Raw genomic sequence first — 60,948 nt, forward strand, 5'->3', positions numbered from 1 at the left:
TTATATATTTAAATGCCATTTAACAAAGAAAAATCAACCAAAAAAATGAGTTCGCGTGTCACCTCTGACACGCGTGTCATAGGTTCGCCATCACTGCCCTAGACACTACTTGGTTTCTCTGTGCCTGCTTTCTCCTCTGTGGAATGGGGATAATAATAATGATAGTGATCTATATTGCAGAGCTGTTACAAGGGTTATATGTTTATAAACTTCATGCAACAGTGCGTAACATGCTATCTACACATACTCAGTATCCAATAAGTGTTAACTACTATTGTTTGTCATTAAAAAAAATGAAGCTGCAAAAAAAAAAAAAAAAATCCCAGAATGCATGACAAAGTCTATGGCTAAAATGTCAACAAAAATCAAACTTGAACATACATTTAATAAAGTCATTTTATGAAGCCTAAGATAGACTGTAAAACAAATATTTTATTACCCGGAAAGGACTAAAGAACACTCACAAAATTAAAAAAAAAACTTATAGAGAAATGTGGAATCAAAACAAGAACACGTTGATATGAAAACGACTCATATGAACATTATAAACACTTCTCACAATGTTCTGGCTTTTTGGTATAAGCAATGAAGCCCTGCTATTTTCAATGAAAGCATTCCATTCTCTCCAACCCATGTTGAATTGTACTTCAACAGTCAGCCAGTCTTTCAAGTGTACTATTTTTGTTATACACTGATCAGCCCAGAACTTAGAGAAAGGCATCAAACACAAAAAAAATGGGGGCTGAGGAAAGGGAAGAAGACCAGAAGTTATTGACCTGGCCTCACGCGTCCCCTCCACCACCCCTACCCCATGACATTTGCCATTGTCTTATGTCTCACATCTAGAGCACCCATGTTGGCACCCATCAATCTTAATTATGCTTGGAAGTGGTCAATAATAGCCAGAGGGAAGATTACTCTGAAAACTCTACCCTCATGACCCAAGTGCCCCAGTTCCTCCGTGCCTTTATCATATCGTTTAAAGGCCTATGAAGATGATGTAGGAGTCATTTCCATCCATATGCAAAGACTCTATACAGGGGCGGGCCTTCATTCAAATATTTGGAAGCCCATTGTGTGCCAGACACCCTCAAACAAAGGATTTTTGAAACTCAGATCATCTAGGGTTCTCTCTGTTTCATAGAAGAAAATGAGATCTAAGAGGCCCAGAGGTGCCCAAACTTACCCTGAGGCTGCAAGAAGAGTTAGAAGTAGCATATCTTTCAATTACTGACAAGGAAAGAAATGAAAATTGAGTGCTCATCACTGTTAGCTTCCCCCATCAAAGGCATAAAATAGAAGTTAGAGAGTAGAAATCATCAGAGAGGCAAAATTAGCCGTCCTGTATACCCAGTCTTTTACACTAGACTTCATTAATTAGGCTCATTCAAATCACTACTGAATGTTAAGTTCTTCATCTCTTCCATCTCACTCCTCCAGCCCGAGGCTCACATTTACTTAACACATAGAGGCCTACTGTGTTTCTGGAGAATGAAAGCAGAACAGGGTGCATGCAGAAAGCTTCAGTCCAGGGAAAGCTAGATAGTTACAATACAGTGAGGGTGTGTGCTGAGAGAGACCTCAAAGGAGACACAACCCAATGCAGAGGAATGGTGGCAGGGAAACTCTTGGAGGAAGTAGCCTGAATCCTGAAAATGAAGAGGACCGAGCCAGACGGAGAGGTTGAGTGAACAATAGGTAGAGATTAAGTGTCTCAGGATTTGATTTTTCTTTAGCCTTTGACCTGGAAGTGAGAACCTGATGCATTCCAGGAACTTGAAGAAACTCAATGTTGGTTAGATCAGAGTGAACAGAGTAGAGAGCTATGTCCAGAGAAAAAGGAGCCTCATGGGCCCCAGTTAAGGAATGAGCACTTGATCCTAAGGGTGGAGAAGGTTTTCAGTGAGGTGTGATCATCTCATGTGCATTTCTCTCTGGATTTTGAGCCTCCCCCCCCCTACCCCCCCGTCCACCGCTCCCCCCACCAGCTTCAATCTGTGTCCACAGTGCAATGACAAGCATGTGCATGAGACACCTCAGAGATCCAGCATAGGCCCTTCCTGCCAATCCAGGAACCAGTTCCAGCATTCAGGGCTGTGTACAAGTTTGTCTAAGAACAGTGCTTGTTTTTATGAGTGCTAATGTAGACTTGTTTTGGGTCTGAAACCTGGGAATGGTTAAATGAAATGTATCTATAGAATGAATTAGGCATTCAGTGTTTATAATGGTTTAGAAGAATTTTTATTTAAGCAAAAAAATGCTTTAGTATTGAGAAAATCACTTTGAGATGGTACATAAATATGCATATAGAAAGATCTTAGTAATAAAAGAGAATATATATATATATATGTGTATATATATATATATATATATATATATATATATATACACACACTAATAAAAAGGTAATATGCTAATTAGACCAGACATCTTCTGGACATCCTTCCGGACAAAGCCATGGTGGTGGGAGCTGAGGCAGGGGCGGTTAGGGGTGACTAGGCTGGCAGGGGAGGGCAGTTAGGGGTGACCAGGCCAGCAGGGGAGGGCAGTTAGAGGTGACCAGGCAGGCAGGCAGAGTGGTTAGGGGCGATCAGGCAGGCAGGCAGGTGAGTGGTTAGGAGCCAGTGGTTCTGGATTGTGAGAGGGGTGTCCGACTGCCTGTGGGATCGGGCCTAAACCAGCAGTTGGACATCCCCTGAGGGGTCCCGATTTGGAGAGGGTGCAGGCTGGGCTGAGGGACACCCCACCCCATGCACGAATTTTGTGCACCGGACCTCTAGAATATATATTTTCCCATTATAATGAGAGGAATATCCTACTTAGTTTTTTCGCCTTGAAGCTTCACGACCCAAGCGCCATCAGGACCCGATCATGGATCAGGAGGAGGGTGGCCCAGTGAGGTACAAGTGGGGTGCGGAGAGCTACAGGAGGGCGGGGCAGCAGGCAGAGAGCTACAGGAGGGCGCCAGTGACCTACTGGCGCAGGGATTCGAGCTCAGGGCTACTAATATATATTCTCCCTGGGGAGAATAAAACCAGGAAGAAACAAACCTCCATATTTCATGTTCCTTTCATTTGTTAATGTGGGCATTTCTTTTGTTCATGCTTTTATCAACCTCTGATGAAATTTTAACGTGTGTACAGCTTTAATAATCAGGAAACATGTTAAGAATTATTCTACCCAAAGACATGCAGACATTTATTTTTAAGAACAGGAATTTATTTCATACCATTGAGACTCTAAAAATCATTATTGACTTTTACCTGAGTGGTTTTTTTAAGTTACACATAATTTAAAAAGAGGTAGGGACTGGAAAAACAAAACAAAACAAAAGACAAAAGGTAAAGGTATCACTTAATACTAGCTTATTATATACCATCCATAAGCCTATAAATTCACTTTCACATTGTCTCTGGACTCGTTTAACATTGTTTCCATATAGTGTTAGAATGCAAACCATATGGAACTTGGTCACTTTTTCCAACAATTAAGTTAGTCCCAAATAACTTCATTTGTGTGACAGGAAAAGAGTTGAATGCAGGGAATGCTCATAGTGGTGTAAAAATGTGTATGTGCACGCATGCGCACCTTAAATAAGATTTCTCTTTAAAAAAAGGCTTCTTCCAGAGTTTTAGGTTCACTGAGGGCTGCTTAGAAAATTGCTTTCTTGGTTTGGTTCATAATGCTGACATCATCCCCATTAGGGGCCATCCAACAGCGTCCTGCCACCTGGAGACTCAAGTCAGGGACTACTCTGGGCCCAATTCGTCCTCCACTGGCTTCCTGACATTCACATCTTTGTCTGCAACGTCTGTGAGGCAGAATCTATTTCGGCATATACGGTTTCTGGCTTCTTCTTTTTTTCATCCTGATCAAACTGAGCTTCAATTTCCGCTGGATTGATGTAAGTATACAATCGAGCCATGATGGCAAAGATGACGCAGACAACCAGAAGCAACGAAGCAAACAGAATGTACTCGGCCCACTTTGAAGGAATTGGAGTTGGAGCAGGAAAAAAAACAAACAAAAACAATCCCGGTTATAGTAGTGGATATAGCACATGTATATTTTCTTGCTATGCCCAGATGGGAGGTACTTTGAAATTAAATTGTGAGGGAAAATTGGTAGGCTTCTGCCATAGACATAGAATGGTCAGCAATTGCCACAGGTACAGAAGGGCCAGCTTTCGTGAATGCTCAAGTATCAAGATAACATTCTTTCTTAGAGCACCGGAAAGTAGAAACACAAGACTTTGGGAAGATGAGGGAAAATTTCTGAAAAACCCAAGTCGTAAGGCACATAGCTGGGCCCTGGGAGACCAAAGAAACACCAGGCAGTACTCTTGAAAGAAAAGGAATATGCCAAGCTGTTTGAGGGAAGAGCCCCATGCTCTCCTTTGCAGTACCTCGAGCCCATGAGCACGCAGCAGTAGCGCATGCTCTAAGGGGACCCGGTAGGGGAAGTAATGGAACTGATGAGGCGGGGTGAGGGACAACCCCCTTATGAGGATATGCTGATGTGCTGAAGGAGAGAGTTTACTAGTAAGTGTCATAGAAAGCCCTTACTTTATTTTAGCCGGAGAAATTACAACCACCTTTAGGATGCCTTTAACTTTAGGAATAATGCCAGTTTCTGGATAACATGCCTAGTTTGGGGCCATTACGTTGCATTCACTGAAGCCAGGACAGAACTTTTCTTTGATAGTAAACGGCATCAGGGTGTAGGTATGTGAACTCAATCTGGTTATTTTGGTTGTTACTTTCCAACTGTATAACGCCCAGTGGACGTAAGAAGCATCAGCACATACGTGGCCATAAGACCATTTGGTAACCGCCCCATCTGGCCGGTCTGGCAGTTTTATCCAGCCGCTCACTGAGATGACCGCGTATATGTCGATGGCTAGGAAGGGTCACTGTGTTGACCACGATGGGTGAGACAAAGGTAGCTCTCCTCTCCCACCCCTACCTGTTCCTTGATCTGGCCTGCTCCTGCCACGATGAGCACGATGATGTTGCCCACAGCCACTGTCAGCAGCCATCCTGCCTGCAGCACCGACTTCATGTTGGAAGGAGCCTGAGGAAGCAGAGCAAAGAGGATGCCAATCTGGATCTCAGCCTCAGCAAGAGAACACAACCAGTGATTCCTGCAGGTAAGCCATCACCCTAAACATGCACATGAAAGGTCAGGCTGGTTTGAATGTAAAAGGGATAATTGCTTGGGTAGCAAGATACCCCAAATCTTCAAGTGGCACGAACATACAAGGAACCCTTGTTTTTCACTCTCAAAGTTGCCATCCTAGTTAGACAGACAAATGTACAGGTGAACGGATCCTATTTCTACAGAAGGGCTTCCAAGCAAAGCCGTCCAGCACAACACCTTCGCGCCCCCCACCCCCTTCCCCCATGGAGGCTGCGCTCTGGGCTGCGAGCTTGCTCTCCTGTGAGCTTCTCTGCCACGTCACCAAAGGCTCTCTTCCAACTTTTGTCATCTATGTTATATCATCTCCTGTGAGGTCACCACAGAAAGGGATCATCCAGCTCATATTAACGATTTTTACTGCAAAACTTGAAGGTACTAGACATGATGGGCATACCCTGACTATAACTGTAGCTTTGATAAAATCATTCAGAAATTAAGTTCTGAGTCAGGTATCGGCAAACTTTGCCTCATTAATACACTAAGCAATGTTTTGTTTTGTTTTTTTAATGTTTAAAAGCTAGGCCCTAATCTGTGTGTTTACTAGGAGCTATAGAGAGACCACGACTGAACCATAAAGATAATGAGGACACAGGCCTGGAAGTGAGCACTTTTATGAATCATTGATACCATTGGTTTGTTTCAGAAAGAAGAGCCCCCTCGCTCTCATGACCCTGGTGACGGTTGTTAATATAGTTTTTCCTACTTAGGACTATAAACCTCTGAGTATGACTATGGGAATATAGACACAGATGATATACACACTCACAAAGCTAAACAGTAATGCTATCAGTCAATAAAGACAAGGCGTGGTGACCTCAAAAACCTGGTTTGGTGGAATATACCAGAATGCTTTCTAGAGCTTTTTAAAACTATAAATGTATAGTTAACACAGATTTAAATGAAATCCCAGCAGTGTTTTGAAGGCAGGGTAGAGGAAGGGTGGTAAGAAAATGAACAAGAAACCTGAGAATATGAGAACTCCAGTCCGGTGACAGAGAAAACCACCTCGCCGCAGGTCATGAGGAAATACTGCGGGACTTGCAGGGCCATGTTAACGGTGTTGGGTGCAATATCTTCAAATTCATCCAGTTTAGGGCATCTACCACTCTAAACCAATAAGGCAAAAGTGAGAAAAAGAAATGAAAATCAAGACTGCTGCTAAAGCAAAAATTGCTCAAATTGGAAAATTAAGTTTTGACTTCTAGAGTTACGTCAAATGATTTACCAAGTAAGTACACATTTTTTTTTCTTTAAAATTTTATGTCTGTCTATCTATCTATCTATATTTATTTACTAATCCTCACCTGAGGATTTTTTTCCCATTGAATTTTAGAGAGAGTGGAAGGGAGGGGGAAAGACAGAGAGAAACATTGATGTGAGAGAGACATCGATTGGTTGCCTCTTGCATGCTCGGGGATCAAACCTACAACAGAGGTACATGCCTTTGACTGGAATTGAACCCGAGACCCTTCTGTCCACAGGCCAATTCTCTAATCACTGGGAAAAAACAGGCTAGGGCAAGTAAGTACACATTTTCAATGTAAATATGCAGCATTGCAATTTGTATTCATGATGAGATAGCTATGGTGGGATTTGGAAATATGTTCCCTAGTGTATTCCTTTTAAATAAGAGAGTAGATTGGGAGTCAGATTTGTTTCAAAGATTGCCATCTCTGTGCACTAAGAGCATCAGATACTGGTCAATGTGAAGTTTTGGTGAGCGTATGTCAGTCTGCTCAATGTTATTCTAACAGTGAACTTAAGTCAATGACAAGTTAAAGACTTGGTGGTGAACTTGATTAATTCTGAGCCCATTTAAAAATACAGATCCAGCCAAAACCGGTTTGGCTCAGTGGATAGAGCGTCGGCCTGCGGACTGAAGGGTCCCAGGTTCGATTCCGGTCAAGGGCATGTACCTGGGTATCGGGCACATCCCCCGTGGGGGATGTGCAGGAGGCAGCTGATCGATGTTTCTCTCCCATCGATGTTTCTGACTATCTATCTCTCTCCCTTCCTCTCTGTAAAAAAATCAATAAAATATATTAAAAAAATACAGATCCTAATATTACTCTGGTTAAAACATGACTGTGTCCTAAGTGACTGTGAGACTCAGATGAAGATGGTTTGAGAGGCGCTTCTGGCGTGATGGAATGGGCTACTCACCCTGGTGATTACATATGTATATGCACTACCGAATCCGAAGTCCAATGATTTGAAAGAGTTATTGCAGCCTCCTGGAATCTCTAGTGAGCTCAGTGTGATGTTTTTTCTATGGAAAGAAAGAATAATATAGGTTAACATTCTGGGTATTAAAAGTTTCAATGTACTGTTTAAAGAATAAGACTTGGAATCCATCAACTTTGGAACAAAGTATTCAGTATAGGTACTTACGTGCCATAAGAAAAAAACTGATATGTGCTGGCATTGTAACTGGTAACGTCTTCATAGAGGATCCCATCCACTGTGACGTTGAAGCTCCCACCAAAAGCATTTACAAATCTGAAACAGAAAACCATCTTGCTTGTGGCTGGACTAGGGAATGATTTGCTCTCAGTCACAGTATTTGCACCTGAAGCTGGGCTATCCTCCCTTATCAGAGGGAACTGAAGATTTCTAGAGTAAAGGCAGAAGGTAAGCCATCCCAGGCTCACCCACTCAGGAGGACACACCTAAAGCAATTTATTTAATACAGTTAAATGCCAGGAACTGTTCTAAGTACGTTGTAACGAGGAACAATTTCAGTGATGTTTGGGATATTAGGGACAGGCTGAAATAGGTGCCGATCCCTTCCCCTTTAAGAAGGTAGCTATGCCTTTGCGTTCCTTGCTTCAGAAGCTTTAGAGCTGACGCGGTGAAAGACCAAAAGCAGAAGTTGCTGAGAACGTATGAATTAAACTCAGGTCTGATATCCTTAGGCATTCCACTTGGTGTAGTTTGATAGGTGATTAATATAGAAGCTGGAAGCTGGTGTGTGTCACCAGGAGCCTAATAGATAGAATGAATACTGCTCCAAATTGTCAAAGCTGCTTTCATTGAAGATTAAGATGAACCATTCAAAAGTGCAACAGTGGGCAGAATATAAAGTTAGGAAGTGGCTTTATAACTTATAAGGCTCTGAATAAATCCCACCCTCGACTAGAGTACTAGGGTACTATTACCTGCCTGACATATGCCTCAGGCTGGTATAAAATACCAAAAAGAATGAACATAATCTAAAAAAATGCAACATCCTACATATCAGATGTGTTTTCACATGAAAACACATAGAAAATATAGAAAATAGTTGAGCATAAGCAGCAAACACACACTGAGTGTTTTGAAGGGTGAGGAGAGTCCAGACCCATGATTTATTGAGCTCTACTAGCTTTGATCAGACACAGCCAGTCCTAGGCTCAAGGTAGCTTGGGCCTCTTAGGAGTGCCAGGATCGAAGGCTACAAAGTGAACCTGGAATGAGGTATGGAGAATGGGAACCAGCTGAGAAAATGACAAGATGGGACCAGTTCCTTAAAGAATAACCAAGGTGCTGAGAGACTGCGTCCTTCTCATTTTTTTTAAAAAAATGGGTTTGTGAATAAATTTCTATACCACCAAAATTCAGGCCAATTTAAAGTGTACAATTCAGTGGCTTTAGTACGTCCACAGGGTTGTGTAACCATCATAATAATCTAATTCTCATCACTCCAGAGAAACTCATTACCTATTAGCAGTGACTCCCTTGCCCCTACTCAGTCCCTGGCAACCACTAATCTGCTGTCTCTATAGATTTGCCTGCCATTTCATGTAAATGGAATCATATAATATGGGGTATTTCCAGTTGGCTTTTTTCACTTAGCATAATGTTTTTAAGGTGCATTCATGTTATGTAGCATATATCAGTACTTCATTCCTTTTTATGACTAAGTAATATTTCATTGAATGGGTAGACCACAGTTTATTTATCAGTTTGGGCATTTGAGCTATTTCCACATTTTGTCTATTGTGAGTAATGCCTCTATGAACATTCATCTACAAGCTTTGGGGTAGACATATGTTTTCATTTCTTTGGGGCATATACCTAGGATCATATGGTAACTCCATGCTAAACATTTTAAGGAACAGTTTTTCAAAGTGGCTGCTTCATTTTACATTCACACCAGCAGTTTATTATTGTCTGTATTTTAAAAATTAGAGCCTAGTGAGTGTGAAATCTCATGGTGGTTTTGATTTTCATTAGTCAAATCACAGTCACTCCTTAATAACTAATAATGTTGAGAGCCTTTTCATGGACTTTTGGGCATCTGTATAGTGTCTTTGGAAAAATTTTAATTCAAATATTTGTCCCTTTAAAAAACTGGGTTATCTGTCATATTACTATTGACTTGTAAGAATTCTTTAAATATTCAGAATATATCTCATCAGATACATGATTTGCAGACATATTCACTAATTCTGTGAACTATCTTTTCACCTTTCTGATGATATCACTTGTAACACAAAAGTTTTCAATTTTGATGAAACCCAAGTTATTATTATTATTTTATTTTGTTGCTTGTGCTTTTAGTTTCATACCTAAAAGACCATTACCTAACCCAAGATCACAAACATTTACTCCTGTTATTCTTCTACAAATTTTATTGTTTTCATTATATTAAGTTTATGATCCATTGATTTAATTTTTGTGTATGGTATCAGGTCAGGAAGGTCTAACTTGAGTCTTTTGCATGTGAATTTCCAGTTGTTCTAGTATCTTTGGTAAAACCTTCACAACTTTTTAAATGAAGGTGCTTTTTTAAAAAATCTATTTAAGGCCACTATGCCTCTCTCTCATTTCCTCCTTAAAGTATTTTTATCAGTATGACAGGGTTGAAATAAACTGGACTTACAGCTAGACCTTTGCATAGCTTTTTTTTTCAAATTTTAAGTTTGAGATTTTTTTAGAAACCAAGGAAGCATACAATCACATTATCTACACGAATGATTTCTTTACCTATAATGTGACTGTATTTGAAGACAGGATCTTTAAAGCGGTAAAATGTAATTAGGGTGGCCTTCATCCATTGTCAGTTTAAAAATATGTTATAGTCATCCAATAGGTGTCATGAACTCACTGTGGTTTCAATTTATATTTCCTTAGTGGCCAATGATATTGAACATCTTTTCATGTGTTTACTTGTTAATATTTGTAAACATTAGTATATCTTCCCTAGTGAGATGTCTGTTAAAATCGTTTGCTCTGGTTTTTAACTGGGTTATTTTCTTATTATTGAGTTTTGAGAGTAATTTATGTGTTCTAGATACAAATTCTTTGCCAGATATGTGATTTGTAAATATTTTCTACCAGTATGTAGATTATCCTTTTATTCTCTTAACAGTGAGATTTATAGAACAAATGTTTTTAGTTAGGATGAAATCTGATTTATCAATATTTTCATACATATGAAAGTTTTCATTGTGGATGTAATATATGTTATATATAATGGAACATGAATCAGCCATAAAAAGAGGAAAATCCTGCCATTGTGACAGCATGGATGGACCTGGAGGGCATGTGCTAAGTGAAATAAACCAGTCAGAGAAAGACAAGTACTGTATGATATCATTTATATATGGAATCTGACAAAAAAAAAAAAAAAAGCTGAACTCATAGAATAGAGTAGAATGGTGGTTGCCAGGGACCAGGGAGTGGGAAATGGGGAGATGTTCAGTAAAGGGTATAAACTTTTAGTTCTAAGATGAGTAAGTTCTGAGGATCTAATGTATGACATGGTGACTATAGGTAATAATACTGTATTGTATACTTGAAATTTGTTAGATTAGCTCTTAAGCAATTAACACATCCATTAACAATTAAGTTAATGGATGTGTTAACTTAAGTGTGGAAATACTTCACAGTGTATACATATATTAAATCATGATATTGTATACTTTAAATATATATACAACATTGTCAGTTATAACTCAATAAAACTGGAAAAAAATAAACAAAAATAATACTATGATTTTGATAAGAATTTCAATAAACCTCAGATCAATTTGGGGAGAACTGACATCTTTACAATATTAAGTCTTCTGATCAATGAACCCAGTATATCTCTCCATTTATTTAGCTCTTCACTAATTTCTTTCATAAGCCTTTTGTAGCTTCAACTCTCAAATCTTATATATGTTTCCTTAGACTTATAACTAGTATTTCACCTTATTTTTGAGCTACTGTAAATGTTATTTAAAGTTTCAGTTTCCAATTGTTCATTGCTGGTGTATATAAATATGTTTGTTTTGTGGTTGGCCATGTACCTTGGACTCTTTCTAAACTCACTTATTGATTCCATGAGATTTTCTTGTAGAGTTCTTGGGATGTCCTATGCAGATAATTATACCATTTGTGAGTAGCGAGTTTTATTTCTTCCTTTTCAATCTAGATATTTTTATTTATTTTTCTTGTCTTATTGCATTAGCTCCTGGAAGGATGTTGAATATAAGTAAAGAAAATAGATGATCTTACCTTGTTTCTGATCTTATGGGGAGAGCCCTTTGACTCTGACCATTAAGTATAATGGTAGCGTGGGGATTTTTTTTTTAGATATCCTTTTTCTGAGTAAGAAAGTTCCCTTCATAGTTTGCTGGGAATTTTTCTCAGAAATGGATACTGAATTTTATCAAATGTTTTTTCTGCATCAATTGATATGATTTTATGGATTTTCCTCTCTATTTTATTAAGATAATGAACTATATTGGTCAATTTTTAAAAAATATTGAACCAGCATACCCTCTTGGGATAAATCCATATTCTCATTTTAAATCCTTGTTACAGTTGGACATTACTATGGGTATACATTACTTCCATAAGAAGCTGATACAACTTAATTTTTAAAGGCATACACAAACCTGATTCCATTTTGTCCCTTTTCTGGCTTCTGGTTAAGGCCATCCTTTATCTGAGAAAGAAAACATGTTAAAATCTAATCCATTAGAGTACATTTAGATGATCATTTTGGCCTCTGAGAAGAAGAATGATGTTGACATTTATCCTGGGAGCTAAGGGCATGATGATTACATTTGCAGGGCTCCATCCTTCAGCCCTAGTTTTCCTTGAAGTTAACAGGTGTCTCTACAAGTTTTGATGCTTGCTTCCCAGTGGTTCTGTAGAACACTGTGCTCCAAGAGTTCAGAACAAGCCATTCAACAGCTCCCTAATTAAACACATGACTCAGAAGTCTTAATTCAATATTGCAGTTCTATAGAAGCTCACTTACATTCACCTTGCAGAATATCCACAACTCCCTCATTTAGTTCAATGACACCTTCACAGCTTCTTTATATGCTAAATGGCATATCTAGATCCTATACTTTGTCATAAAATATTTTATGTGATTTTTATTGCTTTTACTTGATGTATTCACTATACTTTTTATAGAAACTGCATCAATTTCTCAATTACTCAGGGCAAGATTTTAAAATTAATACAATTAAAGATATATTTTAAACTTTATTTCAAAAAGTCACTGAGAATGCACACATATACTCTGTGTGACTTATGTATGTGTGTACACACACACACACACACACACACACACACACCATGCTCAAAGGTTCTTTTTTTTTAAAAAATCCTCACCCGAGGATATATTTCTATTGATGAGAGAGAGAGAGAGAGAAAGAGAGAGAAGAGAGAAACATTAAGTTGCCTCCCATACATGCCCCGACTGGGGATCAAACCTACAACCTGGGTATGTGCGTTGATTGGGAATCAAACCTGCAACATTCTGGTGTATGGGATGATGCTCCAACCAACCAAGCCACCTGGCCAAGGCACTCAAAAGTTCTTTATACATTTTTTAATATTAACCATTCACATCCACCAGTCAAACTTTTATTGGGAGTCAAATGACTTGTGTGATTGAAGAAGCAAGAAATTGAGGGTTATCTAATATATTATGACATAGAAGTAAAAGTCACACCACTAAAAGACCATGTCTCCAACAGCACATCTAGTAAAGAGTCAGCTGTCCAGCTACTTACCACTCGGTAATCATTGGGGCCCCACACTAGAAGGGTATGGCGATGGCCTGGCTGAAAATCAGGAGTTACTGGAGTGACTGGTGATCCAGGAGAAGAAATGTTTATACTTGTCAATTTGTCCAAATCAAAAGTCCTAAATTCATTTGTCTGTAACGGGGGAAAGGAGTCATAGTTAACACTGTGTAACTGAACACTGTCATGGCATATTATTCGACATTCCCAGTGCACGTTCGTACACATCAAAAAGTGCCTTGGGGGAGCTGGCATGTCTCAGCCCCCCACCCTTACAGACTCTGCCATGAAGTTGTTCAGTATTACCACAGGAATTACACTTTTCATCCAGCATTTTACTATCATTTTCTTTTATGAAGATACATGCTATAGAAATCATTTCTATCATTGGGCAAAGAACAGCATCAGCCCTGGAGATAATCAATACTGGGTTGCCCTAAGCATTAGGAGTCAAACTTTTTTTTTTTTTTACTTCAAGATTATTAATTTGGCAAGATCTAAGGTAGTGGTTCTCAACGGTGTCTAAATAGGAATGAGATAAGTTCAATAAAAATCTATGGGGGTGGGACCCAGATATCAGAATTTTCAAAGCTCTCCAGGTGACCAAATAAGGACTCAAGATTGAGAACTTTAATCCAGACCAATGAATGTCCACATTAGGGTTTTCTAACCTTGGCACTATTGACATGTGGAGCTAGGTAATTCTTTGTTGGGGGGAGGGACTGTGTGGTGGCATCCTGGCTTCTACATAGGAGAATAGCACACTTCCAGGTGTGATAATAAAAAAATGTCTCCAGAGATTGTCAAATGTCCCTTAACTACAGAACACCTGATTTCTAGGACCTGATCTTAGACTAAAGGCATTAGGAGTCAGTGTGGCTCCATTGTGGGTGCAACAGGCATGTGAATTAGCTTGGAAACTAACCATTATTAGTAGAGTTAGAATACAAAAGGGAAGAAGTCCATAAAAGAGATAATTTACACACTTTTGAAGTATTTTGTGAGTGCTGAATTTCTTTTAACTAGATCTTTTAGGAGTTCATAAAAGAACAAGTTTTATAAACTTCTCTCCCATTATATTGCCCCTGCTGGAGGACCACTGACGCAGATCTTGCTATTTAAAGTGTGGTTCGTGCACCAGCAGAGCAATATCACCTGAAAGCTTGTTAAAATGGAAGGTTTCAGACCTACTGATCAAGAGTCTGCGTTTTAACAAGCTCCCCAGGTGATTCATATGCACATTAAAGTTTAATGTGCACTGGTCCAGAGCGAAACCAAAAGGAGATCGAGATATTAAGACATTTCCCTCTGGGCTTATCTTGGAATTTATACCAGGACCAAGAAGATCAGATTCTGCAAATCCTATTATAACTCAAGCCAGATGATGAAAAATAAATTTCTGTTCCTTCTACTTACTGCAGATATTTGGCCAATGTGCACCGTCTCTCCAGGAAAATATATAGTCATGTTATTGCTTCCTATGTTCAATACTTTAATTTGGACTTGGTTTCCTTCGGGGAAGACCGGAAGAGTTTTCTGAACAAAATAAAAGACAATTGGCAGTGAGGTCTTCAGTTTGTATGGAATATACCTTAACCAGAGGACTAGAGTCCCCTTCCCCAGCCACGGAAAGCTGTGCTGGCTGAGGCGCACCACGTACTTAACCAGCCCCCAAAGCCTCTAATCACTCCCTTCCTGGCACCCATAATAAATGACGTTTGTACAGAACATGGAAGTAATCAGAAAGAGGCTTTCTTGCTCTTACCTCCAGGCCCAGGGATGCCAGGTTACGAAGCCTAATAACTGGGGGGGCGGGGGGGGGGGGTAGAGGAACCATAGCTTAAATGAATGCGTGTCTTGTGGCACCTGAGAGCTGCTTGCTCGGGATGCCTCCCCTCCAACTCTGGACGCCCAGACCTCAGCCCTGGACATGGTGCTCTAAACAGCCTCTCACAAATGTTTTATGCCCTCCTGCCTCCACACCTTTTCTCAGGGTTTCTGCCTTTTCCCTACATGTCCTCTCTCAAACCCCACTGTCACTGAAGCAATCTATTTCTATTTCAGCTCCACAATTAATTTTCCACAAAGCTAGCTATGTTCAAGAGAAACTGAGTACACCCACGATCATAATAGCATTATTCATAATAGCCAAGAGGTGGGACAACCTAGGTGTCCATCAACAGATGAATGGATAAACAAAAGGTGCTATATCCACAAAACAGAATATTATTCAGCCTTCAAAAGAAAGGGCATTCTGACACATGTTCCACATAGACAAACCTTGAGGTCATTATGCCAAATAAAATAAGTCAGTCACAAAAAGATAAATACTGTGTAATTCCACTTAATATGGTACCTAGAATATTCAAAGTCATAGAGACAGAAAGTAGAATGGTGGTTACCAGGGGTTGGGGGCTGGGGAGGAGGAATGGGGAGCTGTTGTTGAATGGAGGTAGGGTTTCAGTTTGGGAAGATGAAAGTGTTCTAAAGATTGTGTGCACAATAATGTGAATATACTAGTATTTAGCACTGCTGAACTGTACACTTAGAAATGACTAAGATGGTAAATTTTGTGATGTATATTTTTATCATAATTAAAAATATAAATTAAAAAAGAGAGAAGGAAGGAGTGAGGGAGAGAGAGAGAGTGTGTGTGTGTGAGAGAGAGAGAGAGTGTGTGTGTGAGAGAGAGAGTGTGTGTGTGTGTGAGAGAGAGAGAGTGTGTGTGAGAGAGAGAGAGTGTGTGTGAGAGAGAGAGAGTGTGTGTGAGAGAGAGAGAGAGTGTGAGAGAGAGAGAGTGTGTGTGAGAGAGAGAGAGAGAGAGAGTGTGAGAGAGAGAGAGAGAGAGAGAGAGAGAGTGAGCTCTTCTACCTCTTATTTTACATACTACATAACACCAGGTTCCTAGGACCTGATCTTAGACTAAGGGCATTAGGAGTTTAGTTTAGCCCCATTGTGGGTCCAATAGACATGTGAACTAGCTTGGAAACTAATCATTATTAGAAAAGTTGGAATACAAAAGGGCAGAAGCCCATCAAGAAGACAATTGACAGAGTTTTGAAATACTTTGTGAGTGCAGAACTTCCTTTCACTGGCTCTTTTAGGAGTTCATAAAAGTACTAGTTTCATAAACTTATCTCCCATTATAAAAACTGAAAAGGAAGCTCCTTATGTAAATGTGGTCCAGCTTTTCTCCTAATTAAGTGCACCTATCGACCCTATTCCTGGCTGCATCCTTTGCAGAGATAACACCCAGCAGTCCATGCATCAGAAAGGGACTATTTTGCCCCTGGGGTGCGTTGTCCATAGTTTCAGGACAGTTTATTAGCAAAGATTCTGGCCTCCCCTAACCCTTTCACTCCTGGAGAAAGAAGACTTCTGAACACCCCACCTGAATGCCTGAGCCAGGAAAGGCCACTGGAGAATCAGAGGACAACTCACATCAATTTCCAACTGCACAAACGCAGCCACCACGAAAGACATGGAAGCCAGGAACATGCCGACTGTCATCTTCTTCAAAGGGCTGATGGGATAAGCAAGAGAGTGACTCCCAACCAGTCTCATACAAACAAGCTAATGCTATGTCCCCCAAAGACACACTCCTCTCCCACCATCCCCAAACAGACTAACTTCCCTTCCAAAACACATGCGATTGAAAGCAGCTCTTCATTTGTTATTCACGACCAAGACTAGGGACACTAAATGTAATAGAGAGTCTCATTTGTGTTTTTACATTTACTTTCTAGAAATTATAATTCGGGTGATACTCTGGATGATAGTTAACATTTTATCATCTAGATCAGTGTTTCTCAACCTGTGGGTCGCGACCCCTTTGGCGGTCGAACAACCCTTTCACAGGGGTCGCCTAAGACCATCGGAAAACACATATATAATTACATATTGTTTTTGTGATTAATCACTATGCTTTAATTATGTTCAATTTGTAACAATGAAAATACATCCTGCATATCAGATATTTACATTACGATTCATAACAGTAGCAAAATTACAGTTATGAAGTAGCAACGAGAATAATTTTATGGTTGGGGTCGCCACAACATGAGGAACTGCATTAAAGGGTCGCGGCATTAGGAAGGTTGAGAACCACTGATCTAGGTTATGGGGGAGGAAGACATTTTCCTCTACCCTTCTAGGTTCTTTCTGTTGGTCTGATAATTAAATTGACATGAGATAGATTAACAAGCGAAAGTAACCAAATTTAATTGCACATATATGGATGGGAGCCCCACATACATGAGAGGTTCAGAGACAGAAAGGGAAAGTGAGATATAGATAGCATCCTGAGTCAAGATGCCTTGGGCTTCAGAGGGGAGGAGGGCAGCTTGTACAATAACAGAAAAGCAGTTGTTCAGTAACTTGGGTGTTTATCCTGCCGTTTCGATAAGTCATAATAAGTTATTTCTGGTAATGACTCATTACAGGCAAGCCCCCCAATTTAAGTTCTCCAAGGGAGAAACAGACAGTTTTTTTTTTTTTTCGTGAGCCCACAGGGTGTAGATTGGGTTCAGCTCAAAATATAAAATACTCTCTGAGCCAAAGTGGCACATCCTGGCGACACCTGTTCTGAACAACCTTCAGCATATCTGAGAGAGCCTTACTCAGAGGCTATTTCAGGCGGCTGGTAATAACATTTTATTTTAAGGGAAAGTTTTCAGAAACATCAGCACACAGACATCTAATTCAAATGTACTTCTTTTTTTAAAATCCTCACCTGAGGATATGTTTTTATTGATTCTAGAGAGGGAGGAAGGGGGAGAGAGAACATTGGTCGGTTTGCCTCCTGCATGTGCTCCAACTGGGTATTGAACCCACAATCTTTTGGTGCATGGGATGACACTGCAACCAACTGAGCCACTTGGCCAGGGCTCAAATGTATGTCTTTAAAAGCCCCATCACCTAGATGGTGTTGTGGGAGGGGAGACAGGTTCTTTTTTCCACGGAGGCCTGGAAGCTGAGGGAGTGCAGCCTAGTTGCAAAGTCCTAGGACTAACGGAGCCTCCACCCCACCCTGCCGGTCACCTACGTGAAGTTGAAGCCACACTTTGCAATCAGAGGATACACCACAGCATCTACGATGGGGACCATGACAACGATCAAGATGGCATTCACAGTCTGCAGATGAAGTGGAGATGGACTGTTACCACTGACTCACAGGTGACTTGGATCTCTGAAAGCAACTTAAATATTGTCTCTTACCTGCATCTGATCCGGCTGAATGTCAAGAAGTCCCTAAAAACAGAGGAGGGGGAAGTCTCATTGATAAGTTCCCACAGGTGATCAACTGGGGGGTTGGGAATGTCATGAAAACGAAGGAGAAAGGGGGCAAAGGGACTAAAACAAAGGAACAGTGACCAGGGGATGTCTTAAACTTACAATTTTCCCATTCATCGTTGTTGCTTGCAGCGTCCACCTTGAGCCCTTAAAAACAAATAAGTTCACTGCATCATTTGGGAACATGGGCTTTTAAACATTTTACAAGTCAATGTTGATTTTTTTTCCAAATCAGGAATGAGGTCTGAAATGTTATGGGATTTAAAATTTTTTCAAAGCCGAGTTCATCTCCCAGCTCCATGTAATACTGGGTCAGGAGAAACAACTTGGATTTCTGCTCTGCAAGTTAACATAACATATAATACCCTGACCCCAACAGAGCACCTACACAGCTCTGCCCTGAGATAAAGCTGCCCTGAGGAAAGACAAAAATGCATTTCTGAGGTTGGTGGGACATTAGCTGCCAGGTGAAAGCAGCTTCACAGTTTGAGAATATTCTATAGTCACTGGCACCACAGTTTCGAGAGCATTGTTATGGCTAAGAGCCATTTTGACAGCCCAAGCTGTCCCAAAATGTGATTCCATGAAGGGAGTGACAAATTTAAACCTGAGCGGCCTCGTTATGTTAAACCTATTTCATAGGAAAAGATGACTCAGGACTGTACAAGTATCATTATTCCCACAGAGGACTAAAGATGTACATGTTTCAACGTAACCGACCCACTCCACTAGGAGGACATCAGAGGAAGTCAGGAATACGGCACTGTTCTAATTCTTAATACAGGGGTATATGCCCTAGTTCTCCATGTTGATCCTCACAGCCTTGCCGCGGGTTACTGTCCTTTCAGCGGGGTTAAGGGATCACCCCAAGACACACAGCTACAAGGTGGTGAGTGTATTTCTAGTGCAAGTCCACATCCAGTAACAGGTTTGAATCAATGTGCAAAACTGCCCCCCTGGTGTTTCAAATGCTGTTCTTGATTTTGTACTTACCAATAAGGAGGTTAAATGTGTACACTCAACTTTCTTACAAGAGATGGTTTACCCATACAGTAATCCTCCCTGAACCATAAGTTTACACATGCCTGTGAACTTTTTAAAAACTTCAGTTTCTAAAAGGAATAATATCTTATTCCTTTGACTAGTAGGCATCATACATTCAGTTATCTAACTCTACGTTGAAACATTCCTAGGCCAGCATCTTACAGCTGTGGGAGAAAGAGCAGGTGACAAGGCAATGACCGGGGTCTAGTTCCTGCTCCGGTTAGAACGACTTCAGGTGTCACCGTGCATCCCTGGATGGTGCTTCTAAACCACGCATCCCATATAGATGGGAAGATGTCAAGTGCCTGTCAGGTACAATATTCTGTGGATCCCATAAAAGGGACTGCATCTGTTTACCATGATGCATCAATGGGAAAACGCTTTATTCTCAGTGTTTAGTTTTCTTTTTTTCCTCAGTTTTTCTTTTCTCAATTTTTCTTTATTCTCAGTTTTGATTCGAAAGAGTGTTGGACACTCTGATCCAGTCTTTCCTAAGTCTCCTTTACTTGAACACACCTAATTTCTTCTTGTTTTGCAACAGAGATGAGGCTAGAACCATCTAGAGTTGGTTTTTTAAAAAGAAACTCAATGTGATTAAGTGATCAAATAAATGAATAAAATTGAAATTGGAAGAGAACGTTTTAAAGAACCAGATTCTATGGCTTGGTACATGGTAGCACCCAAAGAACGTTTGCTACATGAAGATGTACGAAAACATAGTTTCACATTACCTGCTGGTCGAACAAGGCCCAGAACATGGGGAGTGGAATATACAGGAACATCACCTTTGTCACCATCTTGATTTGAGAGATAAGCCGCTCCTGTGGTTGGAGTGAGGGAGGGACTAATCAGGCAGGATTATGTCACAGTCATCAGCAATGTTAGGTTCAGTGTGGGCTTATCTGCACCTGGAGACAAGCTGGGAGGTGATGAACAATTCCGAAGAACCCTACCCCAGGTTCCTTTTGAAAACGAAAACTTCCTAAGCTATTTCAAATATGAGTGAAAATGTCTGTGTAGGAGGTAAATTACTCAAACTTATATAAACTATTAAATGTACACTCCACCACCATCACCATTTAACTCTTCTAGATTCAAACTGAAGTTATGTGATCACAATTACATATATTAATTGGCAGATTGTACCGAATGAAAATCTATGACAAGATAATATTGTTCCCAGGTACATTATATCTATTGTTAATCAAGTTCATCTCAATATGAAACAATCACACTCCCAGCGTCTTAGTTGACACGCTGTTAATAAAGGTTCTGAGGACACAGTTGGTGATCTCATCCAGGAAGCCTTAAGAAGATGAGTTGTAACTGTGGGCGCTCACTAGAGGAAGGTCCCTGGGACACTGCAGCAGTATGGTCACTTACGTCATACTTCTCCTGGGCCCAGTCCAGCCAGTGCTCCCTTTTGGGAAATTCCTTACTCCGGTGCCTGAACCTATTTTTGATGGCAAACTGAAGGAGGGAAGAAAAAGCAAATTTCAGAACAGAACTGGTTACTTTATCAGGGAAACACATTTCAATTAAACTCCTTTTAATGGAAGACTTGTGAGAGACACAAAATATAAAATTGTATACACTAGTATAATGACATTGCTAAAAGGCATGATGCATTTATTTCTAAACTCTTGCTATCTTCAAGTGAGTGGGGTAAACAAAGTCACACTGTTACTACTGTACTCTATAGAGTGGCAGTCAATAGAAACATAACCTGTAACATTTATGTTTTCCCGTAGCCATATTAAAAAGCAATGGTGATTTATTTCAATAAATAAATAAGTAAATAAATAAATAGCTCCAGAGGTGTGATTCAAAGAAAAGCAAAAGGGAAACAGGTAAAATTAATTTAAAATATATATTTTTTAGCCCCACAAACCTAAAACATGATCTTAATATGTAATCAATATTTTAAAAATTCATAAAAAGTTTTACATTCTTTTTTATACTAAGTCTTTGAAATCCAGGGTATACTTTACCCTTAAAGCACATTTTAATTTGAGTGCTAAATTTTTATCAGGAATATTTGATCTGCATTTATATTTCATAAAATTTATGTTTGAAAAACTAGAGTTAAATACTTAAGTTGTTCTAAAGATACTTAAAATTTTCCAATAGCCGAAACCGGTTTGGCTCAGTGGATAGAGCGTCGGCTTGCGGACTGAAAGGTCCCAGGTTCGATTCCAGTCAAGGGCATGTACCTGGGTTGCGGGCACATCCCCAGTGGGAGATGTGCAGGAGGCAGCTGATCGATGTTTCTCTCTCATCGATGTTTCTAACTCTCTGTCTCTCTCCCTTCCTCTTTGTAAAAAATCAATAAAATATACTAAAAAAAATAAAATAAAAAATAAATAAATAAAATTTTCCAATAACTGAGATTAAGTATAGGTTTTTAGATTTAAAAGGACCCACTCCATAGAAATACATATATAAGGAATTATATAATTTAAATTACTTTAAGGAAAATTTAAAATTCTGTTCCCCAGTTGAACTTGCCACCTTTTATTTTACTTTTTAAAATAATTATTTTATTGATTTTTTTTTTTTTTTTACAGAGAGGAAGGGAGAGGGATAGAGAGATAGAAACATCGATGAGAGAGAAACATCGATCAGCTGCCTCCTGCACACCTCCTACTGGGGATGTGCCCGCAACCAAGGTACATGCCCTTGCCTGGAATCGAACCTGGGACCCTTCAGTCCGCAGGCTGACGCTCTATTCACTGAGCCAAACAAGTTAGGACAAACTTGCCCCATTTTAAATGTTCAATAGACTCATGTGGCTGGTGGCCACCATATTATACTGAAGGTCTATAATAAATGGTACAGCCATATAAAGGACAGTGAGGACCCACTACACAGAAAGGGGTTTATAAAAAGTAATGGCTACAGTTAAACATATTTTAAAACACGGTAACACTGATTAGAAAATATACTGACCCACCATCATACAAGTAGGGGCTTATAGGATTCCTTGTTAGTAAGAGGCCTTCCGGAAAAGCCACGTGCATTGTAACTATGCAGCAGCAGAGAAGCTGGTGGTGGGGCTAGTTGGGGATATGCATGACGGAAAGGCAGTAACTCAAAGCTGTGGGCTGGTTTGGGATGCAGGGTAATACAAGTCTCATGATTCTAAATAGCATGAAGTTGTTCTTTCGGAGTTTGAACTAAGTTGTCAGTTACTTGGGAAGGAAGGACTTGGAGAGAGCATTGGTAAGATCCCCTCCTGGCTTGGAAAAAAATGTGTGATGGGGATTGATGTAATTAATGTTAGAGGAAAGTACGGAAGGAAGAAGGAATAGCTGAAAGGGAAGAGAACAAAAAGGATTCTGAGAGGACACGTTAATTTCACAAAGTAAAGTGCCCATACGTAATTTAATGCAATAAAGCCAGGCAAAGAGAAAGAAAGTGACCCAACATTATCTTTGAGGATTTTTTTTTTTTACTGATGTTATTTAGAGAGAGAAGAAGAAAGGGAGAGAGAGAGAGAGAGAGAGAAGGTGGAGAGAGAGAGAGAGAGAAAAACATCAATTGGTTGCCTCCTGCACAAATCCTGACCTGGGATGGAACTAGCAACCTTTTGGTGTATAGGACGACCCTCCCACCGACTGAGCTACTCAGCCGGGGCCTAACTTTATCTTAAGGCTGCCTTTACATCCAAAAAATTATTCCCAATTATTTTTTTTAAAGTGACACATTTCCCCCTGATTATACAATATACATAGTCACTAAAAACATGGGGTGTAAATAGGGGAATCAAGTTATTTGACTCCATTACTTATATCCTGACTTTAAATGTGCCCGTATGTGCATACACCATGTAGCTGTATGTGGAAGAAACTATGTTCTGCATGTTCTCATCACCAAACAGTCTCTGAAGACGAGACTTCTGAGGGCTGCGTAACGCGGCACAGACGCGAGTTAGCCGCTGGCCTCCCATTTTTGGTGGACTTATGTGTTTGCTGCTGCAAATATTTGTTTTGTTTTGTTGTTTTTGCTGTTGTAAACATTACATTGATAATCTTCAAATGTGAATTTGTGCTGGTTTTTAAAAGTTATGTTTTTAGCCTTGATTTGTGAAAGGAGGATTAATAAGGACACTCCATGCATCAGACTCCTGACACGCAGCACCAAACCACGCCTCTTCGTTGTCACACTGCTGCCCAACAAACATCAGACACTGCCTACCATTTTGATAGGTGAGGGATCGCTTGGATTTGATTGTCCATGTCCATTGATCTCATTTTGTAAGTTCAAGAGTCATTTCCATCTCTCTTTAGTTGAGTTCTGTTTTGTGTCCTTTTCCATGTGACGAATTTTATAAGAAAATTCAATTTATCAAAACACAGGGGTGGGCAAACGTAGGTTTACAGTTGTGAGCATGCAAAACACAGTTTATCCTTGTATTATTATTTATTAATTATTGTACTGTTTATTTGTGTTATTATTATTGTTTTTTATTTCGTATCCTTACTTGTGATTTACCTTTTAGGTAATGGTGGCTGGTAATTTAGCCCACTTTTGCCCACCCCTGTAGTAAAGAACACTAATACAACGCTCAAAGGAAAGTCGGCACTTCATTGAATTCTAATTTGAAGGAAGTGAAAGCTTCTGGGGTGACCAAATGCCACAGAGAGAGTGCGACTGAGATACTTACCCCAATGCACTTGGCCACGTCACCCATGATGTTCCCCTGGGGCTGGTACTTCGTGTACATGCTACTGCCAGCGATAAATACAACTGCAGGGCAAAAGAAGATGTGTAACAGGGTGTTGTCAGAACTACCTGGGACCCAGAAGATGTGCTTTTATTTGAGTTATAACCTTGTTTTGGATACACCAGGGTAACTCATAGAATGGGGGTACCGCCCTCTCTCCCAGTGAAGAAAGTGCTTTTGATTCTAACAAGCACAGGAGCTTCTGGGTACTGTTATATCTGTGTTCTCACATACAAACAGTGACGTCTACTACTATCTACTTCCCAAAACTTGGGGCTGCTCAAAGATTTATAAAGTGACACATTTCTTAGTTCAGCTATTTAGGCACAAGTTCTATCACTATGTCAAGGGAGACAAAGAAATAAGTGCTTTTACATTTAGGTTAATGTATTACTCTATAAAGACAAAAATTAGCTTTAATTTTTCAGTTGCAATGACAAGAAAAAGTTCTTCTTTCTTAAAAATATATTTTTATTGATTTCTGAGAGGAAGGGAGAGAGAAAGATAGAAATATCAATAATGAGAGAGAAGCATTGATTGGTTGCCTCCTGCATGGCCCCTACTGAAGATTGAGCCCGAAACCCGGGCATGTGCCCTGACTGGGAATCAAACTATGACCTCCTGGTTCACAGGTCCATCCTCAATCACTGAGCTACACTGACTGGGTAAGTTCTTCTTTTAATCATCAGAAAAAAATAAGGACTATCTGTTGAAACTTTTACTCACATTAACAGAATTTATTCTGTGGTCATGGTACAGAATCACAGTTACAATTATTTGCATCTGCAGCTCCAGCTTTACACAAGTAAAAACACTTTTATAATGAAGCAACTCTTAGGAAAGACATATTGTAAAAATAACGCAGGGAAAAACAGCATTTCTGGAAAAAACTCTGAAAACACAATCCCTATACTAGGATTTCTGATTATCCAATACCAGAATTAAAAACATTTTAAAACACTAATTGATCATCTGAATTACACTTTTTCCCTCAATTAAGAGAGGCCCTAAGATTTTTGATAGGTGCCAACTCTCAAGCATTATCTTCAAGTATGTGCCTTATTATAGATGTTCTTTATAATTGAAGAAAGGAGAGTTTACTTATATTTTAACCCAATGCCAATTGTCCTTAATCAAACATGGATGGAAGAGGTGCCCAACAGACTAAGTCTACACTTTTAAAAAATATATTTTTCATTGATTTCAAGGAGGAAAGGAGAGGGAGAGAGATAGAAACACCAATGATGAGAGAATCATTTATTAGCGGACTCCTGCACACCCCTTACTGGGGATTGAGCCCGCAACCCGGGCTTGTGCTCTGATGGGAAATCCAACCGACCTCTGGTTCATAGGTCAATGCTAAGTCACCGAGCCACACTGGCCAGGCCAGTACATTTTTTAATTAGCTAATATTTTAATATTTAAGCTTCTGATTAACTGAAGCCTAATTCAAGCATAAGATTGCTGCAGATAGAAACTTCTAGAGAGGGTGTTGATACATAGGATTTGGCTTGTTCTCAATTCCTCCACAAGAAAAAGCATAATCTTTGATGTAAGAATGACTCATACAGACTAAATGACCATTTACCTAATGACAACTTAATATGGTGTCCAGCCTAAAACAACAGTTTCTGAAGTCCTCTCTATCTCCATTTCCTCACGCAGAATTAGAGAGAAAAAGGTATACGTGAGCCTTTTAGGGGAGTGTGGCTGTAGTTAAACAATTATGGAAGGAAATGGACATAGACGAAGGGGAGAATTCTGAGCTTGAGATGGCAATTGGGCTCTGTTTCCTTCTTGTACCCAAAGATGTTGAAGTCCTCATCCCCAGGACCTCAGAATATGGCTTATTTGGAAATAAAATTGTTGCAGACAATCAAGGTAAGGTGAGGTCATTATGGTGGCCCTACTCCAATACAACCGGTATCCCTATAAAAGGGGGACATTTGGACACAGATGTACACACAGAGGGAAGGCCATGGGCAGACTGACATTATGTTGCCACAAGCCTGGGTACCACAAGAGGGAGAGAGAGGCCTGGAAGAGATCCTCCCCAGGGCCTTACGTGGGAGCATACTCTTCTGACACTTGATTTTGGACTCCCAGCCTCCAGAACTGTGAGACAATAAATAAATTTCTGTTGGTAAAGCCACTCAGTCTGTGGTATTTTGTTATGGCAGTTCTAGGAAACGAAGACCCCCATCATCTCTCAAGCCAAACTATCCCATGTAGAAATCTCTTCACACTTCCTAAAAAGCCAGTGCCAAGAACTCATGTGTGAATGAATGCATCTAGCACACATATATTCATCCTAGAGGGGAGATATTCTAGTAGACGCAATGACAAGAAAACTTGTCATGTCTTCAAGTTGTAGATGAGCACATGTTACTAAGAAGGAAAGCCTTCAGCTATGGGTTCAGCTAGTCCAGCAGATTCACCATCTTCATCTCAATCTGCCTAAATAGTATCAAATGTTTAGTTGTCCAACTCAGTTGATCCCTTTTCCTGTAAACACTTTTCTGATCTTATTCCTTCTGAAAAATGCCAACTCTACATTCTTTGACTTCTCATAGCATGTTTAACATGGGTTGGCAAGTCTTCATACTATTTACCATTACAATTTGTTACATGACTTTTTAAAAAGTGGTCACAGTGATTAAGTAAAGGCTTGATCTGATCATAGGATTGAGTTCATTCAACTGATTCTACTTACTCAGAGCGACGGCCATGAGAGCAGCAGGAACCCCAAACGCCAGTGGGTAACAAGCTTGCTTACTGTGAATTCCACATTCTTGAACTGGGGAGAAATTACCAGATTAAAATTCATTATGGCATCGGTAATGCCCATACAGTTCCCATTTTCTAAAAATCCCTAACTGGTTATTACGTATTGTTTTTCACTTAATGTTTTAGACATGTCCATTTGCCTCACTGATGTCAGTGCCAGAGGAGCAAAGCAGCTTTGTAGTAGAAAGAGCAGGAGATGGAGACAGATCTAACCCCCGCCCCTGTGTAGATCTCTGATACTGGTCATGCCAAAATCAGTTCTTACATTCAGTGGGTTTTCTTAGTGGGGGAGATAAAAATGACCTGAATACTCAGTAAATAAAATCAAGAGTGGCTTGGAAAATTAATCTTGTATGTCCCTGAATTCATGCTAACTTGAAAATACTTAGATGACACAGGGCAGGGGTCAACAGACTTTTCTGTGAAGAGCCAGAGAGCAAATATTTCAGGCTTTGTGGACCATTCAGTCTTTGTCCCAACGATTCAAGCCTGCTTCTGTAGGATGAAAGCAGCATAGACAGCACACAAATGGATAGTCTTCTCTACATTTCTGGATTGGGCCTAGAGGCCAGACTTTGCTAGCTCTCAAATCCTAGGGTTGGTATACAAAAAATTAAGACATTGGAAGGGGCAACAGAGAATTCTGGAAATCCTCTTAATGGAATGCTGGAGCCTCCAGGAATCTGATCCTAAAGGGGTTTTAACTTTGTCTTTGACCAGTTATTTCACAGTTCTGTAGAGAAAGAAGTTCACTAGTAGAAAACATGCAATGACTTCTGTTCATGGCAAAGCAAAATAAATTCCTTCCCTGAAAAGAATATAAATAATCTCTGTTAGTCAAATCCCTATTGGCACTGACTAGTAGCTTTCCAGTTTCCTCATTTATTATTAAGTTATATAAAATTGTTGTCACATGCTCATTTCATATTTGTGTGAGAATCATGATTTCACCTTTAAAGAAGTTATCCTGTAACACATTCTCTAATGCACTACATGCATAGTAGATATTCTAGTAGGTGGGAAGGTGGGGGGAACATAACATAAGAATAAAAACTACTAAATTTTTATACAAAACAAGTTGGAATGTGTTTTAAGTATCATCTCCAAACTACTAGTCTATGCAGAAATACAGAAACCCCCACAAAATATTTTATGTCATAATTTAATCTAATCCCATGGTCTAATTTGACCCCAAATATTCCCTTTGATGTGGGAAATCCACAAACTCTCAATGGATCCTTAGCAAGCACAAAGATCTGAGTGCTGTTGCCAGTTGCTGTCTCATCCTCCCTCTTGGGCAGTTCTTTTTGAAATATCTGAGATGATAGGAAAGCAAAAAGTAAAACCTTGCCCACAAAATTCTCCCTAACTCACTGAACATTACCCGGGAGCAAAGCTGGAAGGCAAAAATGTGTGTTTTTCAGCTTCTACTGTCTTGTCTCTTACATGAATACGGACTTTGCATTAGTGGTCATTTAGAAAAAGTGGCTGCTGTGCTAAGGATGCTATAGATCCGCCAGTGGTCATTAGGATAAGGGATTCTAATAAGATTGAAGAGGAGATAAAACTGGAAGGAAAAGAAGCTCATACTCTGGATTTCAATGTGTCCTCTGTTATGTGTCTGGTGGCTGAAGTATAATGGAGGAACAGAGGACAAAACAAGCAAAGCAAGGACAAACTTTCCACGTGATTTCCTCCCCACAGTTAAAAAAAGAAAAACTGAAGCCCCCCTCTGATATTTTTTACCTCTGAGAATGGGAGTGATGATAGTAGACAGCAAACTTCCAGCATTAATGGCCAAATAAAAGATGGAAAAGAATCGGTTTCTTTGTTTTTCCTATAATAAGAAGGATAAAATCAAAGTATAATGAAGTTGGCTATACATCAACTGATTGAACCTGATTATATAGCTGATAATCTGACCTTGCTTCAAACTTAGTTTTGGTCAGTATCTCACTTTCAAGTCTACTTGAAAATCCAGTGGCGCACAGACCTTGTGTTGGTGGAATTTGATTCCCAGAAGTTTAGAGTCCATTTATGTAGTTTCTGTGAAGGCACGTGCTCTTACCTGGCCCTCTTCAAACTGATCTCCACCAAATGCAGACACACAGGGCTTGATTCCTCCAGTGCCGAGAGCTATCAGGCCCAGGCCGATCATGCACAGCGCCCTAGAGGAAGAAGGGGTGGGGGTATTGCTGAAACGTGAGATCTTAAAAGAAGAACCTCCTGTTTCTTAGCTTCCCTCAGCAGAACAGGTAAGCACAGAGAAGGGACAGCAACCTCTATACAGTGGTTCTCAACCTTCCTAATGCCGCAACCCTTTAATACAGTTCCTCATGTTGTGGTGACTCCCAACCATAAAATTATTTTCGTTGCTACTTCATAACTATAATTTTGCTATTGTTATGAATCATAATGTAAATATCTGATATGCAGGATGTATTTAGGCGACACCTGTGAAAGGGTCGTTCGACCCCCAAAGGGGTCGCGACCCACAGGTTGAGAACCGCTGCTCTATGAGAAGATAATGGGCAGGAATGCAGTCTTGACAGGTGAAGGGGACTTGATTTCATGGGCCTCCATGTGTATACTGTTATCTAATAACTTACTAGCTAGAAAATGTAAAGGAATAGCTTGAATACTGAACAAGGATTTTTGTATGGGGTTCTTCTGCAGCCTTATGATTTTTAGCAAAAGAATAGCTAAGTGATATGTTTAAGCATTGTCTCTGTATAATCTTAATGGACTCATAACCGTCATTAAAAGACATTAGAAAACATGATTTAATGGCAAAGCAGAATATCAGGTTAGTTAATATGATCTTAACTTATTTACAGAAGGCTGGAAAGTAAAGGAAAACATTTATTATAATCTTTTACAATATTAAAAAAGATTATTTATAATAATTAGAAGGGATTAAGGATCATTTATTTGTATTTACTTTTGCATTATCCAAGTTATCTGTGTTTTATTTTCTGAATTGAAAAAAAATCACTCATAGAATTTGCCAACCATCATTTGTAGTTTTGTTAAATGATAGTAGGTACTACAAATTTTAGGTTTTATGTGTGTGTTTTTCCATATCGCTTGATTGCTATGTTGCTTTAAAGTGCTAAGAAACATTTTCTGAAACAAAATCTAGAACTACTGCACGTAGAAAGAATTCTTTAAAAAAATCACATTCATCTTCCTGAATTAGCTGGTTGAAGCACCTCTTTCCTTGCTTCTTAAGAACTTAAATGCTGCCGAAACCGGTTTGGCTCAGTGGATAGAGCGTCGGCTTGCGGACTGAAAGGTCCCAGGTTCGATTCCGGTCAGGGGCATGTACCTGGGTTGCGGGCACATCCCCAGTAGGAGATGTGCAGGAGGCAGCTGATCGATGTTCCTCTCTCATCGATGTTTCTAACTCTCTATCTCTCTCCCTTCCTCTCTGTAAAAAATCAATAAAATATATTTAAAAAAAAAAAAAAAGAACTTAAATGCTGTCACTCTAAGCATTTTAAAAGACAACAAAACATGGCCAGTTGCATATAACACACCCTGCACTCTTGTGAGAATTGAGGGTATGCCCTAACAGGAACCCCATGAGAAAGAATAGTAGCTAAGCTTTCCTGAGCACTTGTCACTTGCCAGGCAAGCTCCAGGTGCTCCATCTGGATGAACACACACAGTCCCTATCTGAGGGAGGTGCTATGACAAATGAGGAAACTTAGGCACAGAGGTTAAGAAACAACTAGTGACGAGCACAGCCAGAATTTGAACCCACAAAGTCCATGTTCTTCATCAATGTTGTAGATTAGGAAATCGAGGCGTGGAGAAGATAAGTTGCTCCAAGCCTTACAGCTGCTCTGTGGAAGGGCTGGGGGTCAGAAGCTGCCAGACTGAGCTTATAGCCACTGCCCTCGACCAGCAGTTTCCTGTGGGCACCATGGGCCTTACAACAAAGGACCTCGTCTGGACAGCAACCTGACTGATGAACAAACCAGAAACTCGGGGGCTGCAGATAGGAATTTAAATTTCTTTCTTTTTAAAAAAATATATTTTTATTGATTTTAGAGAGGAAAGGAGAGGGAGAGAGAGACATTTCAATTATATTTTCCCAGCCGATAAGGTGGTTTACTTAGAGATCAAGGATTGAAGCACACGAACAGGAAACAAAATAAATCTTGGTAACTTGTCTACTAGACCAGACTGCAGGGAAGGGAAATCAATCTCACAGAGGAGCACTTGTCAATGGCAGCGTCAATGGCAGCGTCCATCAAGGACTCAGAACATAGGGCTCGAACAAATATTTATGAAACTGAGTTAATGGGAACTCAGTAAAAGTGTAGTACAAGACAGAAAACCAAAGGTACAGAGTCTTGAGGAAACTGGTCCAATTGAGGATGAAGGTCAGTGGCAGTAACGTCTGTCCCTCCAGGGAAGAGGATGATTAACATAAGTATCCCATGCACTGACCACGCGCCACATGACATGTACCCCAGACAGCAAGCCTTCGAGTGAGCAATGACTCCAGACAACTGTTAGGATGGCGACATACCAGTAATGAAGACCCAACACTTAAGTCAATTAAATGGCTTTCTCTATATCACTGTAAAGGCCTCCTTACACTTACGGTGAAGTTCAAGGTGAAACATTGGAGCACCAAATAAGCAACCAGTGGGAGGGGGTAGGGTAGCAGGTAACATCAACTCACACATGTAAAGGAAGATTGTTGGGGGTTCCATCGTGGTCGAAGTCTGAGAGGTCATGAATGGAGCTTACTGCGGTGACTGCCTGCCCAATTGTGTAGACGATGGATAGTGACACGATGGTCCTGTGTTTAGAAGGGTTAAGAAAAATCCAAGTTAATTGTACAGTCTGCTTCCTACTCCACCACAAAAAGGCCCCCAGCTTCAAACTTTCGAGAGCCTGGTCATGAATGTACTTGTTTCTCAAACTGAGTAAAACTGGTAACTCTTAGAAAGGCAACCTGCTGACCAACCTGTTGCCCAGTCTGCAAGTGCAGAGCAAAGACTTGCCCAGAGGAGCCGGAGCAAGGGGGGAGGTGCGTTTTATCTTCGAGCTCTTTGTAAGACCCAGTGTTTTATGTTACCTAACTACTGAAATCGGTACTTGTCTCTTTAGACAATGTGAGATACTTACCTGGTAACAACATTTGGCCAGGAGTGGACCACTACTTGTTCGTGTATTGAGTTATTTTGAGAGAGTGAATTTTCCTGCTTCTGTCCACATCATGCCTTGGCCTGGCAGAGCCTTCACTTCTTTGCTGATTAAATCCTGGGGAATTCCTGATAACCCCCTCTCGAGTGCACTTGACCAAGGCTGGGTGGGTGCCCCGTGTCCTCTCTGTCCATGGAGCAGTGTGAGCCTTTTGGCTGCTAGGACATTAGTTGGGGAGCTTCTTTGTTCTCCCTGCCCTTAACTCAATGCTTCCCACATCATTAATGATAGATGGTGTCCCTGCTACTATTTCAAGATGAGACAAAGATGTCATTGCTGCTTGAAGGAGGAAAGGAGAACCTACAAACGCCACTTGCACTCACTGCTAAATGCCAGGCGCTGTGCCACGCTCTGCGGGTACTCTGATGAGCAGAAACAGGGCCTAGCACGCTCTCCTAAGAGTTTTAGGTTTCTGATTCTTTGCTCACTGAGTCCATCATCTCAAACCACTAAGCTAATAATTACTTTTTGGCTTGCCTGGGAACAAGGAAGTTGCAACTACTCACGAGAATTTTCCCAGCCAGGAGTCGGCAATGAGAGCACCAAGGATAGGCGTCAGGTAGCAGAGGGCCACAAACGTGTGGTAGATGGCGGTGGACAGGTTGTCGTCCCATTTAAAGAACCGTGTGAAGTACAGAATGAGGAGTGCTTTCCGCAGCAGACAGGGCAGGGGAGGGAAAAGCACAGTTAGGAGTGGCCGAGGCAACTGGCGCTCTGCACGCAAGGGGCTGGGTATCGGAAATAGTTACCTTTCATGCCATAGTAGGAAAATCTTTCGCAGAACTCATTGATCACGATGAAGAAGATGCTCAGGGGATAACCAAAGCAACTCTGACAAAAACAACAACAGTCCAGGGTTAAAATATGCTCCTTGCTGGCTCATTTTCACAAATGAGTGCTAATGGCATGAAAAGTAACCTGTGCCTATTTAGTAACTTGTCAGTGACTATCCAGAGGTAGAATCTTAGAATTAACAATTTTTTAGAATTAAAAATTAAAATATTTTTATTCCCTTACATTCCACACAGAGACGATGAAATGAAGCATCTAGTTTTGTTAGTCTGAGAAGGGCTGCACAAAGCATTTCCTAAAGAGAAGGAACGTCTCATAGAAACTCAGGACTGCCCTCTCATGAATGATAGATGCACAATGCACATTTGTTATGAGAATGAAGCACAAATGTGAACATTTTGGAGCAAAACAGACTAGAGTCTATAAGGTGAAGCTACACAGAAAAGAAAAAGGGATACTTACATAGGATTTGGACGTCCCTGAAAGAAAAACAAAAATTCCACTGTTAAAGTCAAATAATTAAAATGCTTTCTGCTGAGTCTAAACTCAGACCCTGTGACTTTTCCTGACAGTCAGATGTGTTGTCCAGACCGCTGCAGCCACCTCCAGGATCCCAGCCCTAGCCATGCCTCTTGTCCAGAGTCGGGCCTGGAAGCTGCATCTGCTTTAATTAGCTCCAGACAATTCTCCTGTGGGTCAGAGTAGAGAACCAGAGGCACAGAGAATGGTGCCAAACCCATTTCCTCCGTAAAACACTTCAAAGGCTGCCCACTGCCCACAGGGTAAAATCCAAACTTTTAGCATGTTCTTTACTATCTCACAAGGTCAGCAGATTTGGTGAGGATTAAATAATGGAAATATAAAATGCTTAAGGGTACTTAAAACACAGTGAGGGTTCAACCAGCATTCTTGTTACCTGGGCCCACCCTCCTTCCAGTCCCTTCCCCAGGCAGAGAGGGCTCCCACAATATCCAACCATTTGTTCACTGAACCGGTATGTACCCACCCAAAGTCCTTCATGCACAAATCCTTTGCCAGGAATGCTCCTTGTATGCCCTCCTCCCCTTCATGAAGCCTTCTCTGACCTCCTATGCTGCCTCAATGCCATAACAGCTTATATTTCTGCCTCCACTTTAGCGGAAGAATCATCACGTGCTGTCCATCTCCACTTTTCCAATACCTACCAGTGCAGGGCCCATTGTTAGAAGAGCAAAAAGACAAAGGGCCAGAATCCAAGTGAGTTGGTACAAACCACGTGCCATTGACCATCTTCTAAACTTAGTGCCCTTCACCCCTGTTGCCAGCCCCTGCTCCTCTGTCTCCCCTGAATTTTGACAAGATTTCACCCATAGTCTTGTCTCAAGTCTTAACATTTCCTCGTGCTTCTTTCTATACTAACGCATTGCCCAGTGTTAGCATAGAAGGAAGTCTGTGTCTGTTACATGCTAGGCCCCTTGCCATGGGGAATCACCTCCCTCCTCTTCTCAGCCCCCATTGACCACTTCTTAGAGTTCTTTGCTATTAGGGTCCCCTGAGCAGTCCCCCTCTTCTATTAGGAATCAGTGACCCCCCAGCAGTGGTTCTCAAACTGAAGTGTGCCTCAGCATGACCCTGAGGGCTATGAGAACTGGTTGCTGGACCCCACGCCCAGAGTTGCTGTCTCTGTAGGTCTGGGATGGCCCATTGAGTTTGCATTTCTAACAAGTTCTAAGGTGATGTTGCTACTCGGGTCCAGGGACCCCACTTTGAGAACCACAGGTGAGCTGTGATGTTGAGTTGCCCGATGGATCTGCACAAATAAGTTTTGCCACTTCTCTGGCCCTGAGACCCAGACAGATCCTTCTGTGCCGGTTCAGAGCAGGAACTGAATACAGAAGCTGCCCAGCACGCAGACGTCTCCACCAAGCCTCCCACCTCAAACTCTCACACGGTTCCCCATTCAGGGCCCTTCCTCTCCCATCTGCCACCTCGTATTTTCATTATGTGCAAATCCAGGGCCCATCCCACAAGAAACAAAACTGTGGACTCTGCTCTTGGCCCAGACCCACGTGGTCTTGCAGACCTTCATCTGGTGGGGCCTTCCTTCCCGATTCTGGTCATGCTGTGCTGTGGGCATTTGCACTTCTCCAGCTCAGCACGGCCGCACACCAGATGGTCTCACTTTTGCCCACGTAAGAACAGTGATGCTATTTTAGTCCTTGTCCCAAGACGGGAAATAAACTGTCTGGTCTCATGGGACTCCAATTCCGAGCTCTTCTTGCCCATAACCGTTCTGGAAGGAGATTCCTCAAACCTAAAAGACTGGTTTTTCTCCCCAGTTAGACTTCCTTGTGGGGTTGGGCTGCTTTGAGGGGCATCATGTGAAGATGTGTGCATGGGGTCAGACATGTGATTGAATCTCTGTCCTGTTGATTTCCAGCTGTGACTTTGGGCGAGCCCATCTTTCCTCGGACAGGCTGCCTATCGGATGAAGATAAGGCCACCCACCTTACAGGACTGCTGTGAGTGCTCGCCAGAAAGCCCCAGCCAGGCTTGACTCGACATTCAGCAGGAGATGCTACTACCTAGGAATCCTCAGCACCTCGCATGCTGCTTTCCAGGGTGGATATTAAATGTTTGTTGAATGAATATGTCCTCCAAAGAACCAGTAGTATCGCGCATCAAGCACCATGTTCAGATCCTGGCTCTGCCACTCGCTAGTTCCATTGGCCCCTCCAGGCCTGCTAGCCACCCTCTGCCCATGAGGCTGACCTGCATGGATTTCATCAGTGTCCCCTCATCCTCCTGATTCCCCATATGGTTTGGCCGGTGGGGAGCCCCAGCAGGAGATCAGAAGATCAGGTATTCCCTTTTCCTGGCTCCTTCCCGGAAAGGTCACCTGAGACTGCTGTGTCCTCAAGCGACCAACACCGCTCCTCTGCAGTCGACACTTTCCACGTGGCTCTCTCCTTCCGGGGCTTGGTCACTGTTTTGTACCACTTTCCAGGGGTGGTAGCAATGGGGTCGTGACTCCGGGTTCCTGCACTATCATGTATGGTTCCCACAATCAGTCTTTTCTAATCAGTCTTTTTAAACAAATGCTCCTATTTTGAGAATGCCATTTGTTTCCTGATGGGACCATGACTGCCATAGCCCACAAGTCAGATTTCATCACCAGACTGGGGAGAGCGCCACTCCCCAGGGAAATGAAAGGACCGGTGCTTCTGTAAAGCCCTCTGGCGGTATTCGGAGCCCAGTTTCATTGCAGTGGTGCCCGGTCCGCTCGAGGACTTGGACGCAGATGTGGCAGGACCGTACCATGCTCCGCCTACTTAGACCTCATATAATGTGGTCTCACCACGGTCTCCCACAGACCAGGCACAGCAGGGAGTGACACCCCATGGGCTCCAACCTTCTCTAGAAAAGCAGGAGGGAGGTATGAACACCCAAACTCAGCAGAGAGAGCCTGGGGCTTCCCTGCAGTCCTTCCTTTTGCAGATTTCTCAGAATTTTGGTTTCCAGGGAAAGACTTTGCTAAATATTATTTAACACTGATTACTGCTAAATAATACTGGCAAAGGTTTTGTTTACTTCCAACATAAATAGTGTTATAGAAAAAAGACCGAAACAATCAGAGGGCTTAGGTCTTGTTGCAACCATCGCACCCAGAACTACATTATGGAAAATGGAATTTCTAAAGCCACGCAAGAGAAAATCCAAGTCCCCAGTCATCGCTCGGGAAGCTTTTCATTCCCTAGCAGGTGTGCATTCCGAAGGTGTGCACTGCCGGGCAGAGGTCGGCAAACTCTTCTTCTGCAGAATTCGGAACTGTTTACTGGATGTGATACGGCAGTCAGCATTTTTTTTTTATATCTTTATTCACCTGAGTCAACAGGATTGCTATCTTAGAAAGTGGACGTCGTGCGTAGGGTGAGTCTTAAGTCTGAACTCAAATTTCAACTCAGTCACAAGAGGCTGTTTACTTTGGTAAAATTGTGTCTGTTCTTGGCATCGAATCAGCAGAGTGGAGTGGTCTGATGTTTCTAGCATCATTCACGGGTCACCTGGATTTAACTGCTGGTCTGAGGAAAACAGTTTAGAATCAGGCTCGCCATGAGCTCGCTTGGTCAGCACGGGACACAGAGCAATCGCCGAGTCAAGGCCTGTTCTTATTGTTTCTAGGCCCAGCAGTGCCTTTGTCTTTTTCTTTTGGCTAAAGAATCTAATAAAATAAATGTACACGATGGATTTCTATGATTACTGACTTGGGGGGAACAGCAGGAAAAAATAAGAAAGACAGTCTAATCACTTCCCATTACTTAATGAAATCTCTCCATTACGGTGAATATTTCCTGCTGTCTAACAAGGCACATGCCATATTTTGAACCATTTAGGGATGGAAATACGAACTTATGGTTTGTTACCTAGACATTAAGAGCACCCTCAGCGCCACGATGGGTGTAAACAGTGAGTTTCTAGACCTTGGACGGGGAAGAGAAGGGATGAGGCACTTTGCTAAAATCTAAGGGAGGAGAAAAGTGTTCCCTGTCGTTACCAGGAATGAAACGGAGGGAATCCTGTAAGCGTTGCTGGCTGTGTTAGAGACGGTGTTTCTGAAGTTGTAGGGTGTGGTAGGCAGAGCAGCGGTGCCCCTGAGCTGTCCATGTCCTACTCCCTTGAACTTGTGGCCCTGTTACCTTCCATGGCAAAGGGACTTTGCAGATGTGACTCGTTAAAGACCTTGAGATGGGGGTTCATCCTGGACTGGCTGGGTGGCCCCAGTGCGATCACAAGGGTCCTTGAAAGAGTCAGAGAAGGAGATGTGAGGAAGGAAGCGGAGGCTGAGCGGTGGCCATTGCTGGCAGGCCACCAGGACAAGGAATGTGGCGCCTCTAGAAGCTAAAAAAGACAAGGAAATGGATTCTCCCCTGGAGCCTCCAGAGGGAACTCGGCCCTGCTGACGCCTTGGTTTTAGCTCAGTGAGACCCATGTTGGCTTCTGACCTCCACAACTGTAAGATAATAAATCTGTGTCATTTTAAGCCACCAACTTTGTGCTAATTTGTTACAACAACATTTGCAAATAACACATGGGTTTGCCTAAAGCTTTGTAAACAGGTTTTTAATCACTATTTACAAAGAACCAAGACTTAAACTTCCTAGCAGTTTTATTTGTTGGCAGGATGCCCTTTTCGTAATCTCTCCCCCCCCCCGCCCCCCTGCAGCTGCATTTTCTACCTGGGGCCTTGGAAGTCCATACCTGGCAACTGCCTTGATGCGATTTGGCAGAACCTGTATGGGCGCTGCTACCTTCTGCAGGTTACCGACTCTCCGCTCTCCATCTCTAATGCGGGGCTGCTGCCAAGCAGGAGTGGTCTGCAAATGGTTCCATCAACCAGGATTAAAATAGGTTGATCATTGTTCCTTTAGGTCAGGGGTGGGGAACCTTTTTTCTGCCAAGAGCCATTTGGATATTTATAACGTCATTCTCGGGCCATACCAAATGATCAACTTAAAAGTTAGCCTGCTATATTTGGTCAAACATCTAGTTAACTCACCCCTAACGCCTTGGCAGGACCAGACCAAACGATTTTGTGGGCCTTATACAGCCCGGGAGCTGGACATCCCCACCCCTGCTTTAGGCCACGCAAGTGCCTTACAAAGGAGGTTATGTGAGAGCCCAGAGAATGCGGTGGCTTCTGCTAGGATATAGCCTCGCTCTTGGCCTGAGTGGTTTCCGTTAGATACGTTGCCCCTGTGTCTCACAGGAGGAAGGACATGGGCCTTGGAGACAGGGAGGCTGGACCGCAGCTTGGAGACATTCTTCTTAGCCACGTGGCTTTGTTCAAAGCACTTAACCAGGGGACCCTCCACTCCTTCACCCAGAGAGGCTAGCACCTTCTTTGCAAGTGGATTTATCAGACAGAGTCTACATGAGGTTTGTTATTCACTGAGTGCCATGAAGACCGCTGGGTAGGATGGATGGGTGTTTGGAATGAATTGACTTAAAATGAAAACATGGCCCTAACCGGTTTGGCTCTGTGGATAGAGCGTCGGCCTGCGGACTGAAGGGTCCCAGGTTCGATTCCGGTCAAGGGCATGTACCTGGGTTGCGGGCACATCCCCAGTAGGGGGTGTGCAGGAGGCAGCTGATCGATGTTTCTCTCTCATTGATGTTTCTAACTCTCTATCCTTCTCCCTTCCTCTCTAAAAAGAAATCAATAAAATATATTTAAAATGAAAACATGGACAAGAATTTTCCATGGAGAGCCTTGGCCGGGGTGAGAAGGCTCTCTAAGAAAGATGCAGTCCCCTCCAGGGTTGCTCACATTCAAAAGCAGAAGGCCCTTCTGATGTCACCCGGGGAACTTCAGGCATGGAGATTAGGACAGAGAAAAGCCAGCCTTCTCAAGTACAAGCCATAGCAGCAGGCGCAGCTTCTCTCACTCCAGCTGCTTTTCTGATGGGCAGACTACAGTGTGTGGCTCCTGGGTAGCTGGAGGGGCTTAAGGGTCATTTTTAATTCCCAGGGCAGTGGTTCTCAGAGTGGGGTCTCTGGACCAGCAGCTATACCTGGGAACTCATCAGAAATGCAAACTCTCAGGTCCGTCCCAGACCTACCTCATTAGAAACTCTGAGGGCGGGCCTGCCGCTCTGCATGCTATCAAGCCCTCCCGGTGCTGGTGCCGCCCCACGTGCTGTGGTTGGGGGTTTGGGAGGACTCACTGCTCTGGAGTGACCCTGGGCGTAAAGAAAAGGGCCTGAAGCGAAGGTGTGCATACCAAGCGGGACTCCTATCCAGGTGATCAGCTCCTCTGAAGTGATTCTGCTATTCCGTCCTGCTTTCTGAGGCTCTGTCTTATCTTACCTTCCAGTCTCCTGTCCACCCTGAGCTTCCCGAGATGGAGCCCTCCAGGACTGCTCTCTGGCCTGGCTGACTCTCTGCTGCCTGCAGGGTCAGACCTGCTGCTCATCACAGCAGGTGAAGCCCTTCGGCTTCTGCCTTCCGCCTTCCTGCGCCCCACACGGAGGAAGGCACAGGACTTCCCGCTCCACGCAGGCTCTTCACAGTTGTCTGCACCATTAGAGCAGTTAGCACCCCACCTGCCCCCTCAGCCTCCCAGATACTCTCCCCCCACTCTTGGGTCTCTTTAGCCTCTTTACAACTGCCCCCGACAAAGCTAGTTGTTCTGATTTTTGAAAAATGTTACAGAGCTGCGTATACTATTTTTCTTTTTTTGAGAAAATAGTGTGTACCACTTCAAAAAGAGCCTACCAGGATATGCCCGAGGCGTGCCTGTGGCTGACCTGAGGCGAGGTGACGGGGACAGGGGGAAGAGGAAGGAGCTTGGGTGCCTTGTGCTGCACACTTGGTTTGATTCCCGCTCCCTTCCCCACCCCAAACACACACACACACACACACACACACACACTTGATCAGCTTTGATTAAGAGGAGAAATGTGCTTTTTTCCCCCAGATCAGTAGTCAGGTTAACTCAAGAACCAGTTCTGGGCTTGTCACCAGCCCTTCGCTCTGCGGTGGCTCTCCTCGAGGCTGTTTCTTGCCTGAGTTGGTGAGTTTCCCCCCTTATGTGAATACTTTGCCACATTTCCCACCCCCAGGGTTCCTGCTAGTCCATATGGCACTTTTCTATGCATTAGAAAACTGTGATCTTGCAGGCCAGCTGCTGCCCTGGGAGGTGTGGCTGGCGAGTGGACAGTGGCTTGGTGCCAAGAAGCAAAGGTGCCCCGGGTGGATGCATTGCTTGGCAATGGAGCAAGGGCTGCATCCCAGGCTGTTCTGGGCTGCATATTTGGCGCTTCGGCCAGGTGGGGCACACTGTGCTCTCTGTTCCTAGAACACATAGATAAGAATGTGCTGGCGCTTCGGCCAGGCGGGGCATGCTGTGCTCTCTGTTCCTAGAACACATAGATAGGAAGGTGGTCACTGTACTGATGCTGTACTGTGTCAGGAACAAATTGTGTAAACAAGGCTTTGTAACTAACTTTGTGGTTTTTGCAAATAAAAACGCTGTAACTCTTGTAGTCGGCACTGTAGCTCAGCCTCTGCTTCGGCAGGGTGCTGTAACTGTAGTCGCTGGCCAGCTTAATAAAGGCTCCTAAATCTTGATCTGAGTCCCTGGTGGTCGTCTCTGTGGGTCGCCCCATTACAAGGCCCTGGGGCCCCTCTATGGACCGTGACCCTGCCCATCTCTCAATTGTGAGTGTGTGATTTTTTTTTTTATAGAAATAAACCCCTTTCCTCAACTACCTTCTTCCCCACCACAAGAGAATCTATTTTTTCCTTGATACATCAACAAGTAGCTACATAAACAGGGAACACACTGGTGTATGGTCATCAGAATGCCACACTAATCCGGCCATGGGCTGTCTTACTGCACCATGGCTGAAAGCAAATGCATGATCAGTCCTTTGAGAACTAAGAGTGTCAGCTAAACCCCAACAACATGAAGCTACTTTGGAAATGTGGGGAAATCAGTGTTAATGGGACAGCACAGGTTTTATTAAGTGACTTTGGCATGATGCCACTGCAGGGAGTGGCTGGGCTCTGGGGCACTGGTGACCTTGCTTGTACCCATGCAGGCCATGCAGGCAATGGTGCGAGCCCTGTTGAGGAGGACGGGGCTCTCTGTCTTGCGCCCTGAGAAGACAGACACAGAATGTAAATCCATTTGGCTACAGTCTGGCATAGGCTTCTCAGCAGCGGGGTATCTCATGATGTGTGCCGCCATCGTCCTTAGCCGTTGTTCTGGTGTTGCCCTGTTGTTGTGGGAACAGGGCCCACAGGGAGGTGGTACCTTTGCCCAGCCTTCCATTGCCGTGTGAGTAACAAGCTGCCTGAGTGTCTTTAGCCATCCATCAGCCAGGCCTGGCCCTTGTCTTGTCCTGCGTGTCTCTGACAGCCATGCCTTTGCCTTTCTTTAACCCACCTCGTCCCTCAGCTTGGGGCCCACTGGGCAGGACTGAGGGAGGCAGCTCTTGGTCGGCACATGAGTTTGCTGGGGCTGCCATAACAGCGTACCACAAACGGAGTGGCTGAAAACAATGGAAATTTATCGGCCCACAGTTCTAGAGGCTGGAAACCCAAGGTCAAGGTGTGCGCAGGGCTGGTTCCTTCCGAGGGCTGTGAGGGAGAATCTGTTCCAGGCCTCTTCCCTGGCTTCCGGGGCTTACTGGTGAACGTTGACGTTCCTTGACATGGAGGAACATCTCCCCAACTCTGCCTTCATCCGCACGGGCCTTCTCCGTGTGCCTGTCGGTGTCCAAATTTCCCCTTTTCGAGAGGACACCAGTCACATTGGATTCCGGGCCCACCTACTCCAGAAGGACCTCATCTAAACCGATTATATCTACGATGACCTTATTTTCAAACAAGGTCACATTCTGAGGTACCAGGAGCTAGAACCTCAGCACATGAATTTGGGGGGCCTGGGGGGGGGCACAATTCAACCCATAACAGTCAGAGAGCCCCTGTAGTGCACAATCTATTCTCCTTTTAAAAAGATTTCTACATGATTGTCCAAAGTGATAGGCTTAGAGGTCCATATAGCCGCCTCTGATAGTTTTATAAATAACTACGACTTTTATCATTGCTTCCGTAACCAAAGATGTGCATCACTGACCCTCATTTCCGTTCTCTTTCAGAAAGAAATGATCCTTACGGGCCTCAGGATCCGACCGGCTTCGGACATGCCCAGAGATGTTTGTTCCTCAATTCAGGGAAAGGGCAGCCAGGCTAGAGGGTGCTAGGAGTTCATATGCAATAAGCTGTCATGCAAAACAAAGATCCAGGCACAGGCTTAAGCTCTGCCTCAGTTACTTCAGCGAGATGGGTGTTAGGAAGGCAGCCCTTGCTCTCCAAGTTATGTCCTTTATCTACACCTGGACATTCCTTCATTCAGAAGAACATCTTTTATTCTGAACTTTGAGCTAGGTTCACTTTATATGCTGTGACTGCTGGGAGTGAGTAAACAATTCTACTCTCAGGTTAAGGAGAAGCCAGACATCCTCAGAGCAGGCTCTGAAAGGGAATGGGAGAACAGAACAAGAAGGGAAGCTGCTGTCAGCCTCCTGAACAACACCCTCCCGCCACAGCCAGCTGCACACACCCAACACACAATACGAACAAGGGAATTAGTAGCAGCCCTGGTAATATTGTATATTGGTGGAGAAAACAATACCAAGACATGCAAGTGTCACTAAATCAAAAGGAACCGATCTCTTGGTCCTTTGAGGGGAGGGGTTGTTTTGAAAGCAATTCAGTTGGAGACCCTAAATATTAGAGACAAAGATTTTTTTACTCTTAGATGTGAAATCGTGGCTAGAAAATTTGCTTTATGATCACAGTAAGTGGGAAGTTAGCTACAAAGCTATGCACGAAATGTAAATTTCTCCCCAGTTGATATTTAGACTGCACATGCCTCCTTCCTATCATGAGTCTTCCTATAAGACATTTCTAGAAGCAGAATGCTGGTAAAACGTTTGCATATTTTATTTTGTTACATATTACCTAACAACTCTCCATAGAAGTATTAGGTGACTAATTTTTTCCAGTCTTGTAATTTGAAAATGAGCATACGTAGAAGAAAAAGCTATAAAAAAGTTTAAACATTATCCATAGCTAAGTGTTGCCTGGAAACTTTATCCACAGATGCGCACTACAATACCAACGGAGCGTGCACATAAGTTTTAGAATTAATTTGAGGTAAATTACCTGAGTCTATGACATCGTTGTGAGCATTTCTGATTCACCTACTATTACACATGGTGGGGGGAGTGCTTTCCACACACTTGTTATGTCATTAAAAGGATTGTTGTTTAGGATGGATCAGAACTGTGAGCAGACAAGTCCATCTGCCATGCTGGGGGAGACACCAGACACCAAAGGTAGCACCAGAGGGTGCTGCCACAATAAGCTCATCCTTACACACTAAGAATGTTCCCTACCTAAAGTTATGTGTAGGTGATGCACATATTTCAGAGAGAACCTTTCTATTACCATGTGTATGGGTTGGAGAGGATGTCCCCCCAAAACTCATTTCCTTCTCAGAATCTCAGAACATGACCCTATTTGAAATGCAGTCATTTCAGGCAAAATGAGTTAAAATGAGGTCATACCGGAGTAGAGTGGGTCTTTAATCCAATAGGACCGGTGTCCTCCTAAGAAGAAAGCCATATGAAGGCAGCTATGCATGGAGGGGAGGCGAGGTGAAGACACAGGGACAGGAGAAGGTGGCCACATGACCACGGAGGCAGGGATCAGAGTGATGTATCTACAAGCTAAGGAATGCCACAGACGGGCAGCAACCCCAGAGGCCAAGAGGAAGGCCTGGGAACTGATTCTCCCCTGGAGCTTTCTGAGCCAGCGCAGCCCTGCCAACATCTGGATTTTGGACTTCCAACCTTCAGAATTACGAGAGAATACATTTCTATTGTCTCAAGCCACTCCATTTGTAGCCTCAGGAAACACACCACGTGAGCTTATGTGTGTTGACCAATTGGGGAAAAGGTTTGTTCCTCCAAGAACGTCTCAGATGTACCTCCGGATATGTCCTAATCGCTTTTATGACAAAATCGTCCCACTTGAGGCAGATTGTAGGAGCTTTAAATGCTTGGCCTGGGAGCTTTCAATGACTTATGTTATGTAAGTACGTTTTGCGAATTTTCCGATCTCAAGTCTGATTCTCAAACCACATTTTCTTTTGTGCTCAGTTTCACAAGCCCCACACAATAACCGATGACTTTACACCCTCACCCAATGACAGGCTCCTTTCAGCAGCCCAGTGGGAGGCCTTGGCTGGTTTCCAATCAGGAGTAATTAAATCTTCCTCTCATTTTAGGAGCATCTGTGAAGATCCGATCGCTTCCCCTTGACGGTGGTTACTTCCGACCGCTGAGACTCTGTGCTGCCTGTGGACTGTAGCTGCACTTGCACCCAATCTTGGCAGTGAGCAGAAGCATGGCCCGGCCCGTGTGACACAGCCCTGTTCACATCAACCGCATGAGACGACCCCGTGGTTTCCTCCGTGATATATTTCTGGCCTCTGAAGCCAAGGCATGAAGTTGCAAAACAATGATTCTCTGGTTCTTTGTGTTGCAACCCCACTCTGAGTCAACGTTCTCATCTGCTGACAATACTGCTTTCCTTCTTTCATCACCCTCACGGAGGAACGTGGAATGTTCCTCGGATTCCACCCTTGTTTTTATTTCCCTATCAGCTCACCTGGGACACCTACCTACTTTCTCTCCTGCCAGGGATGAAATCAAGATGCAACTGTGTCCTAGAGCTCCCCTGAGAGGGGACCCAGCCGGCTGTGGAGTCCCAGTCCCGTGCTTCCATTCATTCCCTGTCAACCGTCCCTCTCACTAGCGAGCTTTCCTGCTAGCTCAGCTAGCCCATTGACTAACCTCGCCATCTGTTCTCTGCTTTTCAGAAACTCAAAGGGCAGCAGGAAAATCATTCATCAAAAAATCCGAGTAAAGCAAAAATGGAATAATTCAGGACATTGTGCAGAGGTATGAAGGACTATGGAAAAATTTAGCGTTAAGGTGGCAAATCCTCCAACTCTGACAAGCCACTATTAGCTGCTGCTTTCACTGGTCTTATGATACGTCATGCACCTCAACTGTAACACAGTGTGGAAAAACGTGTATGGGCGAGGGTGTTCCTACCCCTGAGGATATGCGTTTCTTCAAGACAGGACTATTTTATACCTTCATATGATAATTAAATACCTGCACACATATTTAAGGAATGTAGGCCTGCCCCCTGCAGCCTTTGCTGGGCCACATGATTCATCAACTCTATGCTTTTCTATTCTATATTCTTAGCCTCTGCAAGCTAATTTTCAAATTCTAGCTGCTCATTTACCCCAAACTTGATCACCCTGGGCAAGCCAGGGCCAGACTGCACGAGCCATGATTTCATTTGGGGTCTCAGTGGCAACGTTTGGATGTGGAGAGAGCCTGTCATTTAGAGCAGTGATTCTCAAAGTGCGGTCCTGGCCCAGCAGCTCCTGGGAACTTGTGCAAACACTAACCCTTAAGCCTTGCCCTAGACCTACCGACGCAGACAGTCTAGGGATAAGGCCGGGCAACCTGTCAGAATAAGCCCTCACTCAGGGGATCCTGATGCATGCTGCAGTTTGAAAACCACCGACAGTCACACCAGCATGGGGGAAACAATGCCAGTCCTCTCTTTGTGCTGTCTGGGAGGAAGGTTCTCCCAGGGATCAGAGGCCCAAGGCCACCTTTGGTGTGGCGCTATCTCAGCGTCTAGCTGTACACGTGCCACCTGCAGTAGGAGTGCCAGCTCCCCTGTGACCTCAGCATTGTTCTTTGGTTTACCCAAGAGCCTCTGGAAAGAGGAGAGAATGCGGAAGGATTCATAAATGGCCAGGTTCACAGCACCTTTCCGGTTAGTCCATCATTTTATGCTCAGGCAGGAGGCCCCCTTGCAAAACTCACCAGAATCCCATACAAGGCCAGCAGGAGGCTGAGAGTTGGGGGGATAGGGGGTGCGAGGGGCAGGAACATAACAAAGTATCCTTCATTAAATGAGTGGATTTCTCAAATCAGCCTGGAGGCCCTGGGAGAGGGAGACAGGAGTTTGCTTCATAGAACTTGAGTCCTCCTCATATTTAATTTTCAAAGTCAAATATGTGTCAGTGGTTTTTCAGACCAAAATAATTTGCTATAGCAACAACTTGAACTCTGGGTAAGGAAGTGGGGTCGGGTGAGAGGAGAGATGGAATATTCGAAATCTTCAATCAAAGCATCTCAACACCCACAAAGGTCTCTGCGGTGGCTCTCAGTCACTTGAGAGGTTCTCAGCCATTCTGAGACCTGACTGCACAAGACAGCCCTTGGGAGACGGACCCTCTCTCCACCCTTAGCTCCGATCAGCACACGCATACTTTACTTTTTAAAAATATTTTATTGATTTTTTACAGAGAGGAAGGGAGAGGGATAGAGAGTTAGAAACATCGATGAGAGAGAAACATGGATCAGCTGCCTCCTGCACACTCCCCACTGGGGATGCGTCCGCAGCCAAGGTACATGCCCCTGACTGGAATTGAATCTGGGACCCTTGAGTCCGCAGGCCGACGCTCTATCCACTGAGCCAAACCAGTCAGGGCCCCATACTTTATTTTTTTTAAATATGTTTTTATTGATTTCAGAGAGGAAGGGAGAGGGAGAGAGATAAACATCAATGATAAGAGAGAATCATTGATCAGTCGCCTCCTGCACGCCCCCTACTGGGGATGAGCCCGCAACCTGGGCATGTGCCCTTGACTGGAATCGAACCCAGAACCCTTCAGTCTGCAGGCCGATGCTCTATCCACTGAGCCAAACCAGCTAGGGCTGCACATCCATACTTTAAAGCAAGGGTCGGCACACTATCATTTACGGGCCAAATCCGACTCACCACCTGCTTTTGTACGCTTGCAAGCTAAGAATGGTTTCTACATTTTTAAATGATGAAGAAACAATTTTTAAAGGCTATATTGTGACACATGAAAATTACACAAAATTCAAATTTCCGTGCCCATAAAGTTTTATTAGAACACAGCTCCTCCCATTTGTTTACATATTTTGAACAAGGGTGGAGTTGAGTAGTTGCCATGGAGACTGTAAGGTCCCCAAAGCCGAAAATATTGACTCCTGGCCCTTTCCAAGAAAGGTTTGCTGACAAAGGGTTGGTTGGCAGTTTAAGATTCTAACCAGATCCTGCAGCCAGGTTTAGCTATGTATCCTCGCCCCCAAAGCAACGTTCTATCCAGTTTATTCTTGTGTATCCCCGTGCTTATGTTACTAAGTCTAACTAATACCTCAATGGTACGGTTCTGACTCTCTTCGCATCCCTCACTTTCCTATTCGGTCATAACTCCTGCCTCTCCATTTCCAGGGCGAGTGAAAGAACCTGGCGTCAAAATTTGTTCCAATGACAGGAGAGGAAATCAGCTCGAAGCAAACATTTTTCTCTGCACCGTTTCCTGCTTCTCTCCCTGGGGCGCTCACCAACTCTTCCAGCTGTTCCCCTTTCAGTCACCAGGGGATCTGAAACAAGTGGCGTAATCTAAGCACCAAAGATCTGTTCTTAAGAGGGGAAGTTACTGCTAGTTCTTTACTAAAAACATTTTCTAATGATCTGCATCACTTACTACACCCAGATATTGAAAATTTAGGACTTGAGTAAACTGGTGTCTGCATGTCAACATTTTGTAGGTGCTCACACACTATGCCAAACTCAGTTCCAAAAAACACCCACTTAAGGACCAATTTGCAAACTGGAAAGAGTCCATTCACTGGGGCTACGCGTCAAAAGCTGCGTTTATTCCCCAACAATCAGCTCTCCTGATGGGAACTCTTAGGGGAGTTGTCCTGCAGAACAGAGGCTTCGCAGGTAGTAGCCACCTACAGATGGAAACAAAGGCTCAGAGCCCCTCCCAGAAAAGTTAACCCGACTGACAAGCGAATGGTGGTTGAGTTGGGATCCAGAACGCTAGCCCAGGAGGCAGCGGCCTGGGGAGCGCACCTGCTGACAGCCTGCACCTGAGAGCACAGCCCCTGGGCCAGCTGTCAGCCACACTCCACGCCCCACGCGGGAAGCGCTCCTGCTGCTACTGCAGAACCATGGCACTGCCGGGACAGGGCGCCTCTGGGAGCCCACGCCGGTGCTACGCGCTTACACACCTCAACACAGCCACGGGGGCGGCACGGATACTTCTATTTGTTGGCTGAGAATTTCGGTCCAATGAGCTTAATTGACTGATGCAAAGTCACAGAGGTAGCAAGTGGTAGAAGGAGAACATTAGCGCTGGCAGGTGGAAGTCCGACTCCCAAAGCCCCCCTGTCTGCCTGGGCCCTCGCACGGCCCCACTTAGGGGCCATCACTCGATTTGCTCCCCATGTTGGAGGGAGAAGGGGGCTGGCTGATGTCTGGCCTCTTCCAGAACCTGCGCTCTTGCGCCAGCAATCGTCCCAGAGCGCTTTGTTCTGAAGCCGGCAGCGGGCACTTGTTTGCTAGCTGTTCTGCTGACACCCCGTGCCTATGGAGAACAGGCCTCCCTCCTCGGTGCCTTCTCTTGGAGCTTAAGGAGGGTGGCAGCGTGCTAAGAGGGGCCCCAATGGGCCAGCCCCGGTTCCTCTCCGGCCAGGCAGCACTCCCGGGGGATAAGAGAAGAAAAACATATTCTATTGCCTAAGCGCCCACAGCGGGTGAAGTTTCTGCGCGCCCTATTGAGCGCACCACCCAGTCAAGCCCAAGCGGAAACCCAAGGACTGAGATTCCCAACAGGCGCGGGCTGGCAAAGTGACGGCATTCATTCCAGCAACCTCTAAGTCTGGGCGCGCGGGACCCTCTGCCTCTGCAGCGAGGAGACCGCCAGGCAGAGCGACGCCTCGCCCGCCCGGTACCTTCCCCGGAGCCACGGACTCCCGGTCGCTCGCAGCCCGGGCGCCGCGTCCCTGCCCCGCGCCCTGTGCCCGCCCGCGGTGCCCGCCCTCCCGGCTCTGCGCGCAAGTCCGCGAGCCGCCGACAACTGCGGGGACCAGCGTCGCAGCCCGGCTGGACCCCTGACATCCCCTTGGCAGCGCCCCGATCGCGCAGCCCATGCTCCCCGACGACCCCGCCCCAGCCCGGTCACCCTCGCCTACCCATGGTGGCGGCTCCGAGGGCTTCCAGCGACCGGCGAGCGAGGAGTCCAGGCGCGAGGGACTCCTTTCCTCTGACTGCAGCCCTGCCTTCTTCGCTCCCTTCTGGCTCCTATGACTTGGTGTCCAGGCCCTGCCCAGCCACCTGCGCAGCTGGAGGTGTGCAGACTTGGGCGGCCGGACTCCACCCTTCGGGGCCGGGCGGTAGGATAGCAGGGAAGCAGAAGGTCAGCGCCCCCTTTGCGCCCGCCGCTGGGAAGACAACCTGTCCGCTGTCCCGTGTCCCAGCCCGGGGGCTCCTTCAGTTCCCGCCGAGGGCCTCGGGGGAGGGCAAGGGGCAGGGCCCGCCGGCGGCAGCGGGAGACCTGGACTAGGGACGCTCCAAACGTGAGCGCTCATCTGAGTCACCTGGAGGGCTTCTTAAAACGCAGGCTCCCGCCTCTCCCCTACTGGCTGAGTGGTAGGCTGGGGGTGGGGCCCGAGAATTTGCATTTCTGACAAGTTCTAAGGTGCTGCTGCCGCTGGTCACCACCTTGGAAACCACTGCGCTGAGAAAACGCACTGCGGGATGGGGAAGCAAAAGCGGGCGGGACGTTGACCAGTTTCACGTGCGTGCACGTGAGGCTTTACCTGGAGCCTGAGCCCAGGAAAGCATTTCTGGAGGGAGGATTCTACCTACCATTTGAGGGAGGTGCGTGAGAAGCTAGGAAAATTGCGTGGCATGTGGAATGGGGAAACTGAGGCAGGCAGCTGCAGAAACTGGTTGAGCCATTTATAGCGGATACAGAAGGTCACCAGGGCGGCAAGCCCCAGTGCCTAACAGCAGGCAAAACTGGTGTGGGACCTCCCCCCAGGTGGCCTTTCCTCCATGGCATATCGCTGGCCACGTGATTTAGACCCCCTGTCCTGGTGCCGGCCAATCAGAGGAGACCACAACCCTGGAAGGGCAGGCCTGGAAAAGCTGGTGAATCTTCTCCTCAGATTCTCACCTGAGACTTCCCCTAAACAGTCTCTAAAACAGCGGTTCTCAACCTGGGGTCGAACGACCCTTTCACAGGGGTTGCCTAAGACCATCGGAAAACACATATATAATTACGTATTGTTTTTGTGATTAATCACTATGTTTTAATTATGTTCAATTTGTAACAATGAAAATACATCCTGCATATCAGATATTTACATTACGATTCATAACAGTAGCAAAATTACAGTTATGAAGTAGCAACGAAAATAATTTTATGGTTGGGGGTCACCACAACATGAGGAACTGTATTAAAGGGTGGTGGCATTAGGGAGGTTGAGAACCACTGCTCTAAAACCTTCCAGATGAAGGGCTCAGGGCCTGCTCTCTCCACCCCCAAGGCACACCCAGGCCTTTCCCTCCTCCTTCTTATTCCCCCAATGGTGTGCATCTCCTAAACTCTAAGGGACCCAGGAGACTTGCAATCAGGGGAGCAATGGGCAGCAGCAGCTCTTCTGGGGTAACCCCCAAACCTGTCCCCAAAGCCCCTTTCCTCTGACAGCAGCCCTGCCTTAGCTCACTTCTTTCCCATACGTTTCTGGAGCGAAAGCAGCCCAGCTAAAGTGGAACAACAAATTGATGTTTCTCCCTCCGCACCCCCCGCCCTTCCTCTCTCTCTAAAAATCAATCAATAAATTTTGAAAAAATAAACAACAACAAAAGCAGCCCAACCTAGATTCATTTCCCCATCTGGTTCCTCTCCTGTTGCTTCTTCTGTCCTAAGCCCTTCCTTGTTCCATCTTTAATGAATGTACTTTCAAAATCACCTGGACTTAATGTTATGCAATCTTTCCTACATGAAGTCAAGAACCTACACACTGCTCTGGGCCTAGTCCCCTTTCCATTAACACTTTCTTTAAAATAAAAAAAACAGCCCTGGCCCATGTGGCTCAGTTAATTGAGCATCGTCTCAGGATCCAAAAGGTCCCTGGTTCAATTCCCCATCAGGGCACATGCCCAGGTTGCCAGACAACCCATCTCTCTCTCTTTCTCCCTCTCCCTTCCTCTTTCTCTCTAAAATCAATATAAATATATTTTAAACATAAGAAAATAAAAATAACAGTGATATAGCAATTATCTCCAGATAATTTGTGTGTGTGTTTTTTTTGTCTGACTTGATTTGTGCTCTACAAAAACTGAGAGGAACATTAAAAATGGAAATGAAGGTGAGTTTCTATTGTCTTAAGAAAATTGTGGTAAAATATACATAACATAAAATTTACCATCTTAACTATAAGTGTTCATTAAGTGCCATTAAGTATATTCATATTGTTGGGCAACCATCACCTCCACTCATTTCCAGAACTTTTTCATCTTCTCAAATAAACTACCCATTAACCACTAAGTCTCCACGTGAAGTATGGTAGCAATCATCGCAGGTAGAAACTATAGTTTCACTTTAACCCTGCTGTTTGGCTTCTGTACTTATTTGCTTTGTTTAACGATAGAAAAGTTATTTTGATTTTCTGAATTGTATACATCATCCCATTCGATTGAATGACTATCCCATTGATTGTTATCTTACTGGTCATCGAAGCACATTCTTCTGTACCTGGGAAACAGGACAGCACAATTATCCTAAATTGTTTTAGTGGCCACAGATAATGCATTCCAGTTGACTCAGTGGTCCCAAGACCAGGACAGCACAATTACTCTAAATTACCTCAATGGCTCTAGATAATGAATTACTGACAACTCAGTGGTTCGAGACCCGAGGGCTCTAGATAAGGTGTTTCTGTCAATTCAGTGACTCCGAGACCCAAAACTGTAATTAACATGCTTAATTCTGCTTCTGTAATCTGCTTTTTTGCAAACCAGGTTCCTCATTCCAAACCTTGAGATGTAATCAATACCTTTGTGATCTTTGCCTATATAAGTCTGGTTTTGCCACCATCTTATCACTATGAGATTTGGGGAATGGCCCCTCATAGTCCCGGATTGCAATAAATGTGACTCTTTAATTCGACTTCTTGAGGCGTCCTTCTGTGATTCTCGGGGTACATTACAACACACTCCCTTCTACTTTCTGTCTCTATGAATTTGACTACTCCAGGTACCTCATATAGCTGAAATCAAATAGTATTTGTCCTTTTGTGTCTGGCTTTTTTCACTTAGCATAATACCTTCAAGGTCCATCCATGTTGTAGTGTGCATCAGAATTTCCTTCTTTTTAAAGGCTGAGTATTATTCCATTGAATGCACCTACCACATTTTGTGAGTATCCATTCACCTGTCTGTATTAACTTTCGAGTCTTAGCAATTCCCCCAGCCTGACTGGAAGACTGTGGTGTGGAGGGAGAAACCCAGGCAGCTCTCGACAGGAGTGCCTGGACCTGCAATCCTCAGGCTTTCTTCAGGAGGAGAAACCTCATCATGCAGTGGCTTCATTAATACACCCAGGGCTGCAGCTGATGTTACCTAAAGGCATGGGGCTACAAGTAGAAAGGCTGCATCAAGTAGAAAAGTGCAGCATTGACTGAAGGGAAGAAAACTTGCTCTTGAAGGGTTGGAAGCATGCTTCATAGTTGTCCTGCTATCAGATAAGCCAGGGGGTAGAAAGGGAAAGCTTGTGCCCAGCTGGTGTGGTTGAGTGTCAACCTATAAACCAGGAGGTCACGGTTCAATTCCCAGTCCCCAGTGTGGTGTGTGCAGGAGGCAGCCAATCGATGATTCTCTCATCATTGATATTTCTATCTCTTTCTTCCTTTCCCTTCCTCTCTGAAATCAATCTCCTTATATAAAAGCCTAAGCGACCATTATGACTGAATGACCAGAACGACCGGTTGACCAGTCGCTATGATGTGCATTGACCATTAAGGGGTAGGCGCTCAACGCAGGAGCTGCCCCCTGGTGGTCAGTGTACTCCCACAGCCAACCTCCCACAGTGGGCCGGTGGCATTGGCATCCAGCATCCGTTTCTTCCGTGCCCAGCCCGGCGACCGTTGCCTCCCCTCCTGACCGCTTCGGGCCCCAGGCTGAGACATGGAACCGGCGGTGGGTGGCGACGGACATGGCCCTTTCCCAGGGGGGCTGAGGGCTGGCTCCCTCCTTGGGGCCAGCAGCCAACCTCCCACACCCTTTCCCTCCCCCCGGATGGCAGGCCCCAATCGGCCCAGCCCTGATCAGCCCTGATCGCCCGGCCAGGCCTAGGGACCCCACCCGTGCATGAATTCATGCACTGGGCCTCTAGTAAGGATATATTAAAAAATAATAATAATAAAGGAAAGAAAGGGAAAGCTTGTGATAGTTTCTTTTGATTAAAGTTTTCGCTACAAGGTGATATTTCTGTTGTTGAGCTCATGAAGCTTGGAATCCTGGCACTCTTGTTCTAGGCCAGTGGTTCTCAACCTTCTGGCCCTTCAAATACAGTTCCTCATGTTGTGACCCAACCATAAAATTATTTTCGTTGCTACTTCATAACTGTAATTTTGCTACTGTTATAAATTGTAATGTAAATATCTGATATGCAGGATGGTCTTAGGCAACCCCTGTGAAAGGGTTGTTCGACCGCCAAAGGGGTCGCGACCCACAGGTTGAGAACCACTGTTCTAGGCCATGTTATCCCCAAAATAAAAGGTGTCTTTCAAAGTGAGAGACACCAAGCATTTATTTGAGATCAAACAGCTATGGGGAAGCACTGATTCAGATAGAAGCCCAAATACTGTTCTGATTATCAGACAAAAGCAATGGGTATTTGAGAAAGGGAAGGGGAACAATTACATCAATAGAAGGAAGGCATTTCTGTTGGTGCAAATGAACTAACACAGCAATGCTAATTCCAAACAATGTTTTCACTTTTACCCCAGTAGTCAAAATAACTGCTGTCTTGTTATCTTTGCAAACGGTCTTTGAGGCACAATGTTGCTTTAGGTTCAGTTGGACTTGAGGCCTAAGACCTGCAAGGTAGTTCCTCTGGGGTGACAGCTCCAGCTCCATTTTAAGTGGTTCTCAAAGTGAGGTCCCCAGACCAGCAGCATCAGTATTACCCGGGACTTTGTAACAAAAGAAATTCTCAGGCTCCATCCCAGATCTACTGAATCAGAAACTCTGGTGGGGTGCAGCCCACTTTTCAGTGGTCATGAGGCAAATGCTATTTCTTCCATAGGTTAATTTAAATTCTTTGTTTCTGGCTCTGAGTGGGTCTGCCTAGGGCAGGGGTGGGCAACCCCCGGCACGCGTGCCAAACATGGCACGCCAGTAACTTTTGCTGGCACGCGAAACCCTCTCTTATAATCTTCCATTTACAATTTTTTTCTTAATATCGACTTTTTAATTTTTCAGATAAATTCAGTGTACGTGCATCTTAGATAAATAAATAATTTTACATAACATGTATACATTAAAAAATAAATGTATTTTTCATCATCATATACTGTGTTTTTGTCACTCGAATGAATTTTATTATTTCTTCAAGGTTCTTCACATACGTACACCTTAAGAGATATCAAGTAGGCGTAACATGTTCTCAAAAAATTAGGGTTGGCACGCAGAAGAATTTTGAGTCAGAGATTTTGCTGGTTTTGGCACACACTCACAAAAAGGTTGCCCACCCCTGGCCTAGGGCCTGGCAGTAGCGTGTGGGTTCTTGATTTCATGCAGGAAAGATTTCACAACACGGATCTAGATGATTTTGAGAGGACATTTATAAAAGCTGGGGCAGTGAGACAAGGATGGGCCTAGAGTAGAAGCAGCAACAGGAGAGAGACTAGGTGGGGAATGAGCCGAGGCTGGGCTGCTTTGGCTCACTAAGAAGTCAGAGAAAAGGGGGCCTTGGGGACAGGTCAGGGGGTCAGCCCAGGAGGAGCTGCCGCTGCCCACTGCTCCCCTGAGATGGGTGTTTGTGGAGGAAGAAGGAGGGGGAAGGGAGGGGGGAGGGAATGGCAGGAACACGCCTCCCCAGAGGGAGAGCGCACAGAGTCCTTTGTCTGGAGGGCTTTATCCCTTTCAGGAGGGAATCTTAGGGGAGGTCTCAGGGGAGGGTTTTTGCAGAATATTCATCAGTTTCCCAGGTGTGCTCTTTCAGGCCCATGGTCTGTACTGATTGGTCAGCACGCATTGCAGCTTGTCATGGCATGTTGTCCTCCTGGTTTGGCTGCTTTTCTGGGCCTGGAGCTGAAATACAATTGAGGCCTAAATGTTATCTCTAGGGAAGTGACCTTCTGTATCTGCTATAAACTGCTCAGCCAGTTTGTTCAGCTGTCTCAGTTTCCCCATTCTACTTGCCAAGTAATTTTTCTAGCTTCTTACTCTCTTGCCTTACCTTCATTCAGCCACTATTTATCACCTCCAAAGGCGAAGTATTGTGCTAGTGACAGTATTGTGCTGTCACTGTTGGAAGGTAATTGTTTATGATTTGATTCATGACCACAAAGGCTCATATTGTCTTGTTCTTGTCTGTCCCAGCTCTGCATTCACAGAGCTTATAGTTGTTATTGTTTAAGCATGACAAGAAGAAGCATGTTACTCAAGATGGAGAAGGAAAAATGAAGAACAAAAACTGAGGGTACAGAGACAGCTCTGCTGACCCTGAGTCCATCGGCCAATCCCTCGAGCCCACTGGAATTCCCAGGGTTTTCTGGACTATGAGGCGGTGCTCTCACTGGATGCACCCTTGTCTGTGGTGTATGTAGGGAGTACCTTGGACGTGGTGCTTCCACCTACTCACCTGTCTCGAGTGAGTAACACCGTGTCAGCCTCTATTTAATTCCTCCCTTCCCCTCAGCCCTCCATGTGCTGACTTCCTGAGGCTGCCATGAACAAATTCCACAAATTGAAGGCTTAACATACAGATATTTATTCTCTCACATCCTAGAGGCCAGAGGTCTGAAATCAAGATGGTGACAGTGCAGTCCCGCTGAAGGCTCAAGGGGAAGACCCTTCCCTGCCTCTTCCAGCTTCTGGTGGCTCCAGGTGTCCTTGGCTTGTGGCTGCATCACTCCAATTTCTGTCTCTGTCTTCATTTCCTCTTTTGCTCTGTGTCTCCTTAGGGCACTTGTCATTAGATTTAGGGCCCACCCTAATCCAGGAGGATCTCACCTCAAGATCCTTAACTCCATCTGCAAAGACTCTTTTTCCAAGTAAGGTCAGGTTCAGGTTCCAGGAGGACGGGTCTGGGGCACCAGTGACCCCACTACACATCGCTGAAGTGCCCCATATGCGGAACTTGAATGTGCAGAACTGGCAAGCTGGTCCTGGGTACACAGAACTGTCACTTGGCCTCCGAGGACTGTCTTCTAAAAACTACTGGGGGAGAAGTGAATGTTAGTGATAACAATGAGATCAGCACAAAATGGTTGCATTAAGATCATTCGAACTTAGACCTTTCATTATTGTCTTTTCCCAAAGGCACGGACAGAGGTTTCACAGAGTTTATTTCAGTAAGAATGCTACCTGGGAAGGTGGCTTGTGAGCTTTTTGGAGTGGTAAGAGTATCATTTTCTCCAGCGCTGTCCCTCAGATTTCTTGGCTGTAAAGACCTTTCAATTTGGTCTCAGAAAAAAATTGAGTAGAAGTTTTGCTAATAAAGCAACTGGAATCAAAACAGAAATAAACAAAAAAAAAAAGTGGGTCCCACTGCTACCTATTTGAGAAGAGCCAGAGATTCTGCAAGTGGCCTGGGAGTGGGGAAGGAAGAATTTGAGGTCTGAGGATACACTAAGGGTCATTTGGAAAACAGGTTCCAGGAAAAGAGAATCAGCAACCAGCTCATATTGATTCAAAGATACTTGTCGGGTTTCGTGACTCATACCATTTCTGCACACGGCTGCTGAGGCTGTTCTGCAGAGCACCTTGTTGGGCAACATGGGAGGCATGTACAGATGTATCAGATTTCCTCTTTAGACTTTAGCTACATGTATTTGTATCTGATCAAACTCTTTTTTTTGTTGTTAATCCTCACCTGAGGATATTCTTTTCATTGATTTAGGGAGAGTGAAGGAAGGGATGGGGGGAGGGGAAGAGAGAGAGAGAGAGAGAGAGAGAGAGAGAGAGAGAGAGAGAGAAACATTGATGTGGGGAAGTATATAAGGCATTTCCCCCTGATCTGAGGTGGCGCACACCCAGTGTGCCCATCCTATAGAACCCCTTAGCACCTGCCACGCGGTGCAGAGGATATCTACATGGTTTTGGCACCGCCCAAGATGCACCTCGTAGGTAAGTTTCCTTAAACTCTTAATGTAACCAACCATGGAGTTGTCAGCCTCTTTCTCTTGGCCCCAGGAAATTTTACATAAAAGTCCTAAGTGTACATAGGCCTTCAAATGCGGAGGACCAACACTTCATTACTTTCCTCATGTGGTTAGAAGGAGTATACATCTCACTAGGAAAGAGGTAAGGGAGAAACTGGGGAATATTTAAAAATTGTGATATGAATATTTACAAGTTAGATCCTTTGTTATTATTAGAGTCATTACCTAACCACCTTAGAAACCCTTTGGGAATGTTAAGAAATTGGTAACCAATAGAAATGAGCAACCAAAAAACACTGCATCTAGTTTTAGTTTTAAAATGCCTCCCCAGGGCATTTATTACAAAAGGAAAAGCAGTAACTGCACAGTGGAGCAATGCCACACATACCACCTTGACCACGTGATCAAGGTCAACATGCACCAAGAAGACATGTCAACGTCATGAACCCCCAATATGATGTATTGAGATGAGCAGGACATCACTTCTGTAGAATTCTTGCAAAGAATGCATAACTTTATCATGATAAAACATCAGACAAACCCAAACTGAGTGACATGTTACACAATAAGTGACCAGCATGCTTCAAAAATGTGGAGGCTCTGGAGAACAAGGAGGACTGAGGAACTGCCATAGATGAGAGGAGGCTGCAGACTCAGATGACTGAATGCAATGTGCGATCCCAGGACAGAAAACGGGTGTTAGTGAAAAGCCAGTGAAATTCCAATAGGTCTGTAGTTTTAATTAATAGTCTTGTATCATTGCTGATGTACTGATGTTACTCTACCATCCTATATAATAAAAGGCTAATATGCAAACAGGCCAAACAGCAGAACAACCGAAACAACCAAACAACCGGTCGCTTTGACGTGCGCTGACCACCAGGGGGCGTGTGTGGAATATGGCAGGCATTGGCTGCGGCAGGATGGTGAGCAGGGGTGCCAGAGCAAGGTAGGGTGCTGGTCACTGTCATTGGGGTGAGCCTCTGGTGGTTACTGAAAATTCTTTGCTCCCACACACTGCATTCCCACCCAGTGCTCGCACCCACTGCCAGCGCCAGCCCCACTCGCACCTGCAGCTGGCACTGGAGCCGCTGCTCACACCTGCTGCTGGTGCCTGGTGCTGGTCCCGATCACTCAGCGCCATCAGTGGGCGTGAGTGGCGGCAGCCGGCCCTGATCGCCCCTGAGGGCTTCTCCACCTCCCCCTGCTCCTGAGGGGCAATCAGGGCAGCAGCCGCTGCTCACACGGCTGCTGGCGCCTGCCCCAATCGCTCTGCACCGTCAGCGGGTGTGAGCGGGGCCGGTGCTGTCAGCACGTGGGAGTGGCAGAGGTGGGAGTGGGGCTACTGGTAGACAGGGGATGCAGGGGGGCTTCAGCAGGAGGGGTCAGGTGGGGGCGTGGAGAATGGGTCGAGACCTGCCCCTGTGCCTACCACAGCCTCTTGGCCCATAGTTCCTTTCAATGTGCACGAATTTGTGCACTGGGCCCCTATTGGTTATATAAGATGTTAACATTAGGGGAAATGGGGTAATAGTATATGGGAACTCTCTGTATTATTTTAGCAATTTTCCCAGAAGTCTAAAATTATTTTAAAGTAAAAATATTTTGAAGATATGACATCTAAATTATATATTTTTGATAGATGGTGGCAATTTAAACATTTATGTACTATAAAATAAATTTTTTATTTTATATTACATTGCCTCAGCACTCTGGGAGATTTCTTTATCTTTCATCCTTAAATTCTTATTTAGCAAAAAGTATTTTTTTTAATTTCTAAGAGCTCTTTTTATTACATTTAAAAGTGGAATATCTTCTTGAATCTCCCTGAGGATACATATTGAAATTTCAAAATAAAATCCCCTCCTGTCTCTAAATCATCCCAGCCCCCATCCAGGGTCTTGTTCACTCATCCAGAGGCTCCTCCTTTAAGTTGCTGGATTTCTTCCTCCGTTTGGCGAGCCTTCTTTTTTTGTCCCTTAAAAGAATGAAGGAATAGGTAGTCGTTTGTAGGCATCTGGCATGGGTTTCCCCTGCACTTGGGCAGGTAGATGGATGTCCTCAATGGGCCTTCCCTCTGAACGGAGAGGCTGAGGGTGGCAGCTCTGGAGTGTGAGCAGCAGTGGTGCACTGGGGTGGACCCTGAACTGATTGTGCGTATCTCTTCCCAACTCCACCTTTAGACTTCAGATGGGTAGCTTGATATCAGCCATGGTGGGAGCATTTACACCAAAGAAATTGGCAAATGCTACTCAGGACTGTCCCCCGCCCAGAGAGCTGATTTTTATCATTCTACATGATTTATATCATTATAAATACCAATTACACAGTTTTTATGTATCAGATTATCTTAAGACCATATGTTTTTCTGTTTCCTTTATGTTTTGTTTCAAATGATATAAAATCTATTATTCATATTAATCTATACACGTATCTATAAAGACCTACTATATTTAGTATTGTTCTCTAATATCGGCTCAGACTATATTGTGTAAATTTATTTCTTGAAAAGGAAAACAGAAAGTGAATGATACGAACCTAACAAGGGTACAAAGCACTCACAATTGCTGTATGAATCAGGTTCCCAAAGCTGCAACGTAGACTATGTATCAAGCAGGGAGAAAACTGTATGTAAGGTTGTAAATGAGTAATGTGAGAGGTGGTGCTATTTTGTTACAAGGGTCATGATACACGTTTCTTGCTAATGATTATACAAATCCCATGGTCACAAAATTATTTATGAAAATGTGTTCTTTATAAAAACTATGTCCTTCCAAAATACCAATGTGCTTTAATAAATGTTTTGGAGCCTTTCATTGTGATGCCACGTTATCAAGGATAGATTAATATGACTGCATAAAATTGGGTTTTGATTCTCAGCTTCTGCTACATGTAGTCCATGGACTTGGGCAGGAAGAGAGGAGGCAAGACTATTGTTAATTAGGTTTCTCAGTCTTCTTAAAGCCTTTAAAGAATTTCCTTTAACTCTTCTGAATGTGAGAAACTGTCC

At 43.9% G+C, this 60,948-nt stretch overlaps 1 protein-coding gene across 2 annotated transcripts; it reads right to left on the reverse strand.

Annotated features, from left to right (window-relative positions):
- Positions 1 to 3,123: 3,123 nt before the first annotated feature.
- On the reverse strand, positions 3,124 to 49,954 carry SLC15A1 (solute carrier family 15 member 1). Of its 2 annotated transcripts, none has more exons than XM_006100635.3 (23): positions 49,734 to 49,952; positions 33,538 to 33,554; positions 33,033 to 33,114; positions 32,790 to 32,931; positions 31,757 to 31,876; positions 29,129 to 29,228; positions 28,807 to 28,897; positions 26,987 to 27,070; positions 24,214 to 24,296; positions 20,931 to 21,017; positions 20,279 to 20,368; positions 18,606 to 18,650; positions 18,429 to 18,461; positions 18,256 to 18,344; positions 16,653 to 16,734; positions 14,628 to 14,747; positions 13,200 to 13,346; positions 12,066 to 12,115; positions 7,591 to 7,698; positions 7,363 to 7,468; positions 6,163 to 6,306; positions 4,966 to 5,073; positions 3,124 to 3,985 (listed from the first exon to the last, which is right to left on the reverse strand). In XM_006100635.3, the coding sequence occupies exons 1-23, from the start codon at positions 49,735 to 49,737 to the stop codon at positions 3,791 to 3,793; spliced, it is 2,127 nt and encodes a 708-aa protein (XP_006100697.1). In that variant the 5' UTR covers positions 49,738 to 49,952; the 3' UTR covers positions 3,124 to 3,790. The 2 variants fall into 2 exon arrangements, 1 of the variants encoding a protein (XP_006100697.1); XR_002832100.1 differs by having other exon boundaries at positions 3,848 to 3,985; positions 4,966 to 5,162; positions 49,734 to 49,954.
- Between the last annotated feature and the right edge of the window lie 10,994 nt (positions 49,955 to 60,948).

The sequence above is a fragment of the Myotis lucifugus genome, unplaced genomic scaffold (assembly GCF_000147115.1).
Source record: "Myotis lucifugus unplaced genomic scaffold, Myoluc2.0 scaffold_320, whole genome shotgun sequence".
In the NCBI taxonomy this organism is placed as follows: domain Eukaryota; kingdom Metazoa; phylum Chordata; class Mammalia; order Chiroptera; family Vespertilionidae; genus Myotis; species Myotis lucifugus.

Bases quoted from the DNA above. Each gene is read 5' to 3' on its own strand.
- SLC15A1 (XM_006100635.3), bottom strand. The intron at 7,699-12,065 runs GTTTGTGTATGC...TTTCTGTTTCAG, and splicing joins AAGGGACAAAATGGAATCAG to ATTTGTAAATGCTTTTGGTG. The intron at 3,986-4,965 runs GTAGGGGTGGGA...ATTCCTTCAAAG, and splicing joins CAGGCCAGATCAAGGAACAG to TGGGCCGAGTACATTCTGTT.